The sequence below is a fragment of the Neolamprologus brichardi genome, chromosome 18 (genome assembly GCF_056152115.1).
Source record: "Neolamprologus brichardi isolate AB-2024 chromosome 18, ASM5615211v1, whole genome shotgun sequence".
Lineage (NCBI taxonomy): Eukaryota > Metazoa > Chordata > Actinopteri > Cichliformes > Cichlidae > Neolamprologus > Neolamprologus brichardi.
The window spans coordinates 31,490,079-31,557,618 of record NC_142121.1 but is presented as its reverse complement, the minus strand read 5'-3'; the positions used below and the strand labels follow the sequence as shown (position 1 = coordinate 31,557,618).

Sequence of the window (67,540 nt, the reverse complement as noted above, 5' to 3'; positions counted from 1 at the left end):
ACACTTCACCCGTTGCCTACTGGTGGTGGTCAGAGGGCCCGGTGGCGCCAGTGTCCGGCAGCCTCGCCTCTGTCAGTGCGCCCCAGGGTGGCTGTAGCCACAATGTAGCTTGCCATCACCAGTGTGTGAATGGGTGGATGACTGGATATGTAAAGCGCTTTGGGGTCCTTAGGGACTAGTAAAGCGCTATATAAATACAGGCCATTTACCATTATTATGCATTTTGGAACCTAGAGCTTGGCAGTAGCCATTTTTGTATATATGTCTACTGTAGCCGCCACTATTGAGGTTCATCAAAATTAAGCAGTAAGGCACCAGAGAGGTTTGGTAAAGTGGGTCTTACTGTCTGGCTGAAGAGCTTCAGTTTAAAATCATGATTCTTTTATTTGTTTGATATAGATTCTCTCCTGAAGAAATAACTTTTATATAAGCGATCAGTAAAACTTAACATTGGACTTACAGACACTGGAACACAGATTAGAAAACTGATTAGTTACATTTGTAGCCTATCACCAAAAATGCCTGTTTAATAGCCAGAATAAAAAACCCTTTATTAGGCTGACAGCAACCTTTAATGTTTAAAAGTATCAGTTTAATGTTACAGAGCTCTAACGTGGAACTGTCATGTTAGAAATAAACAGCAGTACTAAGAGCATTAAAACATAAATGTGGCACGAATGACGGACCCCACCACATTATCACACTTGTCAACACACACTTTATTTCCTCTTGTGGTTTCCACAATACTCGCACCTGCAACTTTTCAGTTCCCACCCACCCATACGCCACCAACAACAACAACTACAACAGGACCCAGTACAGACTTTTATACCGAGCTTCCCCCGCAGCCACGCAACGAACCACGCCTCGCCACATACCCCCACCCAACTGGGCCATGTCCAGCTGAAGACATCAGCTAAGACTTGTAATTTTCCATAAGTCCTCTAGTGACTGCACCTACTCTGGAAAGAGGTAAGCACACATATACAAACACATGCCAGTGGGAGACACAAAACACAGAAGGAGAAGGACCTCAATGAATGTATCGGCCGTTGCAAATGAATATCAAGAATGTTTTGGAAAAAAGGGAGATCAAATAATCAAATGGGCAACTAACCCACATTAGCATAAAGACTGAAACTAGAAAAAAAGCTAGCCTGCCTATTCATTACTACAAATAACTCTGGATTTGTTTTATACCCAGATTTCCGTTTGATGGTATGATCACTAATGGAAAACTCAGTTTCAGGTGACACTATACATACAGATTTGCCAACAGCAGCATTACCGCCAGGGAGCTAAGCTAACACAAAGGATAAAAGTACAGCATTCCCCAGACACTGAAAAAAGACACAATCATCTGGCTGAAATTCACAACAACACCTTCTTATCACAGATGATGTATTATGCTGCCTATCTCACACAATGAAATGTGAAATACTCTTATTCCAGTTGCCCCCACCAAGTAAATGGATTTTCTTTGTGTCTACTATAACACAATTCGCGGGCTGTGTCATTACATGTCCGACAAAGCTCGGCTCACAATGGTTGTCATGGGCACAATGGATTCGGTACATATAAGTCATCAGGCTAATGTTGCTGTGTCTGATTGAGTCTTACTTTCTCTGTGTGGATCACAGCAGGTAGACAAAAACACAGAAGCAAGCACAAGACTGTCCAATAAAACTGCAGTACATCCAAAAATGGCAACGCTTGCTCGTCTCCATTAAGGCATAAAAGCTGGATGCATTGAAACCACATTGTGCACCTTTGCTAATCACTCCAAATGATTCCCTCGACCAGTTTACCTGCAGACCCATGCTGGTTATTAGAGACCTCCCTAATTGATTTAACAGACAGAAATTTATGCAAAAATAACACTAATGATGGCAGTAATATGGAAATCAAGTCTTTTAATGTACTGCCACTGCTAAATGCACCTCAAATGAGTAGTCAGTACATGATTTTGCTATTCCAAAATACACGGGCACTTTGCAATACAACATTGGTCACTGTGTGAGTGGATTATTCCCCATTTTTCATGCAGGAGGCAGTTTATGGTTTCTGAAAGGCATATTGTAGGGATGAATATGTTTAAGATCGAAGAAGAGATTAGAGTTTTTGGTTTATTAAAACCCTTCAAGGACTGCCAAGGGCAGCTGTCAACATTAAAAATTGAATTCTTTTCATTAAAAAGATAGAACGGGAGAGTTTAGCACACGTTACTAGTATAATATATATTCACAATAGGTACGCACACAAGCCTTTATTGCTGAGATGTTTTGCCAGTCTGATGTAGCTGTCTCTTTTTTATGCCTAAGTGATCCCATCAATCAACACGTGAGTGAGGATGCAGCAGAGAGGAGTGAAAGCTCATGGTTCTCATACTGATGCTGTTCTTTTCTTTTTTGTTCTTTATTTATTTTGCTATTTTAATTTTTCCCATTTACACCTTTTCTCAAACATCTGTTTTCATCTCTCTTCAAACTCACTTCCACACAAGGGAATTAATTTTTCTGTGAGGTCAAATATGAGCTATGTGAGACTGAATTATTGACGCATTTCTGCTTTGCCTGTCCTTTTCCCAGAAGAAGGGTTTGCACAAATTCCATCTAATGCTTCATGGCACTAACTTTGCGCACAGATTTCCTCCGCACATGCTTTTTTGTTTTGGATTTATGCAACTTTGATGGTGTTTAAACTGTTTTGCAACGTGAGATCAGATGTGAGATTTATTCATATTTAACAGCTGTAGTAAATAGAATACCAGAGCTGGGATTGTAAGCTTGTGCGTACCTGCAGAAAAAACAAAGAGTAAGAAACAGTAATTAACCCCCTGTGTGTTGTTTCAAGTCAAGTGGAATGTTTTTCAGCAGCGGTGTTTAGTTTGGATGCTCGGTTGAAAATGTGGAATTTTTTCCGTAATCATTTTTATTTGAGGCATGATTGAACACAGAGTGATATTTCACCCAGGTTTACATGATTCAAAGCTAGAAAAATGTTTTTTAGCACAAACTGTGGAAAACAGAAGAGAGATATAAAAATCAGCCATGGGTCTGCTTTCTGTCCCTCGCACTAACCTCCATACCTTTGGGGACACAACCTTCAGTGTGGCGGCCCCCGCTTTCTGGTACTTTCTCCCATATGATCTTCCCAATGCCCCGTCACTGGACGGTGCATCGGGCTGGGCTTCTCAGAACTCACCTCTTCAACAAAACCCTCAACCTCAAGCAATTACTGTTTTTACTCTTGTGTAAAGGGTCCTTGGGTTTCTTGAAAATGCTATACAAATCTAAGTTGTTGTTGTTGTTGTTGTTATTATTATTAAATTAAATTTAAATTCTCACCTCACTTTGTTTCTCCCAAGCCAACAGGCACAGCAGAGTCCTGTGGAAAGAAAAATGTCAGGTAATCACACTGATAAAAAAAAGATTATAGATCTCAAATATGACTGATTATGACTATATTGATAAAAATCCTTATTTTTTAATGTTATGACACGAGTAAAGTCACCAGCTGCCATAATAAAGCTGTGACTTTATTAGGTGCTCATAACAAATACTGACTTTTAAGCTTCCCACATAGCAAAATTGGTATGGCCCAGACCTGGCCCACACAATGTGCTTACACATGGCCACATACTGCAAAGAATGACGGCACTTTGGTGGCTCAGATCTGGTTTGCCAAATGTGACCCATTCGTGGGCCAGCACAAGACCAGTTGTAGACACACTGGTGGTCCTGTGCTGGCCCATGTGTGGGCAACCAAAGAGCTGTCATTCTTTGTGGTATGTGGGCCATGTGTAAGTTGTGTGCAGCCACGGGCCAGTTGCAGACACACTGCTGGTCCTGTGCTGGCCCAGAACAGTTTCAGCTCTGGCCCCAGATGTCAGCCTAATGTGTACCTTAATTAAGCCCAGTATGTAATAACAACATGTGCATAATAGTGCAAAAGTAACATGAAAAAACTGCTCAGACAGTGAATGGACTGATTCTTGTATAGTGTTTTCAACTCTCCCAGATTACTGAAAGTGCTCTATACAACATGCCACATTCACCCAATCACACACTTTCTCTTAACTGAGTGCTTCCTAACTACATTCATACACATTCACACTCTTGACATGCAGACTGGATGAGCCAGGGGACCGAACCACTAACCTTCCAATCAGTAGATGACCTGCTTTACCGCCTGAGCTACAGCCACCCACTGGCAAAGATGAGTAAACTCTCACTAGGTTTTGGATAAAGTGTACACTCACACACCTGTCAAACCTATGAAATTTGGCTACCATAGCAGTATAGTATTGCAACTTGCTAACTAAAATAGGAAAATAGGAACATAAATAGTGCATCATTGCCAGACCTGGCTGGTTGACATACACCCTGCCATAACACCAGTCAGTCAGAAGTGCCAGATTGATGCCGGATCCCGGCCAGACCTGTTTTCTATGGGCCTGGGCCGCATAAACCAAACCATAATCGGGCCAGATATGGCATGCCATTGCATAGAGAGTGCCATCATTGCCAGACCTGGCCCATATCTGGATGACATACGTCTTATCATGCCAGAAGTCAGCCAGCAGTGCCGGCTTGATACCAGATCTGGGCCAGACCTGCTTGCTATGTGGGTTATCGCTTATATACTGTATTTCCAAGTATGTTTGCTTATGTTTCAATAAACCTCTGCACCTATTTCCATTTTCCAAGAAATAAAACATAACAAAATTAGGGTTGGGTAGACTTTTCCGCAATACCTTAATACGTCTTTTCATATAAAGCACATTATAAAGCTACAAGGATTTTTTTTTAAAGCTTTATATAAGGACTGAATAAAATGTTTAGCCTTTTGAAGATATAGATAGGCAGTTATGTCGTCTGTGAAGTAAATCAAGACTGTAAACACGGAGACTGTGTGTAGTATACTTTTCCTTCAATATGGCTACTGTTAATGGCAAAAAATGTTAAACACATAAAGACATTAAGCTTATGCAATGATAAATATAACAGTACAAATTAATCATGCATTACAGTTGTAATGCACTCTAAAACTAAGCAGTAAAAGTGTACAGTACAGTCTAACTTTAGGGAAACATTAAAGAGCCACACTTAGGTTAGAAAGCTACGTCTCCACTGATGATAGGCTATTCGTGCACTACAGGCTATAATACACAAATAGAACAAGCTAAAGAAGAGTCTGAAATCCCCTAATGGCTGCATCTACTGCTCATCCTGCAGGAACATAAACATTTCAATATACTAAAACCCCAAAAGCACAGTGATAGACAACAAATCAAGATAAATTGCATTGTTGGGAATTCTCTGCATTGATTAGCAGAAAGGAAAGCTGCAACAGGGTAACACGATGATGTGGCTATATTACAGAGTACTATCACAATATGCCATTATGCAGTCACTACTATGGCAAAGTCAGCTACAATAATGCCAGTAACATAAGTAACAGAAATAAAAACAAGATTCCCACATTACTCTGGACGCACAGGAATTTATCAGGTACAACAACATGGGAAAACTGATTTAACAGAAAAATGAGAAGACACTTCCAGCCGGCGCAGATTTAGTCAAGTCTTTGTCACTGCTCTTTTAAGTGAATTTCATTTGCAAATCTCCAGACTTTGAACGTTTACTGGGAATACGTGCATTGAAACTGTGCAGATAATTGGATGAACGCTCTGAAGGGCTAGGTTTGCCCACTGAAGATGTTAACTCTGCATGCTAAAAATGGTATACGCAAAGCCACTGCATTCAAATGTGACGTTAACACATTCTACTCAAGCGTGACTGGGTGAGGAGTTGGTAGTGAGACCCGTGTCAGTGCTGTGACAATCATGCACTTGTGTCTCTGCACACTGCACGAATCTCTGTGCAGCTGAAACAGTAGGGGCTGGGACTTTCAGTACAGAGCAGCCATAACATTTGGTAATTATTATATATAAACTGTTTTATACCATTGTCGTCAGAATATCATTGCTATGTCTAAGCTAGCCACAAAATAAATCATCATGTAAACAGAGCAGGCTAATTAGTTTCATCAACAGCTGACACTTCTACATTTAAACTCTCGAATCAATGTTTTAAATGTTTAGCTGAAAGTAACGCCCTCACTGCAAGTAAAGTGCAAACTTGACCAAACCAAATTCAAACGTTATTGATTTTTGATTTGTTGAAATGACCTTATGAATTGCACTTGATTTAATTAGCAATAGTGTATTGATTTTTTAAGTGTGGCAGCAAGCCACAGAGCAACTATTTTAAAGGCCTTGATTCTTTTATATATAATATATAAATATTTTTATTTATTGATTTTTTTTTTTTTGCATTACTGTGGTTTATAAAAATGTCACACTGTGTGTGATTATTGAGCATTGAGACACAGGATGTGCAGTTCCTACAGAAGCTGATGTTCATCAGCTTTTGTACCAGAGTCAAAGGCTTTTTTTACAGTGAGCTCAAGTTATTATGATACAGCAATGCTAGCTTTTGATCAGCTAGTAACACCTTGTAATTTAATTTCATTCTTCCTCTCTGTAAGAAAGAAGATAACAAACCTTTTTAGTCCAGAAAAGAGTCCAACCTCAACTATTGTACTTATTGGGGATGTGCGTGACTGTTTGGTTAGACATTCAAAAGTTGCTATCATTGTTGGTCGATGTCAGAAATACTAGTCAGTTAAACATGTTATCCATCTTTTATTAATGTGTAAAGGTAGTTATCGGATCCAAGATATTGCAACACCATAAGCTACTCACCTGGGCTGCAGCCGTGATGGTCACCCTCTCCCTATTGTGGTTTTGCAGACATGTGACCATTAACCATGTGACATTAACTTATCTGCTATTTTGGATATGTGACAATCATTGTGACAATGTAGGATCGAGTGAATAAAGCCCCAGTCACACAGGCCTAGAGATTGGTCTGTAATCATCTGGCAATCACCAGTACTGAGGAAAAAAATGACTAGTGGTTTCTGGAGGTTGGACGCAGTCGCTGGGAAAATGATTTGTAGAGACGCTGTGGCCATAGTTTGAATTAAAGTGATGGACTTGTCTACAAACAATAGCCAGGTACTCTCAGAGCTGTAGTTAAACTGTGAAAAGTGCAACCAGATATGAAGATCGTTTGCCTTCAAAGTAAAAGTTCAACCTTATGAAACATGTTAGCAGTTTTTCAAGTTGTAAAACCACTCCGATAGTTGCAATGTTTGCCTGCAAATGCTCACTATTTGCAGGCAAACATGGAAAATTATAAGCAACTTTGGCAGTTTGCTAACAAGCAGTCTGCTAGCAACTAGCTGTGCCCACTTTGAATCTGATTCCACCTGAGAAGACCCAGCAACCTTTGGAAACCACTGCCAACCAGTCAGGGAATACACATTTTTCAGTGCAGTGATTGTAGCAGATCCAATATCGAGAATAAATCTCAAGCAAAGCGTGCATGACGTAGCATGTATGATGTCATATCCTCTATTTCTGTAAATAGAAGCAGAGGTGGAGAGTAAACAGATGCCTATGCTAATCAGTGCTGTTCTGCTGCACTTTGAAGTTTTAAAAAAACTATCAGAATAAAATGGAATTTAACCAAGAAACCAAAACCACGTTTTTCACCGAGGGTGTGAACGCTATAATGTCATTAAGGCCATTGCTGCTAACACTGCAAAGGTTAGAAAGACTCTGCAGACTAATCTGATAATATGTTTGTGACGTCATGATGCAATATGCTGCACATTTCATATAGCTCCTAAAATACACTCATGGTATTTGCGTGGCCAAAGTTCATCTTCATGCATTGAAAGCGAGCTCAGTTTTACAGGTTTTCTGAGGTTTTTTGCGCTCTTTTCGTCTAGTCAACTACTCAATTTTGTTTCTCATTTAAACAACTTTAAAATTAGTTGCCAGGGACATACTTAGTACTTTTGTCACTTCGGTTTGGAAAAAGCCCACTTACACACTGGCTAAAGTTGTTGTGTTTTTAGCTGCATAGTTATTTTGTCATGACCCTTTTGGATTAAAGAGAAGGCTGTGTTCCACTGCTGTGTTTTCATTTATTAGCTTAGTTATGTGTGTCAGTGCTGTTTTCAGTAGGGATTTTTTAGCTCTCTTTCTGTAATACAACCACTGCTCCACTGTGGCTGTTTTTTAACATTTTAAAACCACAGGTGGTACAAAATGCCTTTAATTAAATTGTTTCCAACATTGTTTTCAGCATACTACAAAGAAGGTGTACAGTATGTGAAATCCGTGGTTGTCATTGTGTTACTGAAGTAAATTGTGTTTTTTCTCTTACTGTCACAGTGGCTGTATTCTTCTCATCATCCCCCAGCATGCACATGCCATAGTGAAAATGTAATGGCTGCACAGGAATGCAAACCTTGGCAACGCTTCTAATAAATGCGAAATATGGAGCCACTGAACAGTGAATGATGTTGCTGCCTTCCTCTGCACTGCTCGGTCTAATACTGACCACCAGCACAAATGGACCATGAACAAGTATATAATCATATGTTAGGATAAGGTTAACTAAAAAGTCAATTGCTTTGCCATTGGTAGCATGGTAAATTAAGTCATGGACCAAATATTCTATTACAATAAAAGGACTATTTTCCAAATGTGAGCTTTGTGTAAAGATTAGCAGCCTCTTGATGGTCCATTTAGATCGAAGTGATTTAATTCTAATTTTAATTGATTTCAAAAGGTCTCATTACACTAAGGGCAGATCTGCCTTATTCTACAGTGCCTACTTTTGCATTTTTAAAAACGTTTCACAGGCAAACTTTAATATAAAGCTAAGCAAATGTATGACTTTTGATCACTAAAATCGTTTAACATATTTAGACATTTATCATAGCTGGAGTAGATTGACACAGTATTTTTAAAGGTGCACCAATTTGTTTCAGTAACAGTGGCTTCAACAGCAACAACTGGGCTTAGGGAAAAGAGGTCTAAAAATCCCAGTTATGCCAATTATGAGACTAACTGGTGAGCAGCAAGAGGTGTAGATTTCTCCATGAGTTGGAAGAGACCAAAACAAAGTAAAAACGGGAGTTCATACTAGAGTTACATTATATGAAACAGAAGTATCTCTTACACAAGCCTTTATCTTATCTTCACCACCACCAGCGTCAAGACTTCAGGGGGTCCTGGCCTAATTCCTATCACCGCTGGGAATTCATGCTGCTGTGATGAGCCATCAGAGTCTAATCGCCAAATAGTGTAATTGAATTCTGACACAGAATAAATCATGTCCTATTACTTTTAATGATCTCTACTCACTTAACTACTAATGTGCACAATCCTTTCACTTTGATCCTACAGGAAACTTTTTGATGCTGTGGATATTTAGCAAACTCATAGGCAGGACACATGCAAACAGCTGGAAGCATCTAAAGAACTCTTAAAATTTTATGAAACTTTCTGTTTAGCCACATGCATATTCTTACAGCTAGGTTTGCACAGGCACCTGGTATCTCCAGCATCATCCAGGTGGAAGGTGGACTCATAAAGAAACGGATATCGGTATTAGTACTAAAATAGATACTAAAATAGATCCATCCATCCATCTTCTTCCGCTTATCCAGGCAGGATCGCATGGGCAGCAGCATAATCAGAGAAGCCCAGACCTTCCTCTCCAGCTTGTCTGGGAGAACAGGAAAGGCATTCCCAGGCCAGCAGAGAGATATAATCTCTCCGACATGTCCTGGGTCTGCCCCGGGGCCTCCTCCTGGTGGGACATGCCCGGACAACTACATCCTTGTCAGATGCCCAAACCACCTCAACTGGCTCCTTTCGATGTGAAGGAGCAGCGGCTCTACTCTTTGCCCCTCCGGGATGGTTGAACTTCTCACCCTATCTAAGAGGGAGAGGCTGGCCAACCTTCGGAGGAAGCCCATTTCCGCTGGTTGTATCCGTGATCTCGTTCTTTTGGTCACTGCCCACAGCTCGTGACCAGAGGTGAGGGTAGGGACGTAGATCGACCGTTAAAATTGAGAGCTTTGCTTTTACACTCAGCTCTCTCTTCACCACAACAGACCGGTACAGTGTCTGCATTACTGCAGCCGCAGCATCAATCCGTCTGTCAATCTCCCGCTCCCTTCTCCCGTCACTTGTGAGGAAGAACCCAAGATACAGGCAGGAACTCATCCCTAAAATAGGTGTGCCATTTCAGCAATGCTTAGTTGAAGCTTAGGGGCCCAAAGTGTGCTAAGAAAATATCTACCAAAGCCTGAACAATTGACATAAGACAGGATACATCCATCTTTCCATGTAGCACTCTGAGTATCGCAGTTTCCTAATCCTAGCTGACAAGTTTCAATGTGTTGTGCATTCAGAAATGCTCTTCTGCATACCTTTGTTGCCATGAGGTCTTACTGTTACTGCCTTCCATTTCCTCAAAGCAGCCTGGTCATTCTCCTCTGCCCTCCATCATCAACAAGCCATTTTCATCCAGAGGTGATATCCAGTGCTGCTCATTGGATAGCTACTCTTTTTCTGACCCTATTCTGTAAACCTTCGAGGTGTTTATGCAGTAAAATCCCTGTAGATCAGCAGATTCTGAAATACTGAGACAAGCCCATCTGGCAACAACAACCATGGTGACAAAAAAACATGATTATCCTTGCAGCTGTTTTAGAGCAACCACAGACGTCTGAACTGAAAGCAAAAAAAAAAAAAAAAAACTACAGAACTACAGAAAATACACTATCCCAGAAAACATTAGGCTCCTGCTGAGCACGAGCTGTACTTATGAGTCAGTATTGAAAATGACTCTGACTGCAACATAAAATCCATGGACATCATCAGCCTCTAAATGACCAAGCTCACCTTAATGTCCCCCTATGCTCTGTGAGCAGGTCAAAACTGAGTTGTAACACCCATAAATTGTACAGTGCCAATGGTAACATAGAAGCATGAAATAGATATTGATCCATATGTGTCCCTCTGTTTTCACCACGATATTCTCTCTAGCAGAGCAAGATAATTATCCAGCAAGAGCCCACTTATATTTTATGACCATGTAGAGTAGGATTATGACACTTTTACATTAGCAGAAAAGCAAACTTTTTGATGAACAAATCTAAAGCTGAGTCAGTTTAAAATGCAATAAAATTAGGGGTCTGTAAACACTTTGCAGATGCAGAATTCCTTAGCTGTGCAGAGTCCCCAACAACTGAGCCATACTTTTACAGCAGAAGGATTTTTTTTTAATTTTTTTTATGCAAATAACCAACATCGGGGAAATGATAGTAATCTGAAATACAACATTTCTGTTAGGACTTCGAATCTGTCTTCTTAAAGAGGCTGTCAGAAATAACAGTTATCACTGAATAACTGTTGAGAGATAACTGTTATTCGTTTTAAACTTCAATGAACGTTTTCAAAGTCATTGCCGTCTCCTGCATATAGATATTAGCTGGACTGGAAGGCGTTTATCTTGTTCTTTTCACTCAGTTAATTCAGTTTTGTGCACTTTATGTTTGCTAAAAGTAAATTATGTTCTATATTTGGTTCAAGCAATGACAACATGATGTCAAATTGCAGAATTTTCTACATTTATTCTATATTTTCTCTGGGAAACCGAGATAGCCCATATTATATGCGCCATGGGCCTCTGTCAGCCCTCAGTGCCCATTCTTATCGCTGTGCATTTTCTGCAGATGATGAGGACACAATGCTTCTTGACCCAATTGGACCACATCGCAGGAATGCTGCTCCATGCTGGCAATGACATTTAAAATCACAATGCTTATTGTTGAAGGAACTGAACCCTGACACAGGCCCAATCAGCAACATGGTCAAAAGCGGCCTCGTTTCTCCAGGCATTTTCCATGGCTGCTTCTGGAAAAAGCAGCTATTCTGTGACTATTAACATAAACCACCTGAACCTTAGTTGCATGTCAGAAGAACTCAAAATAATTAGCAGCAAGTTGCAAATCCTACTGCAAATTGCTAAGAAATGTTACGGTCTGTAACACAGCAAAATGTTCAGGGTGCATAAATAATAATTGTAACTGACTCTGACTCTGACTCTGACTCTGAAATAGGTGTATGAGTGCACAGGTTTGATTCATAAAATATGATAATTTTCTGTTCTTGGCTTACGTTTTTCTCCCTGTGTTGCCGTGTGTCTGCGTGACATGAAAACTACGAATGTTCTCTTGCGGCACCCTTTGTTCATGTTATGAAACATCCTGAATCAGAGCTAACTGGAATACTTCCCATTATTTTACATTTGACCCCAAGAGATGAAATTATTGAAGCTTGACAAAGCAACCAGAGCTCCAAAGTCTTCAGCGGATGCAAATATCAAATGAGTTAATTCCATCCAATGACTTTCTTTCTTTTAGTCATCTTTTCCCCCACCCCAAGGTCAAGGATACACTTGCCAACAAATTGTCTACATTCACATTTTTAAAGGCATCTAGACCTTTGGATGGAATGGGATTTATAAATAGCGAACACTGAGATAACTGAGATTTCTGTAGCATTTGTAAATGTATTTACTGTTTAAAATGAGGTTGTATTGTGCAGCTGTGGTCTCACTTAAGCAGCTAGAATAATCTCATCTGCTTCCCTGCAAATCTGAATGCCTCTATTGGATGTTCAATATTAGAGATAGTTGGTGAAAAGAAGGAAAACCACTTTAGAATATTGGAGGTAAAGAGGATAAAGACACCTAAGCAAGTCTGCTTTACATGCGTGTATTTTTTATTATTCTTTGACATACTGACAATAGGTATTTACTTTATTTATAAGAACATGTTGCACTCATTTTGAATAACACTGTGCCGGCTATGTCCTTCTGTGGTCTTATGTTCCATTATAAAAGGGCTCGCCTCTTTCTCAAGGTGCTTAACCTTTTTCTCTTGGCTATAATAAAACATCCTTGGAAATTTGAGAATTTAACAGTATAAATTTAACAGTATAATATAAATCTGAACCTTGGAGATAAAACAAAAGGCAAAAGAAAACTACAGTATATATTATTTTCTCATTAAAGCCTCCATACAATGGATAATAACTGCTAAATAGATGTGCTCAGAGGAGTTCAGATGTTCACTGCCACAGCACACCCAGAGCCCTTATTTCAGGCCAAGTCATGTGTTCTCATTGGGTGAAAACGATAACTAGGTCCCTTTTCAGGCAGTTTTGTGTTATTTTTAAGCTTCCATCACGATAGAAACACTGAGGGAAATTCTTTCTCTAAGCAGGTTGCAGAGGACATATTCAGTGTCTAAATTATTGATTGCAAAGTATGCATTAATTTCTTTTCTTTTTTTTTAAAGCTGCATAGAATATTGTGGTTGCAACAATTTCTGTGATAATACCATTAAACGGTTCAGAGAATCCAGAGAAATCTTTGCTCACAAAACCTGTTTGAGTAGTTATGATCTTTGTGCCCTCAGGCATGATTGCATTTAAACACCAAAGAGATCTTAGTTACATGTATTGGTGCTTTTTCTTTTTTAGATGGCTGTATGCTTGTGCAAGCTTGGCCTTCAGACACTGTCACAAACCAGAATCCTATCCTTAAGCCTGGGCCTCGTTTCAAGCCAATGCCTTATTATCAGCAGCATCTGGGCGCAGGGCGAGTAGAAATGTATTGATTGTTGGCGTCCTCAAACCGCAAGGGCCGAGAGAATGGTTACAGAAATGTAATTTTATAAAGCATGTAGACATCAAGATGAAGTAAAATGCTGTTATGCTGAATGAAACACAAGCACAGCCTAACGCATTTTTAAGATAAGAAATCCTGGGTTTTCTCTGTACAGAATTCTGTTGGGAATAGCAGTAGCCTCTCACTTTTCTTCACTTCCTACAATTGTGTGCAGCATTTGAAAAAACAAAGGAATATTTGTGTGCATGAGTAGACACACATACCCACAAACACAGACGCCCACAGAGATGCGCACACAATATATAATGAAAAGAACATATTTCATACAGCATTGACCTCCATCTAGTGGCAGAACGGATTCCGCTTGAATGCATTAAGATTAATGATGAAGCCCCTGTAACACAGTGGAGACAAGACCGTACTGAAGCTCTGCTACAACAGACTGAGCTACAGAAGGCAGAACAGACCACAATAAACCACAATAATAGAACATACAGGACAGCACAAAAGAACAGTGTATTTCATTAAACACACAAAGGTTGAAGCTGGGTACTGAACAGTACTACTTCACCTCCAGTGATTATTTTTTGTTACATGTCATGCTTTCTGTCATGCTTGGTTTTTTTTTTTACCATTTCTGTGTCGACTTTATCCTTGGATCTCTTCTGCCTTTCTTTCAGCCAGCCTGTCTCTATGTTTCTGTTTTGTGCCTCTTTTTATGTGTGGTTTTATTCATTCAGCCCCTACAAAACGGAGCAATATGTTCATTCAAATAGAAACGGCAGAGATTTGAACACCCTGTTACATCACATAAGTGGAGCAGCTACGGTAGCTTATCTGTTACACAACCTTCCACACATATTTGCAAGTAATTTTGCTGAAGTAAAAGCCCGTTGCTTAAATGGTGTATGCATGAACAAAAACTGATGTTTCTGCCCAGTGAGCACATTCAGATCTCAGTGACTCAAAGCAGTTTAACAGCTGCTTTTGAAGTAATTGTAGTTGCATTTGTATAGTTTGCATGATGACCATTTACATGTGAAAGCTACGTAAGACTACGGGCTCAAGTAAACACCCAGGCTTGTCAACTGCAAAGTTCACATCAGTTCCTGACAGCTCGATGCAGTTTTCTGCACTGCCGAAACATTTCCAGCATCGGTGCTGCTTACTGCCAGAAATCCCCCTTTTAATAATTAATAATAATAACTAAATTCAAAGTGGTGCATAAACACAGGGTTGTTGAAAGGAGGTGAGAGAAGAAGAAACAGTCAGTGCATCGTGGGAAGCCGTCAGCAGCCTAGGTCTACTGCAAGATGACTAAAGGAGGATTCAGGGTCACCTGATCCAGCGTTTACTGTAATCATTTAAAAAAGGAAAGGTTTAAGCCTCATCTTAAAAGTAGAGAGGGTGTCTGTTTCTTAAATCCAAAGTCTGAGCTGGTCCCACAGAAGAGGGGACTGAAAACGTAAGGCACTCCTTCTCATTCAACTTTTAAATACCTCAAGAACCACAAGTAAACCAGCAGTCCCAGAGAAAAGCACTCTAGTAGTACTATGAGATGGGGAAAAAAGATTAACATGATGGCGTCAGCAATCTTTGGTTTATTTTTTTCTTACGCAAACAATATTCACTTTAAATTGCATCATTTTTTAAAAGAATTATGTGGTTAAAGCCAGAAACATCAGTGTGGACAAAATGCAGTTTTCCAACTGATTGTGCCCTATTATCAGTTTGTCTGGGTTCACTGTTGATTCCTTGTGTTTTTCCCTATAGTCCTTGGCCTTCATTCTACAAACTGACCTTTTTTAAACAATCCTTTAGTTCCCATTTGGCTCCTTTTTTGAGCTGACATTAGATAATGATGATACGCATAACAAGCTTTCTTAAGTATTGCCATGATTTAATTATTTGTGATGCTTAGGAGCTATAAAGATTAGAATGTTATTATAAGGTATTTCCAATTTTTAGAGAATGTGATGTAAAAAGCAATATTAGAACAAGCCAAGCTAAAATAAGACCAAGCAGGCTAAGAAAGATGTTCAAATCAATTTACCCTGGTCATTATAACGGCCTTGGACTTGGATTCTATTCCTACAGTACATTAGGAATAGACAGTGCAGATATATACAATGAGAGTTGCTCTCTCATTGTGTATATCTGCATTGTATATAACTCTATATTTTCTTAAGAGTAAATATATTTTGGCCATGGCAGTAGCTGAAACTAACCTTTGCTTTGTTACCTTTGAGCAAAGTCTGCATTGCTATCAATACTGTAAGTTTGCTGGGTTGTATCATCCAAACCTTTCCTTTTTGTGAAAGCATATAGTTAGGGCTGGATCAGGTGACCCTGAATCCTCCCTTAGTTATGCTGCAATAGGTGTAGGCTGCTGAGGGATTCCCATGATGCATTGAGTTTTTCCTTTACAGTCACTTTTCTCACTCACTATGTGTTAATAGACCTCTCTGCATTGAATCATATCTGTTATTAACCTCTGTCTCTCTTCCACAGCATGTCTTTTATCCTGTCTTCCTTCTCTCACCCCAACCGGTCGCAGCAGATGGCCGCCCCTCCCTGAGCCTGGTTCTGCCGGAGGTTTCTTCCTGTTAAAAGGGAGTTTTTCCTTCCCACTGTCACCAAAGTGCTTGCTCATAGGGGGTCATATGATTGTTGGGTTTTTCTCTGCATCTATGAAGCGCCTTGAGGCGACTTTTGTTGTGATTTGGCGCTATATAAATAAAATTGAATTGAATTGAATTGAAATTGAGTATTTCTTCGTCAGTCACCTCTGTCACTCACTATAGGCCTCTCTGCATTGAATCATATTTGTGATTAATCTCTGACTATCTTCAACAGCATGTTTCTTCCTGTTAAAAGGGAGTTCTTCCTTCTCACTGTCACCAAAGTGCTTGCTCATAGGGGGTCATACGATTGTTGGGTTTTTCTCTGTATGTATTATTGTGGGGTCTACCTTACAATATAAAGTCCCTTGAGGCTATTGATGTTGTGAATTGAAATTAATTGAATCCTAACCTCTGGTGATATTAATATAACCTAAAATAACACATGTTGCTGCTATAAGGGGTCATAGTTGATGAGATGTCAAATTCACTCTTATCAAGGGCTGCAGTTCACAAACAAAATTATCACCTGCTATGCCTGAACATAGGTGCCGGTATGGCACAGTGAATGAATCTTGACTCTTTGAATTTTGATGTTTTTTCCCCTCAAATGAAGGTGAGCTAAATATTAATACAATATTTTCAAGGTCTAGTTGACTCATGGGCTCCGCAGTGGTTTCGACGGTCTCATTAGCTTGTTCAATTTACAATTCTAAAGCCCGGTTTGTGGTTCAGTATGAGAACAGACAGTTCAAGCATAAAATGTAGAGCTGTTCCTTTCAGAGTTAATTTGCCAACTCCTTCTAATGCATTCTGTCTTCATTTACTTCCTATTTTCTGAAGTGCATTTCACAACTACGCTAACGTCATGTACATTTTCCTCCACAAGTTTTCCGTCAGACTGTATCCATGTCTAAATGTGTTAATTAGCCATATCATTATGATGATATTACATATCAAACAGTGCAGTCTAGTTCCACTAATAGGAGCAAAAACTGAAATCATTTTCCCCCTCTGGGTCTCATGGGCTTTTTAGGCAGACAAGACTTACTGTTTTGCATTTCATATTCTTTCTGTTTAGCCTTTGTAGCAACAAGCAGCAGTTTGGAGCTGAAAAAAATGACCACTGCATATGACCATTATATCTACAGGCTTTATGATTTCTTGGGCTCCATCAGTGTTAACATGTTATTTTAATTGACTGCATAATTATGTTGCCTTATGATAACAGAAAGAAAGTCTTACAATGTTAAACTAGTCAATTTTATTCTCAATTGGTAGTAGTTTCATTGGCATGTAACAGTTTCTTCCTCTTGAAACTGATGTACTCATGGATGCATTAAAGACTATTAAAGTGTGTGTCTGTGTGGGTCTGGCTACACTTAGACATAGAAAAATGTAGCTTTTTTGTAAGCATGTAAACAGCTTTTTAGACCACTGAAAACAGCACTTTGGAAAACTGCTTACAGGGTGAAGGTTTTCAGAAAGTCAGTTTATGTGTTCACATGTGAACAAGGAAAACGGCCCACACCTTTGATGTCTGGGAGCATCAAAGGTGTGGGCCTCTATTTCCTCCTTTGATGTCAGAGTGTGAACGGTGTTATTGTTGGTAATGGTTCCTCCTAGGCTTCTGATTGGCCAGCCTTTTAATACAGACAAGGTTATATCACCACGTGTAGCGCTGCCGTGCTTTTGACAGTATTTGACATCATTTTGCACTTTCTACACTGTTAGAGTACGATTTTGACCTTTTTGAGCAAATGCAGCATTAAAAAGCCCGAGTCAATTGCATTAATAAGCAAAATAGACAGAAACTAAAGCAGAGCCAAAAGTAAACTATACTGTCCATATACGCCATCTGTGAAACACAAACAGTTAAACCCCAAGTGAGTGTTTCTTCTCTTCAGTAACAACTTTGATTGGCAGATTCAACAAAATTTAATTTTCGTAATATAGCTCCAAATCACAACAACTTTATATATATATAATATATATAACACCTTGCCTCAAGGTGTTATATATATTAATGTAAAAACGCTACAAGGAGCTAACCCTGAACAAGAACTTTGCAACAGTGGGAAGGAAAAATTCCCTTTTCCTTTTAACAGGAAGAAACCTCGGGCAGAACCAGGCTCAGGGAGGGGAAGACATCAGCAGTGACCGGTTTGTTGAGGAAGACATGACAAAAGATACACAGTGGAAGAGAGTGAGAAATTAATAATGACGATTAAATGCAAAGTGGCATGTAAGCACAGAGGCAGTGAAAAAAGGTTAGTGAAGAAAAAAACGTCAGTGCATCATGGGAAGCCCCAAGCACTCTAGGTCTACTGAAGTGTAACTAAAAAGGAAAGTTTTATGCTTACATTTCCACCTGAATGCTAAACTTGGTTGATATTTGTGTGTGATTATCTAGCTAGTAACTTTGCCATATGACCTTATAATTCAGCGGTCCCCAACCTTTTTTGCGCCACGGACCGGTTTAATATTTTCGCGGATAAATACAACAAAATAAAACTAGTACCGGTACCAAAAAAAATAAAATTTATTCATAACACACGTGAAAAGATCCAGGAAAACTGAGTAAACGATAAAAACGATAACAAAATAACGCTGAAAACCGATAAAAACCCTGAAAACTATACATTTCACACCTGAGCCTCAACTCTCGCAGCCCGGTACCAAACGACTCACGGACCGGTACCGGTCCGAGGCCCGGGGATTGGGGACCGCTGCTATAATTAGTAAAAATCTTTCCCTCTTTCCCAAAAAGGTCACAGGTTGCATAAACACATACAGTCTGGTACATAAATAAAAAGTCACATATAATTATACACGTGTATTTTGTTGATTTATTTTATTGAGTCTAAAATACTGAGTCAAGACAAGACTATAATGTCCCAAATTTATATTGCAGGAAACAGAACATATAGCTCTGTTCAGACGTGGTTTGGTATGGTAAAAAAAAATACTGGAACAAAAACCATATGTTTTGTGTGGAAAATTAATAGAAAAATTACATTCAGTTACAAACAGTAACAATTAACAGTTCACAAAATGATCTTAGTAAGCACGTACGTCCATGGTAGCCTTGTTATGGGAAGCAATAGGAACATGTTGCAGGTCACCCATGTCCGATGGATTATCCTGTAGTTGACAGAAAGAAGAATGAGTGATCTGATTAAAAATGATCCCTGATAATTGTGTTTCTTAAAGAATGTAATAGATCAGAGATGGCCATGATAATGGGGGCTTACAGAGAATCTCTCTTTCATCTCCTTAAAGTGTCTAAGTTCAGAATCCTCCTCTAGAAAGATGATATGAAAGTACAAATATGAATGCAAATTAGTAGTCAGATAAATTTAATGCATTTTTATATTATATAAATCTATATAGAGGATTTGTTGCAGATGCATGCACAGACACACACACACACACATACACACACACACACACTTCATAATTTAAAATTCAAAGGAATATGAAGTTGCCTTACTATGCAGTATCCACAACTTTCTTGCCAATCCAGCCAAGCCCACAAGGAGCAGGAGAGACGAACACACCGCTACAGACTCCAACATGTAACTAGGAAGCAGGCACAAAGCAGACTGAGCAGACAACCCACCTTCAACATCCATTAAAGTGAAGATAAAGAAGTGCTTGACTTTTACCGGTGACTGTTCCAGGACTCCTTAGTGATGGGTTTGGGTGGAGGGAGGTACACAGCAGACTGACTCTGAGTAGGTGGGGATGTCACAGGCTCTGCTTTTGAAGGTGAAGATATTGTAGCGCTAAAAAAATACTGTAACAACTCTGCTGTGATAGGTGAAGAGTGTTTGCAGCATCCTAACGTCAATATTGTTGATAGGTGACTTTTAATAATCAATACCCCAAACAAGTAGAGACTTGAGAGCCTCTGCCATCTGTCACAAACACATATTGATCTTTAAAGCTGCTTCTTCTCAATTCAGCAGCTGCCAGGTGACATGGAGAAAATGCCAAGCAATCACACAAATACCTAAAATGCATGATTTAAAATGCTAATAGGTTATCCAAATGATAAGCTGTGATCATTTATTTGTCTTGGAAATGCTGCTTTTCCTCTAACCTAAGAACACAGAGATGGTAAATATGCCTGTAAAAATGAGCATGTAAGGACTGTGAAAAATGGGAAGGGTCTTAGTATGTTTTCTTGAACTTAAAACAATGCTGTAAAATGGCAGTATGTATGTTAAAATCATTTGCGACCAATGACACACAATAATGAAACAATCTCTGTTTAGCATTTTAGCAAATTTTAGTTCATTCTACAGTTACAGATACAGCCTGTAGAAATTTCATGTCTACAGGCTGTATCGACCAAATATTCACTTCGAGCAATGATAAATATTATATTAGGGCTTGTTTTTAATATTTTTTTAAAAAATCAACCATTTCCATAATTAATTTTTTTCCTGGCCATTTAGCTAAATGTCAAGTTTTGCTATTCAAATTAACACTAGGCTGCATTTTAGGGGTGACATGTTAGCGAGGGCCTAAAATTAAAGAAATGTCAACTGTGTTACCTGTTACCATGGATACCATGGATAACACAGTCGACAGTCTATCATGACTAATTTTGTCTTGTTATTATTATGACTCAGAAATTACATGGTACATGTGATAAAAGCAGAAGAGATTAACATAACTGACATAAAGATTATTATAATGTTGAGGTTTAGTACTGAATAAATAATCACACTCTAACTAGACCTCACTACCAGATGAAATGAGCATTTGTTTTCAACATGATCTGCATTGCCTTCAGAAATACTCATTTCAACATAGCAATGATCTCATAGTATGACTCATTTTGATGTGACGCGGTGGTTTGAAAGGATGACATTTGTGTAATCTGGTCAATAACAAAGTAAGGTTGGAAAACTGAAAAGAATTGCTTTCAATCATTGCATTCACAGTGTTAAATTGCATTCGCAGCATACATTATTAAACAGAGTGTTTTAAGTTGTAGGGAGATGAGGTTACCTTCTGCTGAGAAGCAGCACCACATGCTGATTTTGAGAGGAGCACTTAATATTTATAGAAACACAGAGAGAAAATAAAAAGGTTTTTATCTGAATACAGGTTTCTCTTTTCCTCTTAATGCATGTCGTCAGCTGTGTTGCTCCTGTCAGTTGTATTTCTTTTACCACTGACTGTGTTACATATGACTTTTGTGTCATAAATCTTTTAAATGTTGGCTGAACAGAAATAAAAATATCGGGGTACATTTCTAGGGAGGGAAGTCTTACATAAGGATGTTGAATAACTCTAAACTCCCTGCGATGAAAAAATATTCATCCTTGATGATATCAGCATACAGAAAATCCATAATGAAGCTTAAAGTTCACAGTTTCAAGTCAGTTAGACAGTGAAGTTCAAAAGTGTAATTTGTTATGTATTTTATGTCCAAAAAATGAAAGGCTCCTTATCAACTTACTAGTAGAGGCGCGTGGTGTGACCTGAACCTGTACGGCTACTTGCTGCTGCCCTGCAGAACATAAATACCAGCCGGCATCTCTCATCTGCAGCTTCTTTAAGGTTACAGTGAAAGTCCCAGTTCTGTCATCGCTGATGGCCACTGAAGTATCTTCGTAACTCCCTTCAGAACCCGTCGACAGACAGGAGCTCCAGCCTCCGCTCCGACACCACTTCTTCTCACTTTCTCTGTTGGCAGGCAGTCACAGGGGAGTCAGTGAATGCTCACTGTCCACCAGCGTTTGACACCAGTGGAAGTTTCCGGACAAATTCCCACATTTACTGAAGTGTGATCAGTTCTTCTTTAAGGACAGTTCTAAGAGTTTTAAAGGATAAAATGTGGATAAAATCCTCCAAAGCAAAACCAAATACCTGAATCTTTCACTGTAAAGGCATTGAACCGTGACACTACTTCCTTCTTCCCCACTCACCATGTTGTTCTCGACTGACACACCTGCAGAAATCATGAAAATGCAACAAACTTCTTTAAAACTGTGGGTGAAGAAATGTTTATCATCTTAATATTTCTCCATTACTCACCGTGAATAACTTTCACTTTAGTGTAAACAACATCATCGGCCTTCCACCCGTTACCTAATTCCACACCACACAAGTACCACCCAGACTCCGTCTCTTTCAGGTCGTTCATGGTCACTGTGAACATCTCCTGGGCCGGGTCGTCAAAAATGCTCACTTTGTCTTTGCTTGGATTGGTCGAGGAGGTCTCGTCAGTTCGAGCCAAGCTGGTGCAGAACTCTCTCATGCTCCCACGACACCAGTACTTGACATGGTTAGCATACTTAGGGTCATATCGACACGGGACAGTGATGGATCCACCCTCCAGGACACTAACCTCGTTCTGAGTGGCCACCCAGCAGAGAACAACTGATAAGAAGTGGAGATAATTCAATGTTAAACACCAATTTGAAATGAAACTTTCGGTTATGACACAACCTTAATATAGCAGTTGCTAACATTGGACACCTGTTATCTATAAATGCTATGTGGGGAAATGTGGCCTTTGGCAACACTTGTACCATATTTATCGCTTCAGTTTCCTTTGTTATGAAGCACATTTCCTGCTTCAACTTCCCTCTTCATACTTCTCATTCCAAAATTGGATTATCCCTTTATAATACACAGGCTTTTGAAGGCCTGACAAAATAAACATCAAACATACTGTTTGCTAAAGGGCAAACAGTACAGACGATTGGAAGATTTACAAAAACACAAAAGCCCTCTCCGGCTCCTGGGGAAAAAAATTGCAAGCTTTTAACAACCTTCTAGTCTGTCTTAAACAAACGATTAATAACAGAAAAGTCATAAAGGAAAGCCTAAGGAGTATCATACATTTTAGCAAGAGTATTTGCTAAAAGCACAGCAGAGAAGTGAGGAACAGGCGGCACAGACATAAATTATCTTTGTTTTTTCCAATTATGTGAAGCAGAAAACAGCTTGAAAGTCTTTTTTGTCTGACTTCTCTATTCAAATGCACACAGTCACAGTGAATACCTGGGATCCATGGTAACAGGCTGAGCGTAAGTATAAAGAGTCGCGGCATGTTTCCACTTCAAGTTTGACGCTTAACAAGAAAGTGTTCTCTGCTGCGCAAACACAGACTGCAGGTTCCACAGAGTGTCAAATTTCCCTTTGTCACGTGACAATTGGCTGGATCCAGATGCTCCAGATGTTAACTACATAAATGCCAGGCAGATTTTATTGACACTGTTCACCTCCTGTGGTGAACACTAAAATTTGAATAAGATTAATGTTATGCTGATGTTAAATCTATCTTCTCTGTAGGAAACCTACTCCTTGTTTCTCAGCTCATGTATAGCCTATATATAAGTATATAGGTATTTTTCATGTTTGATTTTGATTCACAATAATGTGCGTAGAATATAACAATTAAAAAAAAACTCCATATTGGACTTTAGTGGCTCTTTTTTTATCGCAAGAGGAACATTTTTAATTCTCAGAAATACATTTTCTTTCGCAATACACCTTTCAAATTCCAATATTTTGTCTTTCTTGCGATGAGAGATGGGAAATTTAATCCCAATCATAGCAGTTTTCTAAATAAAGCTACAGGTAACAAACAGAGGAGAATGTCGAAAGCTGAACTGGGTGGCGGCGCATTAAGTTTCACTCATATTTTTTACATATATGCAGGAATGCACGACACCTATAAAAGCAAAACATGATTTTTACACAGTTTAGTTCTTGCATGTCCTATTTGCTATACTTATTGCTTTCTGGATCCAGCTGCAAATGGATTTTGCGTAAAACATCCAGCCATGTAAGATATCATCAATCTTATTGTCTAACTAAACAGCACATTTTTGTTTCCCCTAAAGATAGACTGTCATTCAAGGTTTAGGCTTGTAACTTAAAACATGACATACTTAGCCATTTTTTTTACAATAACGTTATTCCCCCTGACAGGCACATACTAAGCCTCTCCCTTCCATAGCTGGGGAGAATTCATTTGGCAGGCTGCAGTGAAATTACTTGATTCTGGTGCCTGAAAACCTTGGATATGGTCCAGTCTTCATTTGTCGGATTAAGCTTCAAAGCACAACCCCCTCAGACACTGAATTAACAAACAATTATTCCAATCCTTTCAATTTGCTCTGTGAAGGATGTCCCTAAAGCCCCACTTGCTCTTTTGTTGTTGCTTCTGCTACAAAACCTTTTATGGTCATCTATTTCCTGGAAAGATTTGGGATGATCTCAGAAGTGAAACTCAACTTTTTGCCCAGTTTGACCTTTCCGGAGAAATGAAACCTAACATTTCCCAAAGTTACTATTTTCGGATCCCTAACCCATATCCTTGTATTGCTTTGAAAACTGTGGCAGACTGTATGTCTTTTTGTATCTTACAAGAAATTTCAGACTGATGAACTTGATAAGAGGGCATGTTGATAAAAGGAAAACTTATTTTAATAGCTTTTCTCAGATTATTTGAAATCTTTGACTTTGCTTTTAATGTTTATGATGTCTCTTTATAATATGTCTAATGGGAAGCCGCAGTGCTTTTATATAGATGAAAACAGAATACTGTAATAATGCCTAATGCTTGTCTTTATTTTTGTGACTCTGCTATTCTTTGTGGTGTGATTGTTAGACAGGTACTGTTCAAAATGCAGACTGTAAATGACTTTGTTTTCTACACATTTACTCTTTAAATGTGGTTTAGTCGTTTTCGAGTAAAGTCTAAAAATGTACTAGTAAAAGTTTATATTATATAACAAAACATTACAACTGAATAGTGGCCAAGGTTATTTAAAGGCTTATTGATTGCATACAATTACTGAAATATTGCTGAAAATCCACAGCTGTTGGTAGTGTTATACAATGAAGTTTTTGTGTGTTTGCATGTTAGGAACTGTTGTGGCAGATTTCTTTTCTGATGCATTAATCATATATGATTAATGCATTATAATATAATATAATTATAGTCATTATATTATAGTCATAATATAATGACTATATTTTAATAATATAATGATTCATGATATATGACTTTAATCATATCACATTAGTAATAGTAATATCACTTTCTTACTTTAGTATAGCAAGATCACTCCTGTCACCCGTTGTATGTTATCACAAGTGGGCCCCGGGTTTTATTGCACCTTCACAGTGGACCCATTGTAGACTTGAAGATCTCCAGACACCCTGCTCAAGGGAGGTGAAGGATGGTCGTAACTTAGAGTGGGAGGGGGTCAAGGATGAGCTGGACTGAAGGTATAGGGATACGTGATGTGTTGTGCAATGTTCTTTGAGTGTCTGTGTGAGATGTGAGGGCAGTGGCCAAATTTCAGAGATCATCCTAGTTTTTGGCTGGGATGTTTCTCTCCATATTGAAATATGTTATTAAACCACTTCAAAACACTCGCTGAGGGTGTTTGCAGGTTATTTAAAATTTCCACAACAGAACCAAGTATTCAAAGTACAATGAACCTATGATTTTAGTCATCCAGATCATAGTGGTCTAAAGCGCTCGAGTGGATAACAGCTGGAATTAATTTAGGATCTCAATAATGTTTCCCGTACTTCTAGCTGAAGTTTGGGACAAATCGCGTTCCTTTTCATCTCAATGCAGAACTTTAAAGTTCTACCTCATCGTCCAGACCAGAGGTAATCATGACCAATTGGCCAATCCACCACCTTTCATTGTTTATACCGTTACAAAAAACAAACAAAAAACATCGGCCCATAAAAATGAAAAATCACCATCGGCCCACCGGGCAAATGCCCGGTATGCCCGATGGCCAGTCCAGCTGTGGACGTTCTCCCCTTTATAGTGATGGAGGAGACTGGCGAGGAGAGAGTATGTAGTGGAGGAAGGCACAGAGAGAGCTGGCTCCGGGCTACAAGACAGTGCCGAACCTAAAAAGAGTGCTTGTGGTCAAAAATAAAGCTTAAACCACATCAATTGTACATTGTGTGGGTCCGGTCATTTCACAAGTGTTTTGACTGCCAAGTGTAAAGTTTAGTGGAGTGGGGATTAAGGTGTGTGTGTGTGTGTGTGTGGTGGTGGGGGGGTCAGTTTGACTCGGCCACAGTTACAAAAATGAACTGTTCATATTTCGGCATACAAAAATGTTGTGAAAATTTTCTTTCTACCAACTTAGTGGGAACAGTTTGGGGATGGTGCACGAACAAAGCAGGGTCCATAAAGACATGTATGACCGAGTTTGGTATGGAATCATCTGACAGGCCGGCACAGTCCTGACCTCAACCAGACCTTTGGGATTCATTAGTGTGAAGACTGCAAGCGAGGCCCTCTTGTCCCATACTGGTGTCTGCCACCAGAAATGCAATTGCATTCTGGAATATTCCCATAAACACACACAGCTTCTAAAACCCTATGGATTAAAAATGGATTAAGATTAAGATGACATGAGTATTACCAATTACCAAAATATTGTATGCATGAAATTCTGAAAAATATGCACACATAAAAAATCTTTAAAGATACAGTAAGTAGTTTTTTGAGTTTATTTGACAGGTATGTACTAACATTGCACAGTAATCATTAGTATTTAGTTACGTCTACCAAGAAGTTGATGTATTCAAAATACATAGTAGGCGCAGATTTCTGGAAGCTGCCACGTTGCCCTGCCATCTTAAATACAGTATCCACAAGATAGACATAGCTGTTCCACCTAATCAGGTTTAATGTATGTGGCCACATATGTAGTATGCCACAGGAAGAGGAGAATATAACTTGTAGGCATTTGTGTGGCATGGGGATCATTTTTAATTTGTGTCTACATCTTCAGAGTTCAGACTTATGAAGGATCATACCGATGTTTTTATTGTCACTTTCACCAAAGAATCGCTTCTTTGGTGAAAGTGACAATAAAAACATACGAAGGAAAGAGACCATGCAACTGGTAAAACATTTTCCTCTTCCTCCTTCCACCTCAAACCTCATTTCCTAAACGTAAGTCAGGAGTCCAGCACATTAAAATTTGCATAAACTCATACTCATTTATTCCAGACATTTTCACAAACAATGTCAGCAGATTAGATGCACAACCTTCCCGTCTTTAAGCAGCTGACAACGAGCTGGGTAAACAATAACAACAAGTGCTTATGTCAGCTAATGTTAATCCCTAAAATTCACACTTTGCCTGTGATAAACAGTTTGATTACATTCTCACACTATGTCTCACTAAGTGTGCAGCAATCTTAGATGCACTTCAAAGACAGTTTTACTAACTGCAGCTAAACACCAGCGTTTACTGACAGAAAAGTTTAAGAAATCCTCAGCAACTCATCTCAGTTACTCTGTTATCATTCAGATAGAGTAACTGTCTGAATGATTCATTTTGGACTCCTTTCACAAAGCTTTCCAGCCTCCGCCAAAGTAAATAGATGTCGACGCACATTGACAGCTGAAGTAAACAGTGGACTGACAGCCTACACTCACTACAGATGAATGGTGGCCAGAGTTGTTTGTCTTACAACAGCCCCTATAGCTAGGATTATGCACTTGAATTAGGAGGGGTAAGAAAACAAAATTCAGTTGACTGCAGTTTTCAACCTACTTACACCTACTGGTGATATTTTTCACACTGTAACACTGTATTTTAGTTCACATGCAGGCTTTCTAGTCTACTCCAGATGTCATGTGTGATAGGAGTCCCAACCTGAGCATATCTGCATGCCGAGTGATTGTTGTAGCAACAGCTAGTATACATACTTAAAATGTACGAAATTTCAACTCAATCTGAGAGTATTTATGTGACTTATCATGTTCACTCAGTCTAAAGACCTGTTTAATGCTGAATTGCAACACTTTCATTATAAAAAGTATTTCATAAGAGTTTCATTAGGTTGCAGCGTGATGAATTTAGATGTTCAATCACAACACAGGAACGTCTCACTCAATGTGAAAAGTCCAGCTCTTATCAAACCAAAATTGAGTCACAGTCACAATCAAAGCCCCATCAAGTGACAACAGGAAGTCAGCATTATTAGATAAACATGAACTGATATGCATGATGTATGCACTGTATTCTATACATGTTATACAGCAGTATTCTTTGTGCATTTATAATGTTCCACATTGGTCACATGAGGATCACTGCTGCTTGTGTCTTTAATTCCACCAGTGACTGTTTATCTTCCAGTAACCTTTACCTGCCCTGTACCCATGACAGGTCCTATAATGAGAGAATGATGACACATTTATATTTAATATGTAGAGACAGGTAGATGGACTGCCTAACTGCTTGCCATAAAATCAGCACAGGAAGAAACTCAGATCTGACCTTTAAGGTTTCTGAAACATGGCCCGGTGTACTCGATTCTATTTTTCATCTCTGCATGCACCGAGAGGGGGTTTCATTTCCAGTTCAAACACCCCCACAAACTCACACGCCAAGACCAAACTAGCTGAAATGTACCCTCGGGTCAGTGTTTTCTGTGACAAATATAAGCCTATATTGGCTCTGCACAGTTTAAAGCAATTTTGGTAGGAATGTGTTTGACTCAATCACTTCTCCCAGAACAAGTAATAGAAGCAAACCCTCTCTTTGCTCTGGGGGTAATGTTCTCGCTTTGCCCTCTCTTAGCAGAAATAGGGCAGCAGGGAAACACGAGTTCCTTTGCCTTCGACTTGGAAGAAAAAAAATTATGCAGTCTGTGGGAATAACAGAATATCTGCAAAGTGCGGAGTGGTGGGGAATATTCTCTTCCAAGTGAAAACATATTTTACCAGGACCTACATTAAAAATGGACATGAGAAAAAGTATCTTAAGTATTCTGAGCGAAATACATAGTCCTATGTATAAATATCAAGGGCTATGATATAAATATCATGTAAGCCACAGTGACAACAAGACGATTAACTGCTTATCTTGTGCAATCTTCTGCTGGGAAACCTTTGACACTGAGCCTACAGAGCCCAGATTGTGACACTTAGAATTAAATGTAGTGTAAGAAATACTAATCAAAATAGATTCACTTCAACATTGAAAGGATTGTGTGGGAGTTATGGTCCTTCTAGTGTCGCAGTTTAAAGGTAATTGGACACTTGGATGCATTGTACCTTGAAAAGTGAAGGCAGAGAAAAGGTGGAGAGAACCCCAGGTGTCTGCAGTAAAGGTCTGTGAGGGCATCTCCAGGGAAAACACAAAGTGTTTGCAGATATCTAAGACTTAAAGCAGTCATTCACCACTTGCTTTTCAATAAGAATGATTAAATATGACTTTGGATGTGGATCTGTGCAATTATTCTCAGACCCCTAAATTCTGCAGTACAAATTGCTGCATTTTTATGGAAGACTTTTCAATACTGCTGTAAATCCACTCCAATTAAAACTGAGACTTGGCACATTAATACAGTATGCATTTCTTTATGTAGAACTGAATATGCTTAAGCTTAGATCCCGAAGTTAGAAAGAAAAAAAAGCGGGGGGAAGAAAAAGAGACATTTTGGACTGTGGCATAAAATGGAAATGCACAACTTCTAAAGATGTGAGTTCCACCACTGAGCCTGGAGTCCTTTGCCACAACCATTTGGATGTAGAGTTTTCTTCCCTGCTATCCTTGAAAAGAAGAAAGGATTTCTCTTTGCAATAACCAGCACTAAATGGTAATTTGAAAAGCCAGATTTGAACAATCCTACTTTGTATGAGAAGCTGCAGAAGAAGGGGGGGGGGGGGGGGGGGGTGCACAGAAATACAGTGCTGTGCAAAAGTGTGGAGTCACCCATTCAAAGCTTTTCTTTGGATGTTGACTGCCTTTTGTTCTGTTGTCTGTCAAAATGCTCTAACACTGCTTCAATAACATTTAGGTCTGGGCTCTTGGGAGACCGATCCATGCCTCACCGTGTTCCATTACGTGTTTTTCCATCTAGATATGCTGTAGCGCACTGACAGCGTGTTTGTGATGAGGGAAGAATGAAGTGTTCCCAATCAGACACATTACAGATGGTATTAGATGGTGAATCAAAATCACACATCTGGCTGGAATTCCACCATCAAACCATGGCATAGCCTCCATTGTGTTTTACAGATGGCTGTAGACACTCCCACACATACATACTGACCACAGGACCTGTTTACAGCCCAGTTCTTGTGTAATTGGTACACCTCAGCCTTTCCCTTTAGAACATTTGTGATGAGGCTTCAGTAAACTGTAGGTGTGCTGAGGAGACATCTCTCATATCCTATGTCAGGTCTTTCCTGAATTTTTTCCTATTTTATAAAGATATGATTTTCAGATACAGTTCATTTGCTGTAGATAGAAGAGGCAGGCAGGAAAAGCTTTTGTCTTCCACCTGTCCAATTCCAATACATATTTTAAGGACACACTGCGCACCATGCTGAGATATACCAAGCTGTTGGTTAATGCCGCTTAGATAATTACCTCGTTGAGCAAAAATACAAGTTTATGCCTGTCAAACTTTTCTTCTGCATTTTTTAGTAGATTCTACTGAAGAAATTAGAACAAATTATGTGTTTAGCAACAGGCTGCTAATAACAAAATGCCTAAAGATACACTTTAAAAGTGGTTCTCTGTTGTATTACATGCAGACAATGCTGCCTCATCCCTTGAGTTAGGTGCCTTTTTATGCTTGAATAATAATAATAATAATAATAATAATGAATTGGATTTATATAGCGCTTTTCAAGGCACCCCAAGTGCTTTACAATACCACTATTCATTCACTCTCACATTCACACACTGGTGGAGGCAGCTACAGTTGTAGCCACAGCTGCCCTGGGGCAGACTGACAGAAGCGAGGCTGCCATATCGCACCATCGGCCCCTCTGGCCAACACCAGTAGGCGGTAGGGTAAAGTGTCTTGCCCAAGGACACAACAACCAGGACAGAGAGCCCGGGGATCGGACCGGCAACCTTCCGGTTACAGATGCGCTTCCCAACCCCCTGAGCCACGGTCGCCCGAATGATTCATAGGTCAGTGTTAAGTGGTTTAAAAAAGGAAAACTGACACCGAAAAACTTTGAAAGGGCTTCACAAAGCCAGGAGAGCTACTGCTCAAGGCCACTTGTAAAAAAAAGAAAAAAAAAGAAAGAAATGTAAGAAAGTGTAACAAAACAAGCACAACATAAAGCAATGAGGCATGACTCAAGACTTGTTTACAGAAATGCATCAACATAGCACTTTTTGCTATCATTCACAGACCTAGCTACTTGTTAAATCTAATTACATTAAAAAAAAAATTATATAACACACACACACACACACACACACACAGGTGAATAGAGTCAACCACTGTTTAACAAGGCCACCATTTCAGTTGTTTTTATTTCTTTGTGTCAGTGCAAAAAAGGGAATGCTGGACAAATGTTTACATAAAAAATGTTTCCATAAAAGTAGAAAGAAAAGAAATAGCACTGCATCGTATGTGACCAGATCTGACTTATTCGGTGAGGATGGGATAGTCCAGATCAGCGGGGAGTTTAATAACTTCTTCTCGTCGTGATCTGTAGAAAAAACACAAACAAAAGACGCGGCGTTTGTGTGAGACAGCAAAGTTATGAAAGCAAAAAAAGAAATGACACAGTGTGACCTTCCCAGCCAGCAGCAAGTCTAAAAATACAATATCACCATTTTCTAGTAAAGCAAAAGCAATATGTGTCATCATGTAGTCCTCGGAGAAGCATCTTATCACATGTACTATCTGCTGCGCTGTTCCACAGAGAATGAAATGACGAACTGGCAATAATGTCTAATGTGACAGAGCACCTGAAGGACAATATATCTGTTTACTTTTCACTGACAAAAACAACTCAATATCCACAGACACATATGGCAGATTTAGTTTGGATATTTTCTACAATTTCTACAGTTTCTCATCGTGGAACACTTAGACGCACTTACATGTTTGCCTCAGCCAATGAAATTCATCACAACGAGATGGAGGACGGTGTGAGCGAACAGGAAGTCGGCGAAGGCTCTCTCTGGGGAGATGGACAGAAAATCTCCTTTGTTCTGTGGGTTGATCTGGATACGAAGACACACTGAAAAACAAACAAGGGATTAAGTATCAGCATGTGCCTCTTTCACTTGTCAATGCACAACTGCAGTGGGGCTACAGCGGAGTTTTTTTTCCCCATGATAATTTAATAGTTTTAATATTAGGGTTAGTGGTTTAGTAGTTAAACACCAAAAGTCAGACAGCCTAATTTTTTCAAAATTTTCAGCTCGTTACCTGTTTTTGCCTTTAGATGGAAATAGGAAGCACAGATACAATGCAGTATAGCTGAAATAATTAACTGAATAGCTGATTGGTCGATGCAGACTGATAATTTCTCCATTTTTGTCATCCTAAAAACACCACACCTCCATCACATTTATAAACCAATTAAATTCTCATACTTGTTAATGTCCAACATTATGAGTTGTAAAGGCCAACCGATTTATCAATGGGCTTAAATTACTGACTTCTAGTAGCCATTTGAAGAGCCATTGGTTTTGGATTTCATAACTGACAATATATGAAAATCTGATATAAAGTACTGATAGGAGAAACACCCTTCAATCATGTTATGATTACTGATGTTACATAGTGTGTAGACCAGAGGGCACTCTGCAACTTCTTGTTGGCATCATGTGTGTTTGTAATGCCACAAACAACAAGCAGCTGACAGAAAAAGAAATTCGAGATCTTCTAATGGCTAGAGCACGACCATAAATATTTAAAGAAACCAATACTTGTTGATTATAAAATCTGATATACAGATATATGAGCCTATGTATTTATGTTTTCCACAGATGGACAAAACAAACAATTTCCACTAACATATGCTAGGTGTACATATGTATTTACTTCTTTACATTCAGGTCAATCCAGCTTGAAGCTAACATGGTGAAAGGGTGTTTCTCCAATCAGTATTTTTAAAATTTGTCTATATCGTCCATTACAAATGCCAATGCCGACAGCTCTACAAATAAATCAGTGAATTGATACTAATGGCCACTTAAGGCTGGCTCCAAAAGCAAGTCAATGCCCATCTTAAAATCCCGAATTTTACTGTATTTTTTTTTTTTTTTTAACAGAATGCAGAGGCCAGGGATACCCCTCAGCCTCTTACTAGATGCACCAATGGAATGAATTTCAAAATCCTACATCAACTTGTTCTCAAGTTATCACATTCACAAGATTTTCAATTGATAAAATTGCTTCATTCTCGAGTTTTCACATTCACAAACATGGGTGCCCGCGTCAGCTTTTCAGGACAAAAGGGGTAAAAAGTTTACAGCACCGAACAAAAAACTTTTTTAGCTTCTATGCATGGGTTCCCCTTCACAGCAGCTAAACAGTGGGGTTTTTTTGTTATTGTTATTTTCCCCCCCATCTCCATCTGTATTATAAAACATTCTACCATGTTTGTGCTTTCGGTACCTTGAGCATTTTAATAAGAAACATATGAAAACCAATTCAAAATCTCTGCACACCTGAAGGGCCGACAGTGTCGGAGGAAAAAACGTCCTCATATACAAATAAACGTAACCCTACACACTGTCTCAATTACAAATGAACTTTTGTCTTAATGGAATTACCTGAGAAACGAGCCTATTCAAAATAGACTTGGTTTGTGCTTCAGTTTTTATTTCTGATATTTTTAATTCTGATATTTTATTACTTTATTAAAATGTGCTTACTTACAGTTTGAACCAAGCTTGCTAGTGTTGGCTAATATTCTGGCACACTATGCCATCATCCAAATAAGGTGATTGTTGGCTTTACCAAAAAAAAAAAAAAAAAAAAAGATATATATGGCAGAGGACAAACGTAATATTTTGGCTTGGATATGCAGAGCCTACAAGTCAATGGTCCAAATCACTGTGTGGCAATCTAACATTTAGTCTTTGAGTCCATGGCCTTTCCATGCACCTGCGGTGGACAGTCCTGAAAAGTTCAGGGCTACGGGAATGTATGAAAACTGCTTAAAGCACATTTTTCTAGGTGCAAAATAAGCATCTGTGCAGTCTTGAAAATAATGAACCAATGCCACCGAGAGAGCTACTCGGGAAACACGTGTATTCGTTTCATTTTAATATTAACTGAAGTCACGCTACTAGTTTAGCATAGATAGCTAACTTGTGCCTGAGTACACGTTCTGGATCACCCCTTTTTGTAAAAAATAAAATAAAATAAAATCACCAGCGACACGTTTAATCGAATAAACATTTACCTGCGAGAATAAAAGCGCCCACGCAAGAGATGAAGCCCGAGAGAAAGCTATTGAATGGAAAGGTGCCGACGAGGAGACAGTAGAGGAACTGCAGGGCTCCAGTTAACAAGATATACAGCAGATATGCGTCCACCACTTTGAGTTTGTTGGGCGTCGTGGTGCCGTACTCGTCCAGAAACCGAGAAATAACAGATATCACTGAGTTCGACATGATTTTGGCCGTCTAATTAGCAGAAAATTACTCAGGTTTTTGTTGCACGAAACCTTTTCCTCAGTCGAATACGTGACGTGTCCCAATAAACCGGAAACGGACGTGGTGTTGCACGTTATACGTTCCGACCAAATCGGAAAGAAATGCCAAGGCACACAGAGTAGAGCACGGAGATGTAAAAATAAGACAGATGATTTTCTCTGCTGCAATCTTGAGTTGCAACGATATTAAGTTGTTATTTCTCTCTTTTTATGGCTTAATTTGTGACCTCATGCTGTGTGGTGGTCAGTACAGTAGATAATAGCAAAAAAAGAAGAAAAAAATGAAAGGATATGGAGGCTGAAAGTAGAAATATTGAGAGTATCAGTACCAATCGTAGTATTGGTATCTGGTATCTGATACTAGCACAATAGGATCGTACTTCATTTGTATTGTCAAAGTTTAGAATTCTAGCCCACTGAATTATGTTACGTAAATTATTATTATTATTGTCGTTGTGTTTGATTTTTTGATGAAAAATTATACCTGTAGCACATTTAAACAACAGAAGCTGACCCGAAGTGTTTTAGAGACAGGCACATTTTGAAATATGCCACACTGCTCTCTCCTACATAAGCTGCCTATATAGGTTAATATTAGCAGCTAAACATGAAAACAGCACAAGCGCTGAAATGTCAAATGGCTACAAAACACTGTAAACTGACAACAGGAAGAAGCGGATCCGCAACCCCCGAACGTGTGACTTTTTTTTTCGTACAGTTCGAGCATCATTTCGAGAGACGATCTTTGTGTTTGATCAGCTGACGTAGGAATGTACTTGTTACAAAACATTAGAAATTAGCATACATCAGCTGAGTGTAACTTGAAAGCAGAGGAGACAGAGCGTGTTATCAAACGTGATCAGACTGAATGTAGTCACCGGAATATGCCCACCAATGGATAACCCTGCGACCATCGCACCTGTGCAGAACGATTGTGAAACAGAGTAAGTAACTTAGCTTAATGCAGCCGAATACAACCATTCACAAAACGCTGCTAGTCGCCTTTAATCATATGTTACTTAAATCTCGGAAGACTGTCTGTATTCAGACGCGTTTTGGGCTCTGGGCGGGATGAACTGTAAGACTGTGCTGTGTCATTGTTTGTGAATCGGTCTCTAGCTTCTTTTAATGTAAAATGTAGATGTTGCCATGGTCTTTGGCACGTTCTGTGTGAAATTACTCTTGGAAACATAAAGGCAAATACTAGTATGGCAGAAAGTTATTTAACAGTTAGCTTTAAGTAACAAAGACATACAAAGTTATAGTAAAATGGTGGTAAGTGTAGTCTACTGTTGACTTGTGAAGGTAGGTCTAATAAGGTAATCATAAGGTAGGTAGGACTCTATTGGAGTGTCATCTGCACTCTTGGCTAACAGGTGCGTTCTAACTTGTTATTGGCTGACAACAAAAAGAGGAGGAACCGGGGTGAGTGTGACTTATCAAAATGACTCAGCAAAGCTAAACTGCCTTGTTGATTGGTGAATAGGTGAAAAGCTCCTGGGATGTACCTGATGTAATGATGATCCTGTCCTTTTGGTACCTCAGTGTAGAAAAAAAAACTATTATTCTAAAAATGAATGCTAATGAGAATGGAGGTAACCAGGATTTACCCCACCACCATCAGTCCTACAAGTCTGACTTTGATTAACAGCATGATGAAACGTGACTCTCGGCTCTGGCTCTGTACCACTCAAGTGTCAAGTGCATTATATATGCAACATTATTTGTATTTCAAATAATGATAACATTGATTTTACTTGCTTGGTTTTGCATCGGAGGAATTTGTATTGTGTTTCTACTCCACTATCTAATATCCCTTCATTCTTTAAATGTCTTTCTCTCATTCTGTCCTCGTCAGGACAAGTTCAGCTTGGAGCTGGTGGCCTTCCTGGCGCCCTACCTCCATGTCCCTTTTGAAGACAACTGAATCTAAGATTCTTGCCTGTAAGGATATGTTGATATTAGCTGGGTGATTACATAACAGGAAATGATATATAACTGTTTTTGTTTAAGGCTTTAACCCTAATGATTATTCCTCCTTGTCTGGTAACATCAGGTATTCAGAATGATCTATGGGCTAGATTTGTGACCCTACAAAACCAGTACCGGATATGGACTCTGACCATCACCAACAAGGCGGTTCGCAAACCTGTAGAACAAGGTAGAGATCTCAGCTCCCTTTTTCCTATTCTTTGTTTGATTATAAGCAGACATAGCTCTAAAGTATGAATTGTCATAACAATGGCGTAATACATCATTCTTTCCTGTTCCTGTATTGCCTGTAGTGCCTAAGACTCCACTGGTGATGGTTCATGGCTTTGGAGGAGGGGTGGGTCTGTGGATCAGGAACCTAGACGCCCTGAGCCGGTCAAGGCCCGTCTACGCGTTTGACCTCCTTGGTTTTGGCAGGAGTTCCAGGCCTCCCTTCCCTTCAGATGCTGCCAAGGCAGAGGAGCAGTTTGTGGACTCCATTGAACAGTGGAGGCAGTCTGTAGGCCTGGAGAACATGATTCTGCTGGGACACAGCCTGGGGGGTTACCTGGCGACCTCGTATGCCATTCAGTATCCATCTAGGTAAGAAAGCTGATGAAATACGCAGTCCATCACCTGTGGTCGGAATTACCTGTGGCTTACATTAGTCACCAGTATTTGAATTACGTGCGTCACATGTGTCATGTTGAATATTAACCAGGCGTGGCCATAGCAACATAATAAACCTGTTATGTTATTAAAGGCTGGCTGTAGCTTAATGGTACTGTATAGATATGAACAGTATACAAATCATCTTATATTACTGTCCTCAAGAAAGCAACAATTTCCAAAGTATAATCTGACTGTCCACTTTATTAGGTACACCTCTTCAGCTTCTTGTTAATAGAACTCTAATGAGCCAATCACATGGCAGCAAATCACCGCATTCAGGTATGGAGACGTGGTCAAAATAATGCTCGGGACCTCAAAATGGCAAAGAAAGATGATTTAAGTGACTTTGAATGTGTCATGGTTGGTCCAAATGGGCAGCAGTAAATTTTTTAGATAAAGCTACTTCTGGGAATTTTTTTCCTCTGGGATTAACAGAGAATGGTCCAAAAAAGAGAGAATATCCAGCGAGCGGCACTTCTCTGGGAGAAAATGCCTCGTTGATGCCAGAGGTCAGAGGAGAATGGCCAGACTGCTTTGAGTTGTTGGAAGGTCACAGTAACTAAATAAACAGTTGTTACAAATTATCCAGAAGAGCATCTTCACACAGGCTCACTAAAATTGGACAGGATAAAAGACGGGAAAATTGTTTGTTGAGATTCGGTGTTAGGGTCAGAATCTGACATAAACAACATGAAAGCTTGGGGTCGTTCTCCTTTGTGTCAGAAGTTCAGGCTGCTGCTGGTGTTCTAATGATGTTGGGGATATTTTCTGGGCAGGCTTTGGGCGTTTAGTGTCAATTAAGCAAACATCCAACACTCTGTCGACCATGTCCATCAATTTATAGTCACAGTGTGTCCTCTTTGTAATGAATAACCCACTATGTCAGACATCAATAAAAATGACATTTATTTTTTTAGCAAATTAAACTTAAATCTGCACTGACTAATATTTGTTGTGCTAACAGGGGGTCACGTTACTGTCTGTAATGTGAAAATGATCACCAACCTCATCAGCTTCCCTTTGTTTTTACAGCCTGTTATTGTGTTAAAGCTTGAAACTGTACTGTGTTGCTTCAGTCTCAGCCATCAGTTATTTCTCCTGTAATGTTTCATTTTTACCAACTCGTGACTTTTTTCTATAAATGAGCTATCGACTCATACTAATACATCGTGCTGTATGTTATCATGATTATATTCTGCTTTCTTTTTCACAGAGTATCACACCTTATCCTGGTAGATCCCTGGGGTTTTCCGGAGCGACCCAAGGTCCAGAACCAGCAGGGCCAGGGGACAGATGTGGTGAAGAGGCCGTCCCCTCCCCGCTGGGTGAAGGCTATCCTAGCAGTCGTTACCCTCTTCAACCCACTTGCTGTGATTAGAGCAGCGGGACCGTTGGGTAAGAAGTGCGAACATCCTTCTGCTGCTGCGCTGTGGCACGCGTAATGTTGCGACCTCCTTCTCACAACGTGTTCTGCATCCAGGTCCGGGCTTGGTGAACAGATTCCGTCCTGATTTCAAAAGGAAGTTTGAAGATCTGTTTGATGACGACACCATGACCCAGTACATCTACCACTGTAACGCACAAACACCAAGGTATGTGAAGAACACCCCCCCCCCCCCCCCCTTTTTAAAAATGTGATTCTGATTAGAGAGAAGTGATAACCTTCTCTTTCTCTTCCTCCATCCAAGTGGAGAGGTGGGTTTCAGGGCCATGACGGAGTCCTTGGGATGGGCTAAGAGGCCGATGCTGGATCGGGTTCATCAGCTGCCCACCTCCATGCCCGTCACTCTGCTGTATGGAGCACAGTCCTGGGTGGACAGCTCATCCGGATACAAAATGGCTCAGATTAGGAGCCACTCCAACACCAGAGTGCTGGTAAGTAGAGACACAAAGACAAGCATATGAGTCTAATTCAGCTTAATGTCATGTTGATATAATTAAACTCAACTTTGCTGTACATTCCTGCTGACTGCTCCTATCTGCTCCTCTGTGCAGCTGATAAATGAAGCCTCCCACCACGTGTACGCAGATCAACCAGGGGAGTTCAACAGAGTTGTTGAAAATATTTGTAAATCTGTGAACTGACATGTTTTTGGACTGAACTTGTTAAGAAAAAGTATGGCGATGGTCTTAGCACCGGCACTTTTGCATGTGAAGTATGCTGGGTGTGTCTGCATATTGAAATGCCATGATTTTGATTGTAGTTTCTTTATTGTAATAAGTTGTTGTTGTTATTATTATTCCAGTAAAACTCTTATATTTGTTAGAAAGGGTTTTTAGTGTTATTTACATTTACTTTTGACATTTTCATGAAGAGCATTAACCGAACTGCCAGTGCCGAAATATACTGGGTTGTCATATTCCTTTAACACTCAGTGGAACACGCACACGGCTATGGATGCACTGAGTTTATTTATATTTATATATTGGCTCATCAGCCACATGATTCCCGGTTCACACTTCAATATGTGCCTGACAATTTTTCTTTAATCCCTGCTCTTAATGTCTTCCTCATGTATCAATCAGCTGTATTTTGTAAAATGAAACCAGTAAAAGCTTATTTAAACTACCCACGAGTGATGCACTTTATTGCCCCACCAGCAGGGGGCAGTGACAGCTGGCATATTTTTTAGGTTTTATACTCTCAGTGGGTTTTGCCCATCAGCGGCACGACTGTATAGCGCAGGGGTCGGCAACCTGCGGCTCTTTAGTCCTTATACTGCGGCTCCGCGTGGTTTGGGAAATAAATTAGTATTTAGCTGAAGTGTATTTTATTTATGTTAGTTCTTTTTAACTTGTAGTTCTAAATTGGAAGATTATTGTGATATTGAAATATAAAAATAAAATTATATTCTATTATTTTTTTCATCGCTCAAAATAAGCGTCACACTCACGGAAGCCGATATACCCGCCGAAACGCCGTGCATTTATCGAGACTTTCAACTCCAGGTAGGCCAATTATGGATCTTCGGATCCACATTATGTCAGCAGCTGTTCTCCACCGTGAACTATGTTAAAGACAAACACCGCTCACGCCTGACAGATGACAGCTTACAGTCCTGCGTAAACTGACTTCGTACAGCCCCGATTAGCAGACGCTGTGCGCAGAGGTTCAGGAGCAGAAGTCCCATTGTAAACATATCACGGCAGACCGACGATGTTTGCATGAACACGCTTTTCAGCATCTCTTTATTGAACACTTTTCACACACGGTTGCTGTACGTATACAGCCGGCTGTAGCTTTTCACCTCACAGCCCGACATACACCACCAACAACACAACAGCACAGATAGCGCAGACGTAAAGGCAGCGATCATGATTGCGGGTGTGGCTCAGGTGCGTCCGCCTCCCCTGCAGCGGCGCTGCAGACCACGCCCCGCCGCACGCATTAACCTGGTAAAATACATATTTAGACAGAATTTTGCAAATATCTATTTTTAATTTTTCAGCAGCATAGTGCTTTTTTACCAATTATTTTTTAAAAGTCAGGTCAAGGCTCCAACAGCCCAAAGGCGATATAAGGGTGGCGACTCACAGCAGTTTTTGTTTGCTACATGGATCATTTTAGTTCAGGTTGGTGTCTTTCTTTTTGTTATATTTCTTTAAGAGTTCAAAATGTGTTGAATACATAAATAAAATGTAATTTTCTCTGTAGCACTTCATGGATTTCATAAGCAACACACCTTAGTTGTTCACACAAAGCATAAAGGTAAAAAACAATATATGCAGTGTTATCTTTATTTTAGATGTCAAAAAGTATTTGCGGCTCCCAGTGTTTTCTTTTGCGTGGAAACCGGGTCCAAATGGCTCTTTGGGTGTAAAAGGTTGCAGACCCCTGGTATAGCGGTTAGCATTGTTCCCTCACGGCAGGGGTGTACCCACCACCTACCCAGTGAATGCTGGGATAGGCTACACCCTATCCACCCCTGTCTGCGACTCCAAATGGACAAATTGACGAATGGATATGAATTATAAATATCAAATGAGAAAGTCACTTAAAATATATATATTTACCAATTGTTAGAACAGCCGTTTAAAACTGTAAAACTTACAAGTATATAGATTTAAATTAACCTGTAAAGTAAATGTAGCATAAAAATAAATGCAACTGAAGAAAAAAGTATATTTGTGATAAATCAGAAGTTGATTAAGTAAAAATACAGTTGTATATATTTTTGTACCGTGTTTGAAGGTGGTAATAAGTTAAGAAAAAATGTAACATCAAAAGTATAACAAATTATAAATCTAAACAAAAAACTTGATTAACAGCTATAAAAGGTAACTTTTTTTACATTTACTTTTCTTACTTTACTATTATAAATCTTAAACTTTTAATTTTATGTGATAAGTAATAAAAATTGTGCCTGAATGCAGAACTATAAAACATAAAATTAAAAAAATAACATTGTATTAATGTGAAAGGTAATATTACATCATCAAATTTGTGATAAAGTAAACGGTAAAACTGTTATTACATCTCTTTTTGGCATACTATAATTACCGGGACATTATACGCTACATTTAACATTCAGATGAATTTTAAAACCCCAGTTTTTTAAATGTGTCAAATTCCACCTCAAACTGTCCGACAAGCCCACCGTCACAATGCTTGATGAACTGGAATTCAGGAAATACGTGAGTTCATAGCACCGCAAGGAATATGATCTGACATCTTTCTCTGATGGCTTCAACGACAGCGATTACTTCCTTTATGAACTCGTAGATTTTCTAATGCCTTGAATGTGAAAGAGAGCTACAAATTAGAGCTGTTAAACGAGTCGAGTGACATAAAGGGCGCAATATTTCTCTGTGCAAAATGTTAAAAATATGAGCCACTGCCTTAGCACAGTCAGCTTTAAGTACCTGGGAATACATTACTCATCCTGATTGGTGAAACACAGTAAAGGTGTGTCACCCACCGTAATTTGTAAGGCTGAAATGAGTCACTCTCTCTTTTTTTGCGCCATAAAACATTGTTCAATTCCAGTGGAAAGGGGAAAGTTTCCTGTTTACTCTGTGAGGCTTACGTCACCTTTAACCAGCACAGGCTTGTTTAATAAAGAGCTGCAACATCATTTCAGTGTGACTTTTATTAAAGACACAGCACAGATGATACAAAAACCAAAACATTCCAGGTAGATAAATAGTTTAATGGTATTAAAATAGTTTCCTTCACATTAAACTTTGAGTGCTGAAGTAAAAGAGACAAGGAGAAGTTGAACTAAGGCTACTGTGGTCTCGTTTCGGATATGCAGACATTTGAGGGGTTTGGGTTTTTAATAAAATAAATTTCATTTCATTTGACAGTTGAAATAAGTGGTAATCCGTGTCCTTGCAGACGACATCATTTTCTGTTTTCTGAATTGGTACGTTTAAACGTTACATTTGCTAAAGTCAGCATTGTTCCCTTTCCAAGCACGTCACAGTTCCCTCCCTTCATATAAGCCATGTGAGGTTCATTTTGTCAGACAACGGTTTTCACATTATGACTAGCAACATATATAGTATTTACATTAGCTCAATGTTGCCTGACTTTCTGCACCTTCACAGGTTTTGTTCAGTGTCTTCAAATGGACTTGTTTTAGAAGTCTAAGGATACAAACCCTTGTTAGTCAAAAAGCACTTTGTCACACGTCTATTACAATTCTCCCACAGCAAGACACAAGTGTGAATTTCTGTTATTTAAAATGTAAAAATAGTAGTAATACTGATAATGCTACAGTAAATCATCTATTAAAAGTTTTATGAATATCAAAAATTAAACATTTTCTGCAGTAAAAAACAAACAGTATAGCTCAAGATACGGGAACCTAGCACACTTAATATGATGAGGCATTGTCAGTTGATATTTTATAAGAAATAAGTGTTGTGCGAGAAGCTGATCATTGTGGTGCCTTTCATTGTTCAAGAACAACAATGTCAGCCACTCCATGCACTTGTGAGAGCTGTTCACAGTCGAGGGATGCCACCAGCTTCCTGGGTCCTGGTTGGAAGGGGATGAAGTGCTCTGTCAGCGTCACTTTGGAGTGGGCGCCGACGTCACTGAGAGGGGCAAGATGAAATGAAACGTTAGTCTCGATACAAAAATGTTAGTGGAAGAGAAAGGGAGGCAAAAAAGAGAAAGACTTGTTCTTACCCCACGACCACCTCATGGCCCTCCTGAAGGCCCAGGCCCTCCACTCGGAACACCACTCCCTTCAGTGTAGATGGCAGGGGGTTGGTGAAAGTAATCTTGGCAGCCATCTCTTTACCGACAACGGCGTCTCCAATAGGCTGCCAGAAAAAGAGTTAAATTAGTCAAGAGGGATACCTGTTATGCATTTGTGTTAAAATAATGCTCACTGTATGAATAAGGGGGGAAAAAATGAAATCTTACTGTGATGGTGATGTCAGGTGTGCGAAGCCTGAAAGTTGTCTGGTTAGCTAGCACTTGCTTCGTTTCAGTGACTCTTCCACACAGGGTTAGCATGAAGGCTGCTTGATCCACCAGCTGGCTCTGGTATTGTTGGTAGGGCAGGACCCAGTCAATGGTTTTCTCTATGTGATGGGAAAAAAAGCAAATTTTGTTGTTGTTGTTTTCAATTTAAATGAATGCTTAGACATTTTGGAACAGCAGCTAGCTGCTAGTTAGCTTGGCTCAAGTAACTTCCCACAGGACGAGCTAGCCTAGCCTAAGCACAATGTAAAGGTTTCAGAAAATAAGTTTGATTTTCTGCTTCAATTTTCAGTTTGATTAAAAATGATCCTGTCCCCAATTTTCTTCATGACTGTGCATTTCCAAAACTCTTGTTACCTTATCTTTTTTCACATCTAAACAAAGAGCTGCAGTTATGAGTAATAAAATGACTGTTGCTTGATTTAGTATCACACAGTTTTATCTTCTTAGCCTTTATTTACTTTTTAGATTAAAATATTTGTTTAACAAACTAATTTAATTAAACATGACATAAAATGTTAGTATTTCGCATCTTCTACCTTTCATTTATGTATAAAGTTTTCCAGACCTTTAGAAGCTTGTTTTTTTTTTTTTTTGTGATGGGAGAGCAGCAAGAGCTAAAAGATGGAAGTTTTGTCGTATTATTTTAAAGCCTTGAGTTTAGCGTTTTAGCTTTCACCCTTGGGTTTGTTTTAAACCAGTCTTGATAAGCAAGGGAAAATCCAAACAAAAGGTAGCAATTGCTAATCACAGAGGTGGGGCTCTCCTAATCGCGCCAAAACGTATCATCTTTTTTACTCTAACTGGGCCTAGATGTTGCTAATTTCACATCAAATTGTACTGAAGAGGTTTTGACAATAACAACTAAGACCAAAACCCTACATAGATAGTGCAGCTTCATAATTGAGCTCGAAATCCAACCTTCATTAGGCGAAAGCTCCACAGGCATCTGTTCCTTCTTGATGGTGCCCTTCAGCACTCCAGTGTAGTACATGACAGCCACCTGGCTGTGGATTGTTGCCTGGCGGGGCTGTGAGCTTAGATTCTTCACCAGAATTTTCAACTGGGCATCAGCACCCATCCTGGGTCCCTCGCCATCCACCTTTACCTCCACTGACACATCTTCTGCCACTGGTGTGGAATAGACATCTGGCTTGCTGCCATAGCGACTTGCAGTCTCTACTGCAATGCGTTCTTCTTCTGAATCTAGTAGAGGGAGGAGAATGTAAGTGCACCTCATTCTGTCAGAGGTTTCAGGATTTACTGACATATGCAAGAGATATGGTGCACAGTGTTTCCAATGAAAACAAACAGAGAGCTATATTTAAAGAATTGTGGAGAGCAGGTGAACAGTTGATGAGGGTTGAATAAGTTCAACAAAATGATCTATAGAGAATGACAGGACTAAATCACTGCTTATTAAGATATTTCCAGGTGGTGCAGAAATGATTGTGTCTGTTTCTGGAACATCAGTCTAAGGTAGACTTACAATTAGACAAGTAAAAAATAGCTGCCAGTACCTTCTTCATGTTTGTACAAGGATGTGATATCTGCCCGCTTATCAGAGCCCACCGCTTTGGTGCTGATGCAGTGGCCGACAGCTTTCTTTTCACTGTAGATCTGTTTAAATGTGCCGTCCAGGTTTCTCTGCCAGTAAATTTTGTCACTGTTGACCTGCCAGAAAAATACCAATAAACACAATAAGCTCAAACAGAACAGGTTACCCTTTTTACATATGATTACATGATTCATCTTTTGCTGACGGTTCAAGCTGCAAAGACCACTTCTGAAATTCTTACATATCTATATCTAGTACATGCAAAACAACAAAGAGTTCAGTTCAAGAACACACACTCACCTCAGCAAAGACAAACGGCGTGTCATGTTTAAGGTAGACATGGCCAGAGCGGATGGCGTTCACAGAAGCAGGGCCACAGCGGAAGGTGCCCTGGCTAGTTTCCTGGGGAGTGGCGTCTACGGCCTGCCAGCCTCCATTACCTGGAGGTAAGTCTGGTCTGGCCATCCAGCAGTCATTCCATACGTGGAAATTCCTACAGTTAGACAGAGTTTAGGTATTTTGAATTTAAGTAAATTAAACTGTTCCTTTTAGGTTAATATAATAATACAATTAGCATGTAGTTAGCTTAGCTTAGCATAAAGCAGTTAGCTTGTTTATGCCACAATTTTGCACTTTAATTTTTTGTATAAAATGCAAAGTGTTCATTAGAGACTTTTGGTGGCATTTGTAGATATATCTTACTGACTTTGAACATAGCTGGCAATTTTTGTAGAAGTGAAACACATCTTAACAATTTAATAGGAATTAAGGATATGGGTTTAGGTTTTGTTACATTAGCTACATTCACAACATGTACCCTGTTTCACAGTTATAGTGAACGGGTGTTCAGGCAGTTATAGGGATATGGAAAATGCAGACAGAATGTCTAAGGGCTCTTGTAGGATACCACTAATACAGCATAAAAGAACACATAGATACAAAAAAAAGCCTATGCACTTTTAAAAGAAATTTCAACTTGGGGATTTTCAAGAACGCTTTAGAACATTTCTTTAGCATAGGTTTAGATGATTTTCATGGCAGGATGCCATTCTACGTAAAGCTCTATATCTTACCAAACAGAGTCTCTATTGAGGTAGTCAATTGGCTCCAAATTCTCATTAAGGTATACATCTGTAGTGAGGGATACGTCGGTATCATGTGCTGACTGGAAGTTGGTCACACTGCGGGAAGGAATGCCAAGGCAGCGCAGCACTAAAACCAAAGACACAGATAAAATTAAAATAAATTAAAATTTATTTCTGCAAGGCCATTTGATACTTGAGTTAGATTTTCAGATGGTAATACTTTAGGCAGCAAGGAATTTCATTATTCTGGTTGAATGAAAGCAACACATGTGGCTCTATCTGTGACAAATATAGATGGTATGTCAAGAACGCCAATGCAAGGTATTTGGAGTGCAGAAAAGCTATGACTTGCTATCAGGGGCAATATTATGTGCTAGGGTCAGCTATGCAAGCTTCCCTGGATGCACACACAGTGAATATGAAGTGCTCTATGACAGAGTTACTGTGAGAGCTAATGCAAAGACTGAGAAAAAGCCATGATTATAATAAATTTGTGGATTTGTAATTAAATTGACATCCACACCAAGACCCACTCTTGGGTATTCTTTGCAGCTTTTTTACACACACAAGCCGAACATACAGTACAATCCATTCACATGCCTTCTAAGGCTTGCAACTGCCTACTAAAGTTTAAGGTTTCACCACAGACACACTCTTAACTTTCACTCAGCCATCCAGCACCCTTGCTTTTGTTTTTTTCCTCATAATCACCTGTTGTAGTGATCCCAGAGAAGACCCAGCACTGTCCATATGACACAGGCGTTCCATTGGTCGAGTGGTATTTCTTCAGGATCTCCACGCTGCTGCTCCACGCCGTAGGTGAGACTCCGTCATAGTAATTACCTGACCAGTTTCCAACTAGAACACCGTAGTCATCCTGAGCATTTATCTAAAAAGGACACAGTGACACGGTCATTGCATTTCCTGTATTTTTTTCCTACTTTTTCTAGAAAAAAAGTCTTTCTTTTGTATATTAGCTCACCATGGCAGATATGACCCTGACCACGTTGACCGCATCCCCTCGACCAGATGGCGGAATTTCACTCTTCTCCATGATAAACAGACATGCTTCCAGGATTCCCTCATGAAACTACAATGAAGAAAAAAATTCACTATGAAACCAAAGTTTGGAGAATTGTCCTGTGAACACTGAATACTGTAAAGAAAAATGAAAACATTTTGTTTTTAAACAGAAATTACCAGCGACTGAAAAAAATGAAAATATAGGTACAGTTTAAAATAATTCCATCTTCAGCAGGAACAAACAGGTTAAGTGCCACACGGTCATAATCGTGTAATGATAGCTTAGAAACCAAGCTTGCTCTTCGTAGCTTGTACCTGTCCAAAATTCCACGTGCGAGCACCGATTTGCTTCTCCGTTCCGTAGTAAATCCTCCCAGTGTCATTCAGCACATACTCCTTCCTCTCCTCCTCGTTATCCAGGAACACGCTGTCCTCTAGAAACACAGGAATTTGCTCTTATTTAGGTTCATGTCGCTGAAAATGTAATCTTCCAAGAACAGGCTTTCAATAATACATGCACAGTTAAGTACATTTATGTGGTTATCCCTGACGTTCAGTCTAATTAAACCAGGGAATACAAGGAAACCCTTTTTTAAGTAGATGTTTTAAATTTCTTTTAATGAACGGAAACATTCGAGCCCCCCCTGTTTGTGAAAATGGCCTAAAATCCCTGCTTTATTCACCTCCTTTGTGACGGAACAACTCAAGAATGTGTTTTTTTCTTATTTATCATGTGAAAAAAGTTCCCAAGGCCAGGAAATGGTTAAGAAACACAATGACTGCATAGATCTTGCAGTGAGGCCCACGCTCACTTATGGGAAAAAGTCTGGTTTTGGTGACCTCAGCACTCCAGACTTGGGCGTGCGCCCCTCACCCGAGTCTATGTGTTTCTTTTTCCATCCCTTTTTATCTGTTACTGTCACCACCTTGAAAATGCCCATGGGTGGGGACGAGGAACGGGACAAAGAGAAAGAAAGGAAAAGCAGTAAAAGTAACAAACTGTTTGAGATGGACATAAGAAAATGCAAGTGGAAGGAAGAGGTTTAACAAAGTACGGGGGGCATAGGAGAGGAAGAGGGGAAGTTATGCTTGGGTGGGAAAAGAAGAGGAGGAGGAGGAGAGAGAGAGTGAAGCATAACATATTGTCTCGAGATTTTAAGGGATGAAGCTGATAGTATCTGGCAGCTGTGATAATTGTGGTTTTCATATCTTGCTAAAAAAAATTCCTGGAATGTGGGAAGAAATAGATTCACAGAGGAGGATGTTAGGGAGGAGGTCCAAGAACAAGACTGAAGGTCAGGTCAGCAGATAGCAAGAAAGGTACAAAACAGGGAGGGAGAGGCATAAAAACGGGAAGGAAATACACACGGAGGCAGTAAAAGCAAGGGAGAGGACAGGTTGTCACCAGCTGTAAGGATTTCTGCAAGCTCGCCCCATGGCGCTTCATACAGTAATTGTAGGATTTTGACTTTTATGAGTGTGAGGGAGAGATTGGTCTAGGGAAGAGGAGATTGAAAGAGGGAAAAGGAGATTGGGCATGCCGCCAAAAGCAGCAACCCCATAATGAAAGAGACACAGGCGTTTTATCACAACCAGGTCCACTGTTTTTTCTTTTATTTTCTCTTTTATTTTGCTGCTTTGCAAATGCGCTTTTTTCTGTCGAATATCAAAGAAAAAAATAGAATTTTGGGTCTAAGATAACAGTTCTGAGAATGTACAACATGACACTGTACGGTTGAATTTCTTAGTGGAGCTTTGAATAGGGTTAAGATTAGCAGATGCAAGCAAGGGCCAGGCTTCACATAACTTATATCAAGGTAAAAAAGCTAAATTAGACATTTGGTCCCTCTTGCTGGCCACTGGCAAGAAGACGATAATAATTCAATTCAATTGTAGTTATATAGTGCTAAATTGGAACAAAAGTCACCTCAATGTGTTTTATATTGTAAGGTAAAGACCATACAATAATAATATATGAGCAAGCACTTTGGCAACAGTGGGAAGGAAAAACTCTCTTTTAACAGGAAGAAACCTCCTGCAGAACCGGGCACAGGGAGGGGCGGCCATCTGTCCTGACTGGTTTGGGGCGAGGGGAGGGAGACATGACTCTGATTATGGGATTTCTAACTGAGAGTTTAATTTGGAAGACATAAAAACTCAGGAACCATGCTGCTTTCACCAGCCCAGAGAAGCTTTACCCACCATGCCTGACAAGTTAGCACCAGTGCTGACCCCTGTCTTTCTAAGAATCACACACTCGCAATGCTGTCTGAAGCTCAGCATGTCCATCATGCTGAGCTTCTGTGCCATTGTGAGCTTTCTGTAAAGGCATTTTTTTTCCTTTTTTCTCTTTGAAAGAGGAAAAGCCCCTCTAGCTGTTGAACCCTTCAAAGAAAAATGTTTTCTGCAGGAGTGAAAGGCTACATTGTAAGTTTAACCCTCTAGGAAACGGCAAACATTGAAAAACTATGAAAGAAAGTTTTTTTAAAAAAAGTCAATAACAGACAATTTTTTATTTCAATGTCTTATTATACCAAGAATTCATATCAAACCAGTTCTACTGAAAAAAGCACAGGACACAAGATTGAATATCACATGAATAAAGCCACATAAAGAGAATTTGAAATATTCACAAAAAATACTCCTTCAAATAAATGGTAATGTATTATCCAAATTAGGAAATAACATAAAATCATTAGGTGACAGTTTCATCCCCTAAAACCATTACAACTATCTGCTGTTATATTTAGACTGAACCTCACTAGTCCAGATTATTTGATGCTGGTCAAAGTTATGACACAGATAACTGGTGTGGTAATCCTCCAGGTGGTGTGGTCCTTCATCGTTATTTGTCATCCATCCATCCATCCATCTGATCACCCATCCATCCATCCATCCATCCATCTGATCACCCATCCATCCATCCATCCATCCATCCACCCATCCACCCACCCACCAATGTCACTGGGGCAGCAGTCTCAACAGAGATGCCCAGACCTCCTTCTCTGCCTCTGCCAGCTCTTGTGGAGGGGGCTTTCCAAGCCAGTCACACACTTAATGTCTCCAGTGTTTCCCAGGACACCAGGGACAGACGGCCAACTTCTGGAGCTTTATTAGTAACCGAAGCACCTAAAAGTGTTTTTCTTTTCTTTCAGCCATCTCCACTACTTATAGTCCACCCTGGCTTCATTTCCATTGTAGTCTGTGCTACGTGCAGCATTTTTTCCGCTTTTTCTGAATGTATTTTTCTCTGCTGTGCCTCCGTTCTGTAGAAATGTTCCCAATTTTCTTGTTTGTTTTCTTAAGTCATGGTGCTTTCAGCTCTTTGAACAACAGGCATTTAGGCATACACAATTAGCAATCATATCTGCATATTGAATGACCCCGCTAAAGGTCTCCCTCATCTTACACCCAAACTGTTTTGATCTCCAATGCAGGTGAAAGTCGTGCTCTCACTTGTGGCTAAACCAAATACGGCAGAAGTTTTGGTCCAAGCCGGGGGAGTTGCATAACAGACCACAGTCACACACAGTCACGCTGTTGCTATTCATGGGAATAGCAACAGCTATTCCCATGTCAGTCGTGGACTGACTTGGCTTTATCACCCAAGTGTAATATTATACCAGAGCTGCTCTAGGAGATTAAATGGCTATACAGGCATCCATTTTATCTGAGTATTCGCAGTTAGACAGATGGAATCTGCTGCTCCCAGATGCTGCTCCCAGAAAAATATTGACTTTTTCAGATACTCAATTCTACCTAAAGCCTAACATAAATCCAGATAGTAAGTAATTCATTTCTGGAATGTTATGTAAGGTCACACGTCTTCTCTTTTTTTATTTTTCCAATCATCTCTGAGTCGTCTTCTTTCCTTCCTCTCTTCCACATTCCCTGGCTTTAATCCACCCACACCCACCCCTGCCTTCCCTGTTCCCATTGGTGCCAGCTTACCTTCACACCAAGGGTTGAAGAGCATGACGATGTTCTTGCTGGAGGTGTAAGTAGTTGTGGCGTCGCCTTTGAGCGAAGAAGTTGTCACAGTGAGCTCGTAAAAGCCGATCACAGCGTTGGCTGGAGAGTTGATTGACAGCTTGATCTTATTGCCGTTCTGCTCTACAATTTTGGCCTCCCAGCGTTCGTCTTCCAGGTGCTTCACCAGTGGAATGATGACATGGGTCCCTTTGGATACCAAGGGCAGGGAACCTACACCAAACAGATACATAACCATATTATTCCCTTTTTTAAAAAAATTTATTTGTATATTTCTACTCAAACTACTAATAGTCAAAGCACTTGTTTAATAATTGAAATCCTTCTAAAAGTTGCAGAGTTATTAACTAAGGTTGAAATAGGACCAGGCTGTGCTCTTGAAGATGTTACAGCGAGTCAGAGTATCCAGGCTTAGTGTTGTGCTTGTTAACATGAACAGGTAAAAATGGAGGCTGAAGCCGGACTGTTCATCACTGATCTATCACATGCTGAAGTTCGGGCTGCTGGGCTGGGGTTAGCATTCACTCTTTATCATCACCCTAGGTTCTTGGCTAGCTTTGTGTTAGCATGCTATCTGTGCAGATGCTTGCAAAGAGCTGAAGTTGCATTATAGTATTATGTAGTTATTTATGTTCTGGACGCAGTATGCACTTTACCATCAGTTTATGCAATAAAGATAAAAGTAACGTCCATAGCTCCACCATTTTCCTCCTCTTGACAAGAACTGAAGTCAGCTCAATGTAGCATGTTTTTTCTTTTTTTTCTGTCTGGGTTGTGCAAATAATGAAAAAGCTTTGTAATGCAAGTGACAACAAACTTGTAATTACTGGATTGTGTAAATATAATATGATAGAGCAACATGTTACTTTGGAAAGCGTTACATTCAACACTGATTGCGATGACAAAGGATTTCAAAAATAGTTGTAAACAACTGCAACTATTTTGCTAAAATGCTGCCACCTTGTGGCAGAGGTTCTTTTCAAATACACTTTATGAAGAGTTATGAAGAGTTTTTACAAAATGTACATTTAAATTCATATTCATGGCATTCAATGTTTTAAAGACAGTCAGAGAATTTGTTTTTTAAATTTAAAACTTGAGTCAGGACACTGTTGTTTAGCTTTGCCTGTGAGCGGCCCTGTGGCAAATGTTCCACACATTTAGTTCAATTTAAATTAAAATATAGTTAATCCAATTTTTCCCCCCACAAAATCTAATACTCGACTTGTTGCACAAGAGCAACAGATTCATATAGAAATAAGGGTATAAATGGGAGCATGTGTGTATTTGAGTGTACTGTGTGTGTATGAGTGCATGTACATAACCTTGTCAAGGATGTGGTAAAATATCTTTGCTTTATGTTTTTGAATGAAAATGTAATCTGCACAGCTCCAAAAAGTGTTTTCCTGTTTTCGTTTATTTGTAATTATAAGCTAACCTTGAAGATTTTGATCAAATAAGGCAGCAGCAACAACAGCAAAGAGACCTCCTTACAAAATCTGGTTGCAAACCTTTTCACGTCTCAGTAATTTTATGTTATTTCCAGTGTATGGCAACCATTCCAAACTGTAAACCACATGCGTATAATAGTCTTTGGCCCAGCTATGTGTGGGTTCCAAGAGTAAACACTACCGCGGGCCTGGAAAACCTCCAAAGCTCCAGTATGTGCACATCCCCACAGAAAGCGTGCACATTTGTGTGAGTGATTATTTAGCTTTAATGTTCCTTTAAACATGTTTTTGTCAAGGACTAGCAAATCCATTAGTTAGATTAAAACCCTCTGGATGTTCTCCTCTGAGCTGCTTGCTTTGTGCAACCCTGCTGGACGACCATTCGTCCAAACAGAAATACGGAGTTTACCAAGAAACCATTGTTCTCCATTTGACCGCATCCAGGACACCCCTCCCTTCCTCTCTCACCTCTGAATACTTTTTTTTAGCATACTTTTTTTTAAAGCATGAAAATGATGAAAAACAGTGTCTCTTTTCTGCTCAAAACAACAGCTTTGAAAGCTTTACTGATAAAAATCACTGCTTTTGGAGCAACACTTCGAGCCCGTTCCCTGCCCACATTGACACTGATGGCAGCCAGTCTGCTGAATGTGGACAGCTCAGACACTTACATGCAGTTTGTTTCTTTTTTCCTCCCCTCTCCCCATGAAGCTATCACAGCAGAAGGAGCAAATCACTTCTGGGTGGTGATGTATTGCCAGAGTGTGTAGCGTGAGGTCTGTAAATACCACAGGGAGGTGTCCAGTGTCCCGTGGCCTGGAAACTGTTAAGACTGCGGGCTGCTGGGTGGAATCCAGAACTTGTTGTGCAGCCATGAGCTGCTGCTGAAATCAAACGTGCTAGCTATGCACAACAGTTGGACCGTATTTCCCATGATTTGAGCAGTCGCTGGTTTCTTTCTTGTGTTTGCAAATGCAGCTAATTTTGGTTAAAAGGCAATCCAACAATTTTAAACGCAAAAAAAGTTTACAAATAGTTAGTGGCACTTTTCCTATGAAAAATCGAAAGCAGCGTTTTATTGGATGACTTACCTTCCAGTAACGTCAGCGTTAAATGTTATCTCCCACATGCAATGTTTCCCACATACACTTAATTACAATGTGCATCTGTTACTTTTAAAACTGTCTTTTAAATGGCTTAAAAAAAACTATTGATCATACTCATTGTTACAATTTTTAATTCATTTTTCTTCATATTTTGGTTTTAAAAAGATGGACACTGTCCAGCCACTGGCTTCATACCTGTTTTCAGCTCCAGGTACAGCTTGTCAGTGTCAGTACTGAAGGGCCTGTTGAGCTCAACCTCTATCTGGAAGGTCTGGCCTCTGCGAAGGATCAGCTCATCCCCGTGATACAGGTCAGTGTGATGCTCCTGTCTGTTCTGACCTGCCTTGGAACTCAATAGGTCCACCGAACACACTGACAGCTTCCCTTCTAACAGGAGAGGGTTGAATATCAGATTTGATGCCAAAAACAATGTGATGTTTTCACACAGTTTAAAATAAGTGTCGTTACCATCTGTTTCCTTTGCCTCTCCGTTCTCGGGCTTCGGCTTGGGGGGATCTACGACGGCGGCAGGGGTTGGGAGTTTGGTGAATTCCACCTTATCTGTGACATCATATGAGGTGGTGTTTGGGTGCTTACAGCAGCATGGGCACATCTTTCTGAGCCACCATAGACAGCCCCCCTCCTCCTGCTTCTTCTCACCCTCATTCTGGATGGTCAGCTCCACCCTTGTGGGTGGGGCTGCTCCGGGGAATCGCCCAATCTCTGATGTAGTTCTTACTGTTAACCGCTCACCTGGCATTCTGGAAAACACATGAAAAAATGTTAACTGTAATTCTAAAGAGAAGAATTTTGGATACCGATTATATGCACTATTCTCTGGTCTTTTAATTCACTAAAATTCAATTTTCATTCAGTTTTATTTTTTTTTATCGGCCAGTTCCCAACATATATATAGTAAAGTAAAGACCCCACAAATAGAAAGAAAGGAGATTAATTAAGTACACATACAGTTAATATTTTATATCAATTAACTGCTCACAAGTAATGAGAGGCCACAGGCAGTCCAATTTATTTCATATCTTTGTAATAAAAACAATGCGATGGACTAAATGAACAGTTTCCTTGTTTCTTAGTTTCATTCATTACTACATTCCTGACATGGACTCTACTCGGCTGCAAGTCCTTGCCAAACAATTTCGGGGAATTTCGCCATTCGTCCTTCTTAGGTGCTCTGCGTGAGCAAACATAACTGCTACGAGCAGCTGGATTCAATCTGCTGCGCCTCAGCTGCTGGAGAGCAGTGTAGCCGCTGTGCTCGTGATGTCTTTTTGCGTGCACATTGACTGCAAGCGCAAGTGGACAGGGTCGTGCACCTTACGAGCATTTATCATACTGTCACATCCCCACCCTCATACACTGCACTAATAATCACAGTGGAATGAGATCGTTAGTCTCTTTGAGGATTGGCCTGACCTTCCTCGCTCGTTCTTGTGTTTACTAGAATGCAAATCTGAGGGAGGAGACGGTTTTCCCTCAATCCTTCTTTTGGTTTTACCATCTGCATCTTCGCTCTATCAAAACAAAATCACAAGCTGTGTGTGACATGCAACTTTGCAAATGTGAACGCTATTTTGTTTTTCAAAAACAAACCATCAGTGAAGTTTTGTTAGCACATGTAAACTGTAATGAGCTGCAGTGATGCACATTGTTGGGAGAAAACAGTGTTATTAATGAAACGTTAATAGCAGACACGTGGTTTATAGAGCAATACAATTCAAATAGCCATGAACATATATGTATGTGCATGTGTGTGCTTGTTACCAGTTCTTACTGGTGAATGAACTGGTTCTTATATAGCTCTTTTCTACTATACTTGAGCATGTGGCTTTCACCCATTCATTTATTAATTCATCAAAAGCACTTTATTTCTACGTCTGAGTGCTTTTTGATCTAACATTAGCATACACAGTCAGAAATGTGGTTGCTCAGTATGTTGCCCAAGGATACTTTAGCATACCGACCTGTGCAACCAGGGACTGAACCGCTAATCTTCCGGTTACTAGATGATCGGCTCTACCTTCTGATTCACAACCACCTAAACATGAGCCACCGTCAGCAGAACATGAGCATCTTGACTTCTAGGCAATGTTAATACTTTTGAACTTGAACATGAACTGTACTGTAGTTAACTAATAATATGCTCCTTAGCTTTGGGGGTAGCCCTAAGTTTCCCTATAAACAAGATACAAGGTAACATTTAGGGCTTACTTTGGAGATCATTTCTAGTTATAGTGAGTGAGCTGTGATTGGACAGTAGTTAATTTGGGGAGGAGTTACCACACATTCAATCATTTCTGTACATAACTTCAGCATACCAGTTTACAGGTACAGGTTTGACCGGTGAAATAAAAAAGCATTACAGGAATGTTTAGATGATAACGCAGACAGATGGGAGCTGCTGATCCAGTGTGGCTGAGCTGATTTTCAAGGGTAACTATTTGCATGTCACGACACAGGGTGGAAAGGGCAGAGGTCAAAGGGCAGACAACAGCTGAGGAAGAGGGAGGTGTGCCTCATAGCCTCAAAGCTTTTAAAATCAATGCATGCACACCATCTGTGTGACGGTCACGTTTTGTATTTTTTAACTCTGTGGCTTCCTGAGTTCATCTGAATCCTGACGGAAGATGATAAAGCTGTATGTTTTTCACACAGTGACCTCACCCAAAGCTCAAGTCGATACTGTTAGGCTCACTGAATATGAAAAAAAGGAAGCGAGGCAGAAAAACAAACACCCTCCATATGAGCTATTACAGGATCTTTTGAAACATAACTAAGTAAACAAGCAACTTACAAGCGTTTTTTGTCCTTTTTAAAATGAAGCCTTATCTTCCTTTTGCACCAAGATGGTCTAAAATTGGCCAATTAGAGACATCCACTGAACCCCCTAGAACCATGAAAAGTCATTTCACAAGCCTAATTTTTTGGCAGCCTTTCTCTTCCCTTGCTCACACTCTAATGCACAAACTTAAAATGATCTATACTGTAATACAGCCATCAGCCAAGCTTGAAATGAAGTATTCTTCATCTCGTCCTCCCTTTGCTACTCTCACTACCACTCATATCACTTTCTTCCATTGTACTTTGCTCTGTATCTCCGCAGTCCTGCACTTTTCTTCCAGTTTTTGTTGGCATGGCTGGTACGCCTACTAGGTCCTGATATGCCCCCCACAAATTTAACTTTATCTTGTCTGCAGCAAAACCAGATTCAACTGGCTTGTTTGTCCAGTGAGTTTGGTCCCATGTAAAACTGACTGATTATTAAACTGTCGCAACAAATTCCTGGAGTTCCAGTGTAATTTTTTTAAGTACATAGAGATATTGCTTAAATCCTATACACTACACATCGTCTAGGTCATTGAGAAAAGAAAGGGATGAGCTGCAGCAGCTGGCTGCCAACCAAAAAGGCTGAAGCCATGAAAATACCTGAACTAATTGACTGTGTTTGTTTGTTTTTAAATGAACGTAGAAAACGTTTAAACAACAAAAATGCACTACTACTTTCTACTGGACACAAATTAGATGAGGTGGCTAATTGTAATGATGAACATAGCCCTCAAATTCGTGCTTTCCTAACTTGTTTTTCCCCGTGGAGAAAGATCCAGTAAGAGTTTAACTGTACAACAAAACCAAGAAAGAATGCGCACAACTTTACGCCTGTGCCTGTGAAAGCGAAATGTGAGTGGTTGAAAAACTTACTTTCTCTGTATGGATTCTTCTTTGGATCAACGATGAGACCTGGATGTCGTCGTGAGTATATTTCTCAGCCTGTGAGAACTTTTGGAAACTTTTCGTCTTAATGCGCTCCGTTCGTGGATCAGAATTTTAAGGGTGCCCTGGAATGTCCTGCGCGGTACTTAAAGCTGACACACACACCCCTGTTTCACACCGCTTAGCACCACCGCCCCGCCCTGGTTTGAAGTTTCCCACTCCCAACAGAAGGTGCAGATGACGTTTGTGCGCGATGCGTCAGAGAGCATAGAGTGGGACAAGGCGGAGGACCCAAATTTTCGTTGTGCAACACTTAGCAAAACTTTATCGATGGAGAAAGACAAGGGAAGGTGACAGACAGTGAAGAGGAGAGATAAGGACGGCATGCCTGAAGAACTATTTTTTGTGTCTGCTTTATACGGCGCATACAATAGGACCAAAAATAACAAAAATCTCATGGATGTTTTCAGTTATGAACTCAGGAAATCCGTCACATTCAAGAAAGTGCTGATTTAGCCAAACTTTCTCTTCTCCTTTTCTTGATTGCTTTACAGGAAAACCTCAAAGTCAAACCCATTCTGACCTCTGACCGCGCAAAGTTTGAACTTCCTAATAACCAAGGCATAAGTTAATCCCGGGATAATTGAACACCTATTCGAGGTTTTATGACTCATTGGCCAATACAAGCAAGCAGAGTGAATAACTGAAGTTGCATCAGCAGCTTTGTGGCTTGGCAGAATAGAATTATGAAGTCATACCAGATCGTGGTGATGATGGCACAGACAGCATAAATAAATATCAAAACCTGCCCTCCTGTGTCAATCACCATTAGATGGTTGGTTAATCAGCTACATCTAGAGGAGAGAAATGCTCTCACAGGCTACAGTAAGGCATTACAAATTACTTACTATTACTTAGAATTAGGGCTGCCATAAGCAAGCAAAATATTTAAGGTGATGTTAAATGTAAATGTTGGTGTTATTATTATCAATATATCCTCAAACTTGTTTCCAGATGAAATTGCAGATGCATAAGTTTAACCTTTTAAAAATGTGGTGCATATGTTGATGTATACAGTTTGATATTCTTGTAGCTCAATCCACGTTTAGGCGATAAAGTATATCACTTTTTTTCTTCTATAGCTACCATTTCACCTGACATGTTGTGTACTGTATTTAAATTTAAAGCAGTAACAGACATTAGAAGTTACTATAGCAATGCCGGGGGTTTTCCTAGGCATGACAATTAAGTCACTCGGTTCCCCTCTTTTATAATGGGAGAACCTCTGTAGTATTCCAGATCTTTGGAATTTTTGTGACAAATATGAGCCACTAAGAACAGCTATTTTCATACTTTTCATGTTCACAGTCAAAACATTCAGCCATGCTGGAAATCATTAGGACACATCTGTCCCCGGACCACACGTGTTGCCAAGTTTCATTGCAGCTAATCTAATTGTCAGTGAACATGTGAGCTTGTGCGGATACAAGAAGTAAAGTCTGGGTTTTACCTTAGGAAGAGCATCCTGATGTTGGTTTACAAAGTTTTCAAATTTTGGTGTGAACCTTCCTAATTCTTTATTTTTTTTTAAAGATATTCAAGACTGAACTTAAGTGTTGGACTAAATGTACCTTCGGCAAAGATGCAAGTTAGGTGCCAGCATGGCTGAGTAACAATGAGTTAAGGTATGTTTTTGTACTGTATGCCTGAGCGAAAACTTTCAGTTTGTCAGTCTAAGAGGGGAAAAAACGTAGAAAAGAAAAAACAACATTGACCATTCTGGAGGTGGTCGATTTAATAGTACTTTATCTTCTGTCACAGGACGCAGGCATATTGGGTCAAGCAGTCTGGGTTGGGGTTGAAGAGAGAAGGCCTGCAAAATGCATCAGCAAAGACAGTAAACAGCACAGTCACAAGTACAGTGCAGTCCGGAACATGAGTTTAACATTTAGTTAGGGACTTACTGGAACACAGAAATGTATTCATAAATGTCTAATCTAAGAGAGAGGGCTGTTATTATTTGAACCATTTGATGCAGAAATTAAAGGCCTAATGCAATTTTTTTTTTTTTTTTACAATATAATTAGAAATAGCAGCTAAGAACCATAGATCTTTGTCATGATTTGTATTTTGAAAAGTGCAGAGGGTTTACCAGTCTTATTCTTGATTCTGTTGGCTTGACACTAGCATGATAAATGGCTCAGACAACATTTGCGGCTTCTGCAGAGCGGTGGGCGTGAGAGGAAACATAAAGGTGACTTGGGTTCGCTGAGTATCTGAGTATAACAGATGGGACTGGGCCCTTGTTCTTATATTGTACTTGGGAAACTAAACACCCAGCAGCGGGCCAAAGGAAACTTCCTGGCTGTGAGAGACATAACTTATTAGGAGTTGGAAGAAACCTTTTATTTGTGTGTTATATACATTTTTTTTTATTAAGAACAAAAAGTGAAAAACATTGGCTGTCATTTATTGTATATCATTTTACAATTGGATTTTTTTTTCTCAGCAAACACACAGTAGGCTACTGTCGGACTGACCCCGTGTCTGTGAGAATATTTTTGGTATGTGCTGTATTGGTGTGTCTTTGTTAAAAAGTAACCAAGTTCCACTGACTTTTTTCAGTGGCGAGAGGATTAAAAAAAGCACAGAGAGCCAAAGCACACATTATGAGTTTAACATAAGAAGAAAGGGAAAATAAAAAAAGACCCTCTGCACACCCATATTATGCCAAAGGAATGCTTAAGGCAGTTTTTTTATCTGTGGGCTGGATAGCTTTGTTTGCATAAAGACTGGAAGACAGGTGGAAGAGGAGAAGTAAAGCATTTTGAATAAAAAAAGAATATAAAACTAAAAAAAAAATCAAAACCCCTCATTAAACATTTGTAATGAAGAAGCAATCAGTTTCCATTTGCCTCTTTTTATTTTCTCTGTATTCAGTCTTTATTTAGGAAATTATGTAATTAATTAGATAATTTGTCTCTTATGTGTTAATTCATAGACATAGATGATGTTGTGTAGAAATAGCCTTGAAACAGATCAGTTTAGCATAATAAGGGGAGTTTAAAATAATAGAGGGCTAATAACAAGAAAATCAATTAATAAAATAAAAATAAGTAAAAAAATATTTCTAGAATATTTCACATAAATTTCTTTAAAAAAGCTACATTGTATTACTAAGCTATTTTTTTTTAATTTTTATATTTTTACCTTCGGGATAGATTATCTTGATCTGTTCTAAGTTCTGATACTAAGCTAAGTGTCTTTTTTAGCAACTAGACAAAGTTGTTTGTTGGCTAGATATACAGTAGAACCACTCAAGCTCAGGAAAACAATGTTTTATACACTTTATTCCTTTAAAAGCTTAAGAAGATAGACAAGCTGACTGTAAGTTAAGCTAAACTAGGCTAAGATAAATTGTCTGGCTGTAGCTTAATCTTTGGACTGCTGACTGTTGGCTAGATACCTTCCAAAGGTACGTGGACTGTTTAGACTGCAGACAAGTTAAGACGTGGATTTAGCTCTGGGGTGGAGAAATAAATCCATTGCAAAAGTTTTCTCATTAATATTAATTCTGCATCCTATCTGATCTGATTACATCTTCAACTCGTGATGGATTTTTACGTTTAATCACTCATTTCGCAAACTTTACTTTGAAAGTGTACGTGCTCAGTTTCTGGGTTGCATCACACTTTTTCAACTTTTACTGCTCGGCATTTAGGTAACAAGTGTTTGCAGACAAGTCAGGACCTTCCATGCAAACTTAAGGTGACTGCGGCAATCTGCCATTGACCAAAGCGATCATAAGGCGTTTTCTTTCTTTTTTCTTCTTTTTTGCCTCTTTGCAACCCATTGACTGGCAACAACCTCCAGGAACCATTTATCAACCAGTTTGGAAATACACATCTTTCCCTTTGCAACTGGTGATTGTATCATGTTCAGTATGTTGAGCTATGTGCATATGAAACTTATGGAGAACTGGAAGTCTTTGTGCAACCACAGCTATTGCCTCTTGGTGGCATTTAAAAACAACAGAGGTCTGAGGCACTTGATTTCACTTTTAAGACCCTTAGGCTAGATCCATCTTTTATGCTGTCTATGAGCACTCCTTGGGCTCAGTGGAGAACTTGTTTACCAAATGCTTTTATGGACACAACCTTGGTAGGGAGTTTGAAAAAAAAAAAACACGTTTTGAACAAGCTAGCTGTACCCCTTTTTATGTTAGGCTTGTTGCCATCACCAGCATCTAAACTAGTTTACTCATAGTGTGACTCCACCTCATCCACCCATCTTTAATAAAGAATTCAACCCTGAGATAAAGAGAGATGTTTCATTAAGCGTGACACAAACGTCATACCTAAAGCCTGGTAAATGGGAGTGGAGGATTTAACATTCAAAGTTCTGCTATTGCCCCGATTAACATGACTCAACAAGATTCAGCGCATGACATCAACAGCTGTCTGTTTTAGACTGATGTGATGAAATCTGTCTATGCTGCACGCCTGCATAGACGGGATTTTCTTTTTTCATAATTGAAGCATTCCTTCACAGTTTGCCGTGTTCAGGCTGATTCATGCACTGCTGCAGTTGCTCTGGAGATGAATACAAACAGACAGAGCCGACAGGATCTCTGCTGGAGAACAAACAATATCTCTGTTCTCCTGCGTCCCCGCTATCAGTTCTTTGTTCCCACAATTTAAAATGAGCAAATCCAGAGAAAGTAAGATTCTCTTTCAAAACGATACATGATTCAACTCTCTGAGTTAAAGGCAGAGATATGTGCTTTCTGATAGCAAGTACCCTTTTTCAGGGACTTATCTCAATCAAGAGTGGATCACAGAGTGTGTTCTATAGTATATAGATTGCAAAACTGACCGGACATTGTCTGTCTAAAGCTTTATGGTTGTATGTACTGCTTGATCTCTTTTTAAGTGGAACTAGACTAATTGCAATGCAATCAAACCTGTAGTTAGGCTGTACAGGCTGAGTGGTAAAGAGATTTAGATCTGGTTGTTGCTTAGAGCTAAATGCTAATGTAAGAAAGCTATCAAGCACAGGCTGCTCAAAAAAAACCTTTTCATTAATCCCTTTAGGGTAATTGTTGCTCCAGATTGTGGAAAGTGTAAAACTGTATAGCTTAAGCACGAAGGAGGTAATGTAATGTTCTGTAATGTTCAGCGGAGCCTTTAGTCTATCTCATCCTCTGGGTGGGATAATGATGCCCCTCTAGCAAACCAAACACTATTTAAAAGGTGGGAGACATTATAAATGGTAGAGAGAAGTTTTGACAGTATCCTCCACTGCACGACTGTGTAGTGATTGTCCAGCTTTACCCGCAGGACTGAGACAGGTTTCTGAACGTATTTGTTTAGTCTTCTTGTATTGTGCAGCTTTAGCCTCAATGGCCAATTAAATGGAAGCAGATTCTACATACTGATAAGAAGGAATGTGAATATTCTTTAGGACTTTTTTTTAATCAATTCTGTTTATATGTCCAGTTCATTATTATCAGAGTTATTGATTCCTGATCTATTTTTGTGTAGAAAAAAAAAGCCCTGTGTAGGTTTTAACTTTTACTATCTGAATCTTAACACAGTGCAGCAACAAAGTAGACTAAAAGTTTGGATGTGAGCCTTTTATCTATTGGACAATTTGCATTTACTCGTCATGACTAAAACTACAATATTATATTACGATGAACTAGGACTGAAAAAGGAACACGGAATTGCAAAGCCTGCAGTTCCTCTGATGGCCACTTGAGGATAGCTCTGAAAACAAACCCCACCCCATGACTGAAGTTTAAAGGTTGGCACAGAACAATGGTTTTGGCCCTGTTGGCAATTTCCTCCTTCTTAAGAACTGTACAACACATGTATTTCTGAAATAACCTTTGTATTTAGATTTTTTTAAGCTTAATGTTAGGGGTGTTAGCCAAGCCGAAACAGGCCACTGTAGCTGATGTTAGGTAGGCATCACCACCTGTACTCAGGAAGGGCAGTGGAACAGCTTAGTTGTGACTGAACTATTTATGATCTGATAAATAAATTGGCCCGTTTCGAGGTTTTATAAGGGAAATTACAGTTTTATTCATGTATTTATTAGCTTGTTAGCAGTAATTAGCAGTTGTGGACAAGCACTTATGAGTGCGATTTGATAATCCAGATTGATTGCGTCAGCTAAATGACTTTTCACCGTCCTGTTTAAATATGGTCATTTCCATCTTTTGTATACAGTCTATGGATAGGACATAATTTTTGACAAATCCTCTGCACTTGCTGGCTGACTGTGTCATGGCTCTGAATGGCTAAAAATCTGTAAATAGTCTCTTTTCTGCTACAGCTGCCTGTGGGTTTTTTATTTGTTCCTCTGCATGCATCATTTACCTGTGAAAAGTAGAACCTGCATTTCTCATCTGAAAGCACAATATTTCGACTTACATCACCTCTAACAGCACTCCCAGTCATTTACTGCATCCACAGATGCGTCACCTAGCCAGAAGAAGCACACTGGCGTCAGAAGGATAAGTAATTGTTGTAACTTGAGACTGGCTCCAACAGCAGTCTCCCATAAATACTGTTTTAAGTCTAGTATAAAAATGGTTTGGGATTTATAGCTGAATTCTTCATTCTTAACAATTGTACAAGGTATCATCTTTCTTTCTTTTCTTTCTTTTTTTTGTCAATATAGCATCAATTTGGATGTTGTTGACATTTTGTTGAAGTTAAGGGTGTGGCAGCTTTGACAAACAAGCGAGCTGAGACAGTAAGCTATAGCCGATCTCTGCCTCCTGTAAATCCACTCAGTAATCTGGACCATGCTTGTTCCTTTCTGAACATTTCATTAATGGAATTGCTCATCCAGCATAACAATGTGAACTGAAAAGTATGCACTTGTCCATAAAGTCACTTCCATCTTTTATAATTTACAGTCCATGGCCAACAAAACTCAACACAAATCTTCTAAATCTCCCCAGCAGCTGATTATGTTTCTTTCTATTTTCTGTATGGATTGGCTGGCATTTCTAATACCACATATCTCTAAATGCTTCTCTTTACCAACATCTCCTTGTGTGAGATCATTTTTCTTAGATACAACACTATGGAAGGAGAACAGGACTGGTACTGATTGGCTCGATAGAAAGATCGAGCTGTATCAAAGGTAGAAATACACTAAAAAGTAAAGAGAGTGTGTTAGGAAAAATGTGCTTTGAATAAATGAAGAAAACGAGAGAGACAGAAGTTCAGAGGATTAATAAGGAGGAAGAGAGGGTAGCTGTGAAGAGGATGAAGAGTGGAAAGGCGGGTGGTCCAGATGTCATGGAGATGCCTCAGAGAGAGGACATTTGGACAGAATTTAACACAGTTCTGGAGCGTGAGGGGATGCCTGAGAAATGCAGAAGAAGTGAAGTGGCATTGATTTTCAAGAACAAAGGTCCAGAGCTGTAGTAACTACAGAGGGATAACGTTGATGAGTCAAACCGTGAAGCTACGCTGTTGAAGCTAGGTTAAGGGGAGAGGTGATGATCAGCGAGCAGCAGTGTTGATGAAGAAGTATAGAGAAGTTCACAAGTTACACTGTTTCATTGTGGAGAAATGTGATAGGATGTCAACAGGAAGGAACTGTGGTACTGAGGAAGTCAGGAGGGGTAGAGTGGTAAGTGAGGATGGAGACTTTGGGATGATGAAGATGAAGCTGACAGGCAGGAGGAAAACAGGAACACCGCAGAGAAGGTTCACGGAGGGTTCATGCAGAGGGTTGGTGTGATGGAAGAGGAAGCTGGGGATAGGGTGAGATGGAGACAGATGACAAAATCTTAACTTACATCACCTCTGATTCATTTAAATGTGCAACATTTACTGTATCCACGGATATGTCATTTTCCGTAGAAGTTTCAGATGAATGGGTTTTTGTTTTTCCATTACACTACAGTCCAGTCCCAGCAGAAATCCAGAATGTTGTGCCCTGAGCAATAAAACCACTAACCCATGAACAAACAGTTATTAGGAAACAATGCCCCCACCCAAATGCAAAAAAGAGTAAAACGGCATTTTGACTGATTTGGTTAGAGCTCTCCCTTCACTTGTGGAATGTATCTATTAACCTTGAAATAACCATGTATTGATTATAACTGTGATATTAAGGGAAAAAAAGGTACTATGTTGATTTTGTCCTTTATTTTATTTTATTTTATTTTATTTTATTTTATGCCTTTAGGCAAACCTTTTCAGTAGCTCTTGTAACACATTTGAGCTCAATCTGCCCAAAAAATACAATTTGATGGCTAGTGTTAATAATAATATTATCATTTTATTTTTAAATCAACGTCATATCATTTTTGTGTAATTATGACGCCAAATTGTGGTATTATGGCGTTGCTACCATGAAAAAAGCATGTTTTTTGTTTGAGAATTATGAGGTTTAATTTGATAACCTTGCTGCCAGTTAAAAATCCCAAGAACATTAAAAGTGACTTACTATTTTATGCCCAACGAGACTGATCTGTTTTGTGGGTTGGGATGGTGTAAGATGTCGACATTTGATTATCACAGGGTTTTTTTTAATTGACTCATATGCCTGTTGGGCACGCCTCTGAACCCCCATCGAGAGGTCGTCCCGAATCAGCCTTTCAGGAAAGAAGCTATGCTGCCCTCTGCTGGTGTCAACCAATAAGGACATTGAAGAAAGAACAGCTAGTTCCGGTAAATACAACCAGTTTTTATTTAGGCTACATAAATAAAGCCTTTTCGAGCATGGTGAACTATTTATTTATGTATTTGTTTATTTCTTTATCCATTCATTAATCTTCAAGGAAACTGTAATAATATTTGTCCGCGTGCTGTTACGTCATCATCACGCGTCAACGGCACAGTGCTTCTGTCTGACTTGTCTTTCACACGTGAGTAAAACATTGCTTTACAGAAACGATATTATTATACACATTTTTCCACAGAGTAACTTAGCAGTGTGGTTTAGTCATTCTTTAACAGTTTGGGAAACCATCGGGTTTTTTTTTATTTTGGCAACGTTTTCGAGAGTTTGTGTTGTTGTTTGGAGTGCAGCGCGTTAGCATGGACAGTCCCTGTGCCTGTTTGCTTATATGTTTGCATGTTTTAGTCGAACTCCTTCTAAAATAATGACAGCTTTATTTGTGGCCACTTTAATATTATGCAAATATTACCTTTTACCTGTAACAGCTTTTTAAAGTACAGTCTTGATCCGTATATGTTGCTAGGAAAGTGCAAAATAGTTGCAGTTATTTATTGAAACTTGCAAATATGCACGAAAAGAGAGTGTGTGTGCAATGCTAATGAGTTTGAAAGTCAGTATTTCGTATTCTTTAATCCAGCCTGGACCCTGTTAGGCAAGCTTCCTTCTCTCCTTACTTCCTTCTGATGTGCTGACAACGATTTGAACCAAACATTTTTATTCATCACTCCAAAAGTCCTGTTCCTGCTGATCTTTAGTCCCATTCTTGAGTAATATGGTATTCCTCAGTCTGTTCTCCCTGTTTCCCTTCCTTAAGTTTTTTTTTCTAGCCACTCTTTTACTGAAACCATTTCCGATGAGGCTTCAGCATAATCATCATCCATCTCTCAGGTCCTTTGCTGAATTGTTTTTCTTTCCAATTTCTGAAAGACATGACTTTCAGATACTGTTGGCTTGCTGTAGGTAGCTTTTTAGACCTCCCAATGCTTCTTTTGTCCTTAAAATATTCCCTAAATAGTTTTTTATGAGATTTTCTTTGGAGAATCACCTGTTTTTTCTTTGGGAATCACCTTTTCGCTGCACAGATACCATTTTATGCTGGTCAAATTG

General features: G+C 39.5%; 5 protein-coding genes across 6 annotated transcripts in view; 2 read left to right on the top strand and 3 right to left on the bottom strand.

Annotated features, from left to right (window-relative positions):
- Positions 1 to 19,091: 19,091 nt before the first annotated feature.
- Positions 19,092 to 23,396, bottom strand: pigr (polymeric immunoglobulin receptor). Of its 2 annotated transcripts, none has more exons than XM_006802735.3 (8): positions 23,279 to 23,396; positions 22,307 to 22,651; positions 22,139 to 22,220; positions 21,729 to 21,955; positions 19,921 to 20,014; positions 19,746 to 19,834; positions 19,507 to 19,556; positions 19,092 to 19,396 (listed from the first exon to the last, which is right to left on the bottom strand). In XM_006802735.3, the coding sequence occupies exons 1-8, from the start codon at positions 23,325 to 23,327 to the stop codon at positions 19,313 to 19,315; spliced, it is 1,020 nt and encodes a 339-aa protein (XP_006802798.2). In that variant the 5' UTR covers positions 23,328 to 23,396; the 3' UTR covers positions 19,092 to 19,312. The 2 variants fall into 2 exon arrangements, with proteins under 2 accessions (XP_006802798.2, XP_006802799.2); XM_006802736.3 differs by having other exon boundaries at positions 19,921 to 20,011.
- An 8,142-nt stretch (positions 23,397 to 31,538) lies between these two features.
- On the bottom strand, positions 31,539 to 34,776 carry dad1 (defender against cell death 1). The gene is made up of 3 exons (XM_006802734.3): positions 34,452 to 34,776; positions 32,134 to 32,273; positions 31,539 to 31,736 (listed from the first exon to the last, which is right to left on the bottom strand). Exons 1-2 carry the CDS (start codon positions 34,660 to 34,662, stop codon positions 32,143 to 32,145), a joined length of 342 nt encoding a protein of 113 aa, XP_006802797.1. The 5' UTR covers positions 34,663 to 34,776; the 3' UTR covers positions 31,539 to 31,736; positions 32,134 to 32,142.
- Positions 34,777 to 35,316: 540 nt separating this feature from the next.
- abhd4 (abhydrolase domain containing 4, N-acyl phospholipase B) lies at positions 35,317 to 39,915 on the top strand. The gene is made up of 8 exons (XM_006802733.3): positions 35,317 to 35,647; positions 36,562 to 36,647; positions 36,760 to 36,864; positions 36,989 to 37,277; positions 38,560 to 38,741; positions 38,827 to 38,938; positions 39,035 to 39,221; positions 39,342 to 39,915. Exons 1-8 carry the CDS (start codon positions 35,598 to 35,600, stop codon positions 39,429 to 39,431), a joined length of 1,101 nt encoding a protein of 366 aa, XP_006802796.1. The 5' UTR covers positions 35,317 to 35,597; the 3' UTR covers positions 39,432 to 39,915.
- Positions 39,916 to 42,421: 2,506 nt separating this feature from the next.
- On the bottom strand, positions 42,422 to 57,940 carry tgm1l1 (transglutaminase 1 like 1). Its single transcript, XM_006802732.3, has 14 exons — positions 57,713 to 57,940; positions 54,464 to 54,756; positions 54,191 to 54,382; positions 51,400 to 51,651; positions 47,764 to 47,882; positions 47,408 to 47,515; positions 47,137 to 47,314; positions 46,414 to 46,552; positions 45,641 to 45,833; positions 45,303 to 45,456; positions 44,704 to 44,988; positions 43,723 to 43,883; positions 43,483 to 43,619; positions 42,422 to 43,388 (listed from the first exon to the last, which is right to left on the bottom strand). Exons 2-14 carry the CDS (start codon positions 54,753 to 54,755, stop codon positions 43,244 to 43,246), a joined length of 2,355 nt encoding a protein of 784 aa, XP_006802795.1. The 5' UTR covers position 54,756; positions 57,713 to 57,940; the 3' UTR covers positions 42,422 to 43,243.
- Positions 57,941 to 66,513: 8,573 nt separating this feature from the next.
- nop9 (NOP9 nucleolar protein) overlaps positions 66,514 to 67,540 on the top strand; it is a 10,251-nt gene continuing 9,224 nt past the window's right edge. The window contains exon 1 of the mRNA XM_006802731.3: positions 66,514 to 66,620. The gene's annotated coding sequence lies outside the window, so the exon portion shown is untranslated. The remainder of the gene's footprint in view (positions 66,621 to 67,540) is intronic.

Coding starts and splice junctions, on each gene's coding strand:
- pigr (XM_006802735.3), bottom strand. CDS start 23,327: ATGCCGCGACTCTTTATACTTACGCTCAGCCTGTTACCATGGATCCCA. Junction 21,956..22,138: donor CTTTACAGTGAAAGATTCAG/GTATTTGGTTTT, acceptor GCCTGCCAACAG/AGAAAGTGAGAAGAAGTGGT. Junction 20,015..21,728: donor CACACCACGCGCCTCTACTA/GTAAGTTGATAA, acceptor CACCTTCAAAAG/CAGAGCCTGTGACATCCCCA.
- dad1 (XM_006802734.3), bottom strand. CDS start 34,662: ATGTCGAACTCAGTGATATCTGTTATTTCTCGGTTTCTGGACGAGTAC. Junction 32,274..34,451: donor GGGCGCTTTTATTCTCGCAG/GTAAATGTTTAT, acceptor TTTGTTTTTCAG/TGTGTCTTCGTATCCAGATC.
- abhd4 (XM_006802733.3), top strand. CDS start 35,598: ATGGATAACCCTGCGACCATCGCACCTGTGCAGAACGATTGTGAAACA. Junction 36,865..36,988: donor TCGCAAACCTGTAGAACAAG/GTAGAGATCTCA, acceptor TATTGCCTGTAG/TGCCTAAGACTCCACTGGTG. Junction 37,278..38,559: donor GCCATTCAGTATCCATCTAG/GTAAGAAAGCTG, acceptor TCTTTTTCACAG/AGTATCACACCTTATCCTGG.
- tgm1l1 (XM_006802732.3), bottom strand. CDS start 54,755: ATGCCAGGTGAGCGGTTAACAGTAAGAACTACATCAGAGATTGGGCGA. Junction 54,383..54,463: donor AGAGGCAAAGGAAACAGATG/GTAACGACACTT, acceptor CTCTCCTGTTAG/AAGGGAAGCTGTCAGTGTGT. Junction 45,834..46,413: donor CTCAATAGAGACTCTGTTTG/GTAAGATATAGA, acceptor GTCTAACTGTAG/GAATTTCCACGTATGGAATG.